General features: G+C 33.2%; 4 protein-coding genes across 4 annotated transcripts in view; all 4 read left to right on the forward strand.

The window, feature by feature from the left end:
* Positions 1-6,262, forward strand: part of LOC142626789 (strigolactones hydrolase CXE15-like) — a 6,421-nt gene extending 159 nt beyond the window's left edge. The window contains exons 1-2 of the mRNA XM_075800494.1: positions 1-509; positions 5,856-6,262. The exon at positions 1-509 is cut by the window's left edge and continues 159 nt beyond it. Of these exons, the coding sequence (XP_075656609.1) occupies positions 1-509; positions 5,856-6,162 (816 nt within the window). The 3' untranslated portion in view covers positions 6,163-6,262. The remainder of the gene's footprint in view (positions 510-5,855) is intronic.
* An 11,561-nt stretch (positions 6,263-17,823) lies between these two features.
* LOC142628429 (bidirectional sugar transporter SWEET16-like) lies at positions 17,824-29,160 on the forward strand. The gene is made up of 6 exons (XM_075802533.1): positions 17,824-17,857; positions 17,989-18,025; positions 20,454-20,664; positions 24,693-24,857; positions 26,787-26,906; positions 28,984-29,160. Exons 1-6 carry the CDS (start codon positions 17,824-17,826, stop codon positions 29,158-29,160), a joined length of 744 nt encoding a protein of 247 aa, XP_075658648.1.
* A 5,599-nt stretch (positions 29,161-34,759) lies between these two features.
* LOC142629302 (bidirectional sugar transporter SWEET17-like) lies at positions 34,760-39,459 on the forward strand. The gene is made up of 6 exons (XM_075803261.1): positions 34,760-34,924; positions 35,069-35,105; positions 35,966-36,176; positions 37,150-37,314; positions 37,654-37,773; positions 38,988-39,459. Exons 1-6 carry the CDS (start codon positions 34,891-34,893, stop codon positions 39,168-39,170), a joined length of 750 nt encoding a protein of 249 aa, XP_075659376.1. The 5' UTR covers positions 34,760-34,890; the 3' UTR covers positions 39,171-39,459.
* Positions 39,460-46,764: 7,305 nt separating this feature from the next.
* LOC142628430 (bidirectional sugar transporter SWEET17-like) lies at positions 46,765-50,720 on the forward strand. Its single transcript, XM_075802534.1, has 6 exons — positions 46,765-46,798; positions 46,942-46,978; positions 47,572-47,782; positions 48,510-48,674; positions 49,695-49,814; positions 50,382-50,720. The coding sequence occupies exons 1-6, from the start codon at positions 46,765-46,767 to the stop codon at positions 50,718-50,720; spliced, it is 906 nt and encodes a 301-aa protein (XP_075658649.1).
* The last annotated feature ends 21,369 nt before the right edge of the window (positions 50,721-72,089 follow it).

Here is a 72,089-nt window from a genome sequence, read left to right on the forward strand (position 1 = left end):
CTTCACCTACGCCTTTACAAGCCCACATTGGCTTCACTCACCAAGCTTCCTGTCTTATATTACATTCATGCGGGTGGTTTTTGCTTCGGGTCACGAACTTTCCCCAACTTTCACAACATATGTCACCGCCTTGCATCCGGGCTTGGAGTCCTCGTAGTTGCACCGGACTATAGGCTTGCACCGGAGCATAGGCTTCCGGCAGCCATAGATGATGCTATAAGTTCTCTAAAATGGTTACAAACCCTAGCCATGCATGGCGACATTGGTTGTGATACGTGGTTGGGTGATGGGGTTGTGGACTTTGATAGGGTTTTTGTAATGGGTGACTCTTCTGGTGGGAACGTGGCTCACCATGTAGCACTTAGGCTTGGTATGGGTTTGGTTGAATTGGAGCCAGTTCGGGTGAGAGGTTATGTGCTCTTGTCTCCATTTTTTGGTGGGAGTGTGAAGACTAGGTCCGAGGAAGAGAGGCCATGTGAAGTATTTTGGAATTTGGACATGTATAACAGGTATGGTGCTAGTACTCAATATTGCCAATATGCTATGTATAACATATGCTATCTGAAAATCAATGACTCTCTGATCTTCTTCCAACAAGAAACAGTTTGCACATTTTTCTGACAATAACTAAACTACATATTAGTTTTTCTTTTCTTTTTTTGAAAGAAGACTACATATTAGTTTAATAATAACAAAATCCACATAACTTCTTTTTTGAAAGATGGAACTTGATTTTATTTATTTATTTTGTTTTGTGTTGCTGCTGCTGAATACTTGATTATGAAGTTAGATTGTGAGTTAATCTAATTAACATGACATATTTGTATATTTTTTTGATGAACATGACATATTTATATATGATGCATGGTTTATAACTACTTCATATGAGAGTTGTCCTTGACATATGGTTAATAGAGTGTGTATTAAGTATGCGACATTATTTTACAAGAATATCTAAATTAAAATGCTGTCTTTAATTAATTTGAATATATTACCATATTAATTAAAATTTTCATAATTTATGTGAAAAATGAAATAAAATTAACTAGATTCATTTTATCACAAAAAAACAATCATGTTCAAAAATTAAAAACTAATATAAATAAATTAAACAACTAAATTCTTTTTTCTTACTGAATTAAAACAATCAAGAATAAGGTTGCGTTTGGATAGCTTATTTTTTGCCAATTTATTTACTATTCAACTTATTTTTGTTACTATTCATAGGATCTACGTTACTTTTTGATACTATTTATGGGTCCCACTATACTATTTCAGCTAATTTTTACTTTTATCTACAGTACTTTCAACAAAAAATTTTCAGTTTTAGAAAAATAAACAGATCCCAAATAAACTCTATATAATTTGTATTCTTTAGTAAATGATATCTTTACAAGATTTTCTTTCTAAGAATTGGCAAAAGTTCAAAAAAAAAAAATATTAAAATTAGGTATGGATGCTTGATATGTATCTACTGATAGTAATTATTTTTAAATATAATCGTACATACTAGTTAACATAATGTACATTATTTATAAATATAACCGTACATACTAGTTAACATAATGTTATTGTCATAGAGTCATAGGTAACAATATATATATATATATATATATATATATATATATATATATATATATATATATATATATATATTAAATGCTGGTCTTATTTGTATTGTAAGAAAAATTTCGTATAACTTAATGATTTTAAAAAATCTTCATGGGATTTTTATTTATATTTATAAAATAATAAAGAGCAACCAAATTTTTGTTGGGTGTGAGAAGTGGGGTTTTACCATTTTTTTTTTTTTAATTTCTCTCTAAAAACATCAATTTTCCCCATCCATGTGTCAAACATCAAGTATTTTAATCACGATCTATTCTAAAACCCTGTGCGGCATTTGGATTAAGTGCTTATTCTTTACCAAGCTAGTTCTAATCAAATTCCTTGGAAGCATCTGAGATTGTTGTTAAATAGAACATACGTAAAACAGCCAACTGATCAAGAGATAGGGCAATCTTTCTCCTTTTACATTGTCCTTGACAGCTGATTATAAATTAATGGTCACACCAATCTTTTCGGTTTCCTTTTTTCAACTAGTGGGAATTAATTAAAAAAAAGTACCTAGTTTTTTAATTCTCTTGTTGGTCGAATAGGTGGAAACCATTACAGGCCAGGGGGATTGTATAAACAATCAATGTTGTTGTTGTTATTATTATTATTATTATTATTATTATTATTTGGCTATATATGTATCAATGTGATCGTTATTGACGCAAGGATCCACCAAGCATTAAGTAAACGCTATAGGGTGCTATTCTGCATATATTACAATTTCATATAAAAAACATTAGTACACTTGTTGAGTTAGCGGAAGCTCTGATTCTTTGATTTACAACACTTTACAAACACTAATACTTTTACAAGACACACACCAACTCTCTAAACATCTATTTACTTCACCTCACGCTTGACTTCTCTTCACCTCACACACACTTCACCTTACATACAATTTCACACCTCTCACTTGGTGCTTTATGACCCTCACTCACTTCACACCTCTAGGAGTCTCACACACTCTACTTCACCTTCACTTCAGACATCACCACATCTATTTATACTAGGTGTATGTTGTTTAGGGAACCAACTTGAAGCTTCTAGATCTTCCTTTTTATTGGCATTAAATTAATGCCATTCTCCAACCTTCTAAATTATTCTACAAACATGTGGCTGAATTTCACTTCTACATGATGATTCTAGAAGGACATCTCCTAGAGAAATCCGGAACCAAGAGAATGTTCTAAAGAATGAGAGAGAGGTTGAGATAAATTCTAGATATTTCTAGAGAAATAGATTGTGTGAGAAGTTCTAGAAATTTCTAGAGAATTCTAGAGAGAAGCAAATTGAGTGGAACTCTAGAAATTTCTAGAGACAAGAGAGTTAGTGTTGATTTTTAACACTTCCCCTCAACACTGACTCTCTCATAATTTCGCCATTGTACCATTCCCTCGGTGCTTGTTTCAACCCGTAAAGTGTTCTTCGTAGCTTGCAGACAGTGTCTGGCTAGGCTTTGCTCTCAAATCTCTTTGGTTGCTCCATGTAAACTTCTTGTTCCAACTCTCCATGCAGGAAAGCATTTTTTACATCATCCATTTGCCATAACTTCCAAGATTTACTCATCGCAAGTGCTAAGAGGACACGTATGGTGGTGATCTTTGCCACTGGGCTAAATGTTTCATCATAGTCTAGCTCATATTATTGAGAGAATCCTTGAGCTACTTGACGAGCCTTGTATCTTTCTACCAATCCCTATGCGTGGGTCTTGACTTTATACACCCATTTAGAAGAAATGGGTTTCACATCCTTGGGCTTTGGCACCTGCTTTAATGCGCGAATCTCTTCTTCAATTCTTGGTCGATCCTCCTCTAGTGTCCTATGGTGAACACTAGTTTGCCAAGGATGGGTTACTTCTTTGGACCCTAGCTCACCTTCATCTTCAAAAGATTGTAACTCATTAGTTACTGTGAACTGATCTTTCCTAGATTGCTCTCCCATGCTCACAGGCATTTTCTCTTCAATTTTCGTTGAAACTGGTAGCATTGCTTCCTCTTCTACTGCTTCTTCAATTGGCTCTATCATAGCTAAACACAATTCAACAGTCCATTCTCCTTCACTATCATCTTCTAGGTTGCTGAACATCGATGTATTTCCTTGAGCCACTCTCCACTTGAATTGACAATCTCGAGCAAAGTGACCTGTTTTTTCACACTTGAAACACTTGATATTATGATTTTTGCACCTCGAGGATCGTCGATTATTATTGTCGCGACTTCCTTGAGCTCCTCCATCTTGAGAGCTCTCCTTATTTTTTCTATCTTCATTGTTCTATTCTTAGAACCTGCATTAAATCTTTTCTTGGGCCGGTCTTTATAGTGACCGCTAAAGAGTGCCTCTTCATCCCTCTTTAGTGAGACCCTAACCATTTGCTTGACCAATTCTTCTTGGTTAGCTAGCAAATTTTCCAATTCTACTAATGATGGTTGGACAGGCCAACCTTGAATGGAACCTACAAAACTTCTATATTCGGGTTTCAACCCATGAATAATTATCCTTTTCATTCTTAAATCAAAAATATTTTATGGAGGATCTAATTTAGAGATTTCGCGGCAGAGAGACTTTACCTTGGTGAAGTATTGTGTGATCGTCATATCTTGTTGTGCCACCGACATTAGCTCGTTCTCAAAAAATTGTAGCCTTACATCATTCTTCTTTGAAAATAGTGTTGAAAAGGTGTCCCACGCTTCCTTTGGTGTGTTTACTCACCTGATGTGCTCCAGCATCTCTTCCTCGATGCTTGTCTTGATTGCAAACAAAGCCTTCCCGGCTTTAATCTTTCACTTCTGCAAAGCTTCGGCATTTTTAGGAGGTGTGCTTTTGCCACTAGCCATGATCTCCCACAAATCTTGCCCCTGCAAGTATGACTCCATACAAGTCGACTATGTGTTGTAATTCTGGTTATTAAGCCTTCTAATGCTACTGACAGCTTGGAGGTCCGCCATCACAACTTGGTGAAATCTCTCACTCTACCAAATAAGCTTGGTCCTAGACCACGAGCTTCACAGTCCCAGACTGTACACTAGCAAAATGAACACCTCCAAAAATACTGTCTTAAACACCACAAACACGGTCCCTGACCGCCTCGCTCTGATACTAGATTTTTGAGTTAGCAGAAATTCTGACACTAGATTGTTGAGCAAAAGACTAAACAAGAGAGCTTTTATTTAGAACTCAACTCTTTGAATTACAACACTTAACAAGCACTAATGCTTTTACAAGACACACACCAACTCTCTAGACACCTATTTATTACTTCACCTCACACTTGACTTCTCTTCACCTCACACACTTCACCTTACATATAACTTCACACCTCTCACTTGGTACTTTATGACCCTCACTCACTTCACACCTCTAGGAGTCTCACACACTCTACTTCACCTTCACTTCACACATCACCACATCTATTTATACTAGGTGTATGTTGGTTAGGGAACCAACTTGAAGCTTCTAGATCTTCCTTTTTATTGGCATTAAATTAATGTCATTTTCCAATCTTCTAAACTATTCTATAAACATGTGGCTGAATTTCACTTCTACATAGATAATTCCAGAAGGACATCTCCTAGAGAAATCCGGAACCCAAGAGAATGTTCTAGAGAATGAGAGAGAGGTTGAGATAAACTCTAGATATTTATAGAGAAAAAGATTGTGTGAGAAGTTCTAGAAATTTCTAGAGAATTCTAGAGAGAAGCAAATTGAGTGGAACTTTAGAAATTTCAAGAGACAAGAGAGTTAGTGTTGATTTTTAACAACACTATCATACCGAGAACAAGTGGTAACTCGTGAGGGGACAAAAAACAGCTATTAATGCTGTGACATGATCTATCATTAGTTGAATAATCAAATTCTAACACATACCTTTTGCAAAAGTAACAGAAATCGGTGAGACTTGTTCTCAATCCTTTATCATTATGGTTTATATTTGACACTTTAAAAAAAAAAAAAATTTTGATTTGGAGAAAAGTTTCTTCAACACATTACTTAATTTTTAATAATGAATTATGTGCATTTTAAGATATTGGATCTATTTAACAATTCTGTGACTTATTTAAATGATTTGAGAATAATAAGATTAAAGTACAAGTGGGTGGTTAATAGAATGGTTATGTTAAAAGTTGGAGGAGATTCGTCTAATCTAATATTGGTTTGGGAGAAAAACTTAGTCCGCTTATTTTCATAACTTATTTTTGGGCACAAAGTAATATTGCTATTTTTGATCCTATTGACAACAGGTTTTGGAGGTTGTCTCTTCCAATTGGAGGCACTAAAGACCACCCCTTGATGAATCCATTTGGTCCATCTAGTCCCAAGCTAGCAGACCTGAACCTGAATGCAATGTTGGTGGTGGTAGGCAGCGATGAAATTTTGAAAGACAGGGTTGAGGACTATGCAAAAAAGTTGAAGGAGTTGGGAAAGAAAATTGAGTACGTAGAGTTTGAAGGAAAGCAACATGCTTTCTTCACGGATCATCCATTTTCAGAAGTGGCGGAGAGAGTGATACAAATTATCGAAGATTTCATGGCTGAAAATTCCGATTAAGTACAACCGTGCTATTGAATACTACATGTTAGTGTTAAATGCTGGTCATTGTGAATGTATTAGCACGATGTATTACACATATATACAGAGACTTATTAACTAATTTCACCATCATAGAAGTGGATACTCCACTCTTGGAGATAATAAAAAATCAACTACCACTTTTTAGGATATATTTCCCGATATGACAGTTGAGGAGATTTAATATAGATTATCTTTCTTTATCTATACCGGTCGACATGACAGTAAAGGTGATTAGTGTTGGATGGGGAACAGTTTGGAGAAACACCACTTTTTTAGCTTGGGATCGACTATATGATCAACAAAGTGTCAGTTGTCATCATTACGTATTGCCAAAGTTCCAAAAAAAAAAAAAAAATTCAAGATGTTTATTGGTATAAAAAGGTTTTTGCAAACGTGGTTCAACCATGTTGTGAACCCAGACGTAGAAACTAGAATGATTTGAAATCATGCAAGCCATCATAATTTCAACCATCCAAGGAGGGGCAAGGAACAAGTCAGCTTCAAAGTGAAATCAATGCCCCGCCTATTGGAGCTGGCATGTCATATTTGAATAGTAATGAAGAGACAAGAATAGACAGAGAGAGAGAGAGAAAGGGTTTGGTATAGCTTAGCGATGGCAGTTAGTGTTTGGTGCAAGCTTTGTGTGTGTATGTGTGTGTGGAGGGGGTGTGCTAATGGTAGTGGTTGGAGTTGTCGGACCTTAGTGTGTTATCTTTTATAACCTTGGGCAAGATTGATTTTGGAACAAAGCGAACGAAAAAAAAAAAAAGAGAGAGAGAAAGAATACATTAACTAACATAGTTTGATCAACCTTAAAATACTTATATTTACAAGAGAAAACTTTTAATGGCTGCATTTTTATTTTGAAGTATTTTGTGCCCATTGATGGGTTTTTATAATAGGCTGAATCCTAAAGTATAATCATATATTAAGCGGTGGTTACAACACTTACAATACAAGTGAATTAGATTTCCTTGCTTGCTCACTAAATAGGATTGGACTTGGCCTTGATTAATATTTGTACCTTGATATCTATAACAAAAATTTTTCATCAAAAGCAAGATTAAAACCCTCATCTCCAACCACGCATTGGTACACCACTAGTTATATTAATTAGGGGGTCCCTCATCTCCGGAGATTTTGGCCTGCCTCTTGTAAACTGTAGAAAAAAAAAAAAGTTAGTCAATGACTTGTACATTTTGTTGCATATTATTTGGTAGAGATCAACTTTATTTGCGATCAACAAAATATTATGTGTTACACTAAGAGGAGATTATCATCGCCTTCGTTAGGAACACCAAAGAGGTATTCGGTGAACTATAAGATTCTTGGCATAATGCATTGAACATCTAATCTTGCCCAAAATTCGAACAAAAGTTTGTTTGTTCTAACTACGAAAATAATATAAAAAGTAAAAGCAAATACACTTTGGATTTTAAATAACAATAATAATAAGCATCTTGAATGACCAATAGAATCAAAAAAGTTCGTCTAGTATTTATGTATTATTAATGTAATGATCGATGTGGGTTTCAGTTGGCACCGAATCTTCTAATCATATAAAAAAAAGCTGCAATCCTTTCCAGGAAATTGATTAAAAAATATTCTTGCTAGCTTGCAACCAAGAAAAAGAAGAAGAAAAAGTTGTCACAAATATTTGCTTTGAAATTCTCCACAATTATTACCAAACAAGAAACTTTATTTAGTCACTAAATATAGTACTTCCCATCTATATACATACATATATATATATATATATATATATATATATATATATATATATATATATATAATTATTTTGAGAATCTGCCTTCAACTTATATAAAACTGAAATCAGCAAAAATCGGCTAAAAATACATCAGCAATTTGTGGTGGAACATTCTCCATCCACATAGAAAAACCATCAATAGTTCTCGTATGTTTCTTTAAAAAATGAGCAACTGAGTTACTCGACCTAAGGGTATGTGAGAAGTAAATACAGTTACAGGAAACTAAATAATGCTTAATAGAAGAAATCAGATGGCCAAAAGATGAGAAAGATTCCTCTTCCTTTATTAAGGCTGAAATAACCACATCTGAATCTCCTCGACAATAAAAAAGGGTAGGTTGAGGTCCATAGCAAGGGTGATAGCTCGATCTGCTGCTGACACTTCAACTTCATCTAATGATGATGGAAGCTTGATCTTCTCCGCCAATGAAGCGAGTACCTTTCCATGAGAATCACGAACAACCACTGCCAACCCAGCTTCCTCTATTCCTTTGAAAACCGCACCGTCAAAGTTAATCTTAAGGTGCAATGAGGGAGGGGGCTCCCACTTAGGCCGAGGCTTTTGAGGAGCAAATGTCTGCAACGGGGCTACTGGTTGCACCTTTGTAAATTCCTAAAGCATTTGCTTAGCTGAAGGTATGACCTGGGATAACAAGAAAGACTTGTTGCTGGTTCGAAGTTGATTACAATGAGACCAAATTGTCCACGTGATCGACACAAATAGATCAGGTTTCCTGTCTTTCTCCAGCATGAATCTTGTAAGCTCGAAGAAGTTTGAAAATTTTTTAGACCTGTAAAACAGCCACATCATGTCAGTTTCCCAAATGGCCACAAAGCATGGTAACAGTCCTTGGCTTTCAAATTGTAGTGGCAGCAAACGTCTTCACTGGCAGAGCTTCCTTATAGGCCCTCCAAAGGAAATTTTTGACTTTGTTCGGCACCGAAGGCCTTCATATACGACTCCAAACGCTTGTGGCTTCACTTTGGGAGTAGGGAGATGGCGATGGACCTAATTTGTCTTTGACAAGAAACCTATAACCTAACCTCATGGTATCAACACCATTAGGGATATGTGGCCAAATGAACTTATCCTCTACATTGGCTGGGCTAAGTGGTATTTTCAAAATCAAATCAACTTCCATGGGAGCAAAGTAGCCAACTAATACACTCCTATCCTAGCTCCTAGATGTAGGGTTGATGAGACAATCCACCGTTTCTTCTTGTAAACCATCTATGACTGGGGATAAGATTCTTGGGTGCTCTAAGCTAGGCAGCCATGGATGTTCCCAAATCTTGATGGACTCTCCATCAAGCCCCTCTCCACAATACTTCCCCACCCTTGAGTATACTACACCAAGCATATAAGCCACTTGAGTTATCAAGGGCTTCCATAAATGAGCAAGTAGGGAAAATTTTCCTTTTGAAAACTTTGTGCAGAAGCGATTATTTGTTGTGTAGAAGACGCCAAGCTTGTTTGGCTAACAAAACATCGTTAAAAAGCATCAAATCTTTAAACCCTATACCACCTGCGAACTTAGATCGGGTAAGGGTCTCCCATTGAACCTAATGAATCTTTCCTTTGTCTTTTTGTTGACCCCACCAAAATTTTCTGATAAGGCTCTCAAATTCATTGCATAGACCGAGGGGTAGTTTGAAGCAACTTATAGTGTAGATGGGTATTGATTGCACTACTGCTTTGATCAAAATCTCTCTCCCTACTTGTGAAAGTAGTTTTTCCTCTCACCCTTGCAATTCCCTACAAACCTTCTCCTTTATGAAGTTGAAACTGGCTTTCTTTCTTCTCCCACAAAAGATCGTAATCTTAGATATTTCTCAGACTGCTTGATCTCTGGCAACCCCAAGGCTTGTTTGATGTGCTCTCTTGTTCCTTCTGAAGTAAGTTTACTAAAGAAGATGGTGGTTTTGTCCCGGTTGATTTGTTGGCCAGAACAACTCCCATACACATCTAGTATCTCCAAAATATTATTGCGTTCTTGTTTTGTGGCCCTGCAAAAGAGAAGACTATCATCTGCAAAAAGAAAATGTGTTAGTCTCGGGCTATTTCGGCATAAAGCATATCCCTTGATGCCTCCACGGTTGGCTGCTTGGGATATCAAACCATTCAACCCTTCAATACATAGCAAGAATAAAAAAGGAGAAAGTGGGTCTCAGTATCTTATGCCTCGGGTTGGAACTATCATGTCTTTAGGCTCACCATTGATCAGGATGGAGTAGGATACAGTAGTTATGCAATTCATCATCAATCTAACCCATCTTTCATCAAACCCCATTCTCCTTATCACTACTTCTAAATAGACCCACTCCGTCCTATTATAAGCTTTACTCATATCAAGCTTTATGGCCATATAATCATCTTTCCTTGTGTACCTCTGCATACTATGTAAAGGCTTAAAAGCCACCAAAATGTTATCTGAAATAAGCCGACTCTTTGTAAAAGCACTTTGGTTTTCAGTGATAATATTTGGAAGGATTTGTTTTAGCCTATTTGCGAAAACCTTCGAAAATATTTTATACAATACATTATAGAGGCTAATAGGCCGAAATTCAAACACAAATTTCGGATTTTTAACCCTAGGAATAAGAGTAATAAAAGTATGATTAAGGTTAGTAGACAAAGATGCAAAGTTAAGAAAATAAAGCACGAAAGACGTAACATCCTCACCCAATAATTCCTAATAATTTTGATAGAAGATAGGGAGCATACCATCCAGACCTGGGGCTTTTAAAGGGGTCATTTGCTTAATTGCTTCTTGCATTTCCAAAGCTTCAAAATCAGCCACTAAGCTTGCATTCATCTCATCATTTATAATGGGATATATATGTTGGGTAGGATTCTCCAGATTTATGGGGTTGGCTGACTTGAATAAATCTTGGTAGTAGGCCACAATTGTTTTTGCCACTTCATCTTGATCACTACACCACATGCCATTAGCTTTCTTGAGAGAAGAGATAGAGTTTTTTCGAAACCTTTGTGTGGCTCTTGCGTGGAAATACTTCAAATTCCTATCTCCATATTTAGCCCATTGAACTTTAGACCTTTGCAACCATATCCAAGCCTCCTTGTCCATGAGTTTGTTGAGCTCAAGCATCAACTCCCTAACTCGAAAATTCTGTCCAGATCTCATTGCTTCCCTCTCGGCCTGCACAATTTCTTTCTTCTTTAGTTCCAAATCTTTCCTTACACTACCAAAATTTTTCATACTCCACTTCTTCAATACAACACCACATCTCTCTATCTTTTTGATTACTTTAGTACCCAGGTTAGCTAGATCATTTATGGCCCAAACTACTTGAATAGTATTAGTACACCCTTTCTCTGTTAGCCACATTTCTTCGAACCGAAAAGGTTTGGATGCACTCGATAAGATTAGGTCCCTTGGCATGATCCAGATTGGACAATGGTCCAAAGAGAAGGATGGTAAGTGGTGGACAATGGTCCCAACAAATCTAAGCAACAATTCACTATTAGCCATACCTTGATCTAATCGCTCCCATTCCAAATGACCATCATTGAAGTGCTTCTTCCAAGTAAATTGAGAAACAGTGTAGCCAAGATCCACAAGACCACACTCATCAATGGCATATCTAAATAGTTGCATCTGTGTTTGACTTCTAACACTACCACCCACTTTCTCCAATTCTAGTTATTTCATATAAATCACCTAAACAAAGCCAAGGAAGTGTCGCTTGAGAATTGAGCTCTCGAAGTAGATTCCAAGACTCTATTCTTTTGTGTGTCACAGGCTCTCCATAAAATCCCATAATTCTCCAAGCTCCTTCTTTCCCTTTATCTACAACATCATCAATATGGTTTTTAGATGACATTTCAACATGTAAATCAACAGTGTCCTTCCAACAAAAAAGCCAAACCTCCAGCTCTATTTATTCTTTCCACAAAGTGCAAATTTTCAAAACTTAAGTTTCTTTTGATCTCTTTTATCCTTGCTTCATCTACCCATGTCTCAGCTAAAAACACGACAGACGGTCTTTTTCCCGGATTAAATCTCCAAGCTCTCGATCTGTACATGGGTTCCCAAGCCCACGACAATTCCATGCTAGATAGCTCATTAGGATTGGTGGAACTGCTTTGCAGCCTCCACCAATAAATTGTGATCTCCATTAGAAATCTGTATCTTCTAATGGGACTGTTCTACCTCATCATCCCCCTCCATTGTTATAGGATATTTGCCTAAGGTTGGTGCATGAATGTTTTGTTCTAACGTTTGTTTCAAACATGCCAAACGTTTCTAGGTTTTCAAACAAAACTGGTCCCCCTAAAGGTCACGTGGCTCATTAGTGGATTCATGTGCATCATTATGGGACAAAGGGTAAGTCTTGTCACGTGCATGTACCTGGTCAGAATATATAGACAAGCTAGGAGACAACTCATCCATAATACCCGGGTTAGCTATATAGGAAGCATGAGTATATTATTTATTTATTTCCATATCAATATCTCGAATTTAAGCTTCAAAGTTTACCATATTTGTGTGCATGTTAGCATGCATCACAATAGGAAAAGATTCAGAACAATCCGGAATTTTACCTGCATGGGAAGTTTGAGTGATAGTTGTCATATTACCCGGGTTTTCTGTATTTTGATTATCCTTGGAAGATATTAGGTCAACCAAGTTTGTGACGGCTTCTTGTGGCGGCACCATCCCTTGTGGCTTCCCTTTTGGCCCACGTCCAATCCTCACAAGGATATCTTCTCCACCGAAACCACCTCCTGTGCCTGGCACAGACATAAAAAATTTCTTCCCTACTCAGAATGGATTAGCACGAAGCCATGGACCATATTCTTGTTGATCCAAAGATAAGGAACCATTGCTGGATAACCACATACTACACTCCTTCGCATTGTGGGACACCATCCCACACCAGTAGAAAAAAATTGGCATATTCTCATACTTAAAATTTACCCAAATCTCTCTGTCATTGCTGAGAAGAACTTGACATCCTCTGCTGAGGGGTCTTGTGACGTTAGCTCCTACTCTGATTCTTAAAAAATTACCACCAATTAACTCACCAGATTGCAAGGCTCTTGATACTTCCCCAATGATTTTTCCTATCCCATAAGCTGTCCTCTCGTTTAGTCTGTTCACTAGGAGACCATGGATTTGAACCTAGAATTTGACTGTATGAAATCTAATATTCCGGATAGGGCAGGACCCATCGTAATGAGAGAGAATAATAAGATGTTTATCATAAGTCCACGGTTTGGTTGCTAAAACCCTTTCAGCCTCGTTCTCATCATCAAACACAAAGAGCAAGACATGGTTTCCTACATCTCGGATTTCGAAGCCATTTCGGGTTTTCCACAATGGCTTAAGTGTTCTTCCAACAACCTCGATACTAAGCACTCTTCTTGTCATAAATTTGCTTGCAAGTATCACTTCTTTAGTAGCATGGTTTTCATCTTCCAGAGTAACCTTGCTATTTTCTTCCTCCAAAAGGGAGAATTGTTTCCAATCGTTCAGTATTTCTTCCATTATTCGAAGGTCAATCAGTGTTATAGAAAAAGAGAAGGAAAATGATTGTTCACTACAACAAAATGTATTTTTAGTGACGAAAATTAGTGAGGAAATATTTTTCGTCGCTAAAAATACAGCTTTAGTGACGAAATATAAATTTTGTCACTAATAATGAAAAAAATTATAACATTTAGTGACGAAAAATAAATTTGGCGCTATTATGATCTGAAAAATTGGCGCCACTGGAGGGAAACTTTGGCGCGAGTTTAATTAATCTATAGGGACGAAATGTTTCGTTGCTAAAAGTTGAAATTTTTAGTGATGAAGTATTTTGTCATTGTAGGTATTGCTGTGGATAGTATTAGTGATGAAAATCTTTTCATCGCTATAAAGAAAAATTAGCGACGAAAAATATTCGTCACTAAAAATAATAATAGTTTTGCACTTATATGTTTTTAGTGACGAAATCACAATTCGTCACTAAAAATATGATTTAGCGACGAAATATGAATTTCGTCTCCAAAAATCTTAACAAAGCCCGATCTTTAGCGACGAAACTGAAATTCGTCACTAAAAACTTAAAAGCCTAATTTCAGTACCCAGCTAAATCACAAAACATTTCAATACCCAAGAGCCATTTCGGTCACCAAAAAAAAAAAAAAAACCAAGAGCCATGTGAAACCACCGTCGTCGATTAAGCTCAACGGCGACATTTCAGCTCACCGGTTGTTAGCGGCGCTTCAAAGTCACAATTGGCAACGCTTTAGCTCTCAGATCGCGATGCTTCAGATCGCCACTCGTTGGCGACGCTTCATTTCGCAACGCTTCATCCTTCATTCGGCAACGCTTCATCCGACGATGCTTCTGGCGACGCTTCAATTCGTGACGCTTCCGACGACCCTTCGCCTTCCACCCAGCCGGTGACCCTTCGCCTCCCACCCCCAAGCCTGGGTATTTTTTTTCCCTTTTGAGTTAATTTTTTTTGTTAATTTTTGTTTAATGATTCTAGTTCCTTTGGGTATTTTTGTTTAATGATTCTAAATGCTTGATGCTAATTTTTTTGTTTAATGATTCTAGTTCCTTTGGGTATTTTTTTGTTTGATACAGTAATGGCTATATGCATTTTTGTTTAGTTTGGGTATTTGATATTTACTGTGTAATGGTTGTGAAGAAAGTTTCTTGTATACGTACTTATCAATTGCTGTAATTCTTTTTTATTTCTATGGTTCTTATTGTTTTGATGATTCTAGTTTTGGATCCTCACTCTCTTGGTTTGGTTTTCACATTAATACCAATGTTAGATATATGTAGTGTACAAGTTCCTATACATTAGGTGAAATGTATGAACTCAAAATGAGATTACCCATCTTCTAAATTTTCTTGTGTTGATTATTGCTTAGGTAATGATACTCTGATTTCACAATGGGATTGTGTCCTCTGATTGTTATTTTACTTGATTTAATGGGGGATTGTTCTCTAGATTATGTTTTAGATATGTTGTGCTTAATACTTTAGGAATGGACATGGTGACATAAATGAATTGTTTTTGTAGTTTATCTCTCTGTGCACTTTGTTGATATTATTATTTTGTTGGCTATATGGGTTTGGTTAATAGGAGACTCATCAATTGAATTTTCTTTGTATATAGTTTGTAAAGGCTTTTGATGAATGCCCATTGGTGACATAATTTGAGGGCTTTCTTTTTTAGTATTGGTGACAAGGTTTTTGGTTGAATGTGATGACAAGGTTAATGATTTTTTGGGTTGCTGTGGGGGAATAGAAAGAGGCTTAGATCTATGAAAGTCAAAGACCAAAGCTTAGCCAAAATCTATATTTGCACATGAAAATAGAGTTGTGGGGGAATAGAGCTAGTGTTGTCAACTAATTGTATTATATTACACATGAAAATCTATATTTGCTTTCTACAACTTATACATTAGGAGTTGTGATTTTAATTTATTGGTGTGGCTACTCTTAATGCATTGTTAGAATTGTTTCTTATAACATAATTAATGTTTTTACTTTACGATTTTAATATAGTATTGTTTTTATATTTGTGCAAATTTCCTATTGGTGGCTTTTGGGGGATTTACTTTTGGCATTACTTGAAGACATATGAGGACATCTTCCATTAGTTTTAATTATATTATGCTACCCTTTTTGTATTGTTATAAAATATTTTGAGTTATTGTATGTATTGCATACAATTATTGTATAGAAGGAGTTTGAATTTGATACTTGTTTTATTTTTTACTTGTGGAATGTATGGATCTTTTTTTTATAAATGTGTTGTTGAAATAAATGTATTATTCAAATGTGAGATTTTAGTAATGTAATAACAGGTTACAGGTTAATATCAAAGCCATAAAAAAAATAAAAACAAAAACTAAGTTTTAGTAACGAAATATTTCGTACTAAATGTAGCAAAATTTTGTAAGGAATGGTTTTAGTGACGAAAATTTTCATCACTATATGTGCATGGATTTTCTTAAAAATAGTTTTAATGACGAATTTTCAAGTCACTATATGTACTCGAAAATAGTTTTAGTGACGAAATTATTCGTCACTAAATATAATTTAATAAACTAAAGTGTTTTTAGTGACAAAATATTTTCGTCACTGAATGGTGTTTTTAGTGAGAAAAATATATAGTGACGAAACGTTTTCGTCTCTAAAAGTAAAAAAAAAAAAAAATCAAATCGGACTTTTAGTGACGAAATTTTTCGTTACCAGGACTTTTAGTGACAGGATTTCAGTGACGAAATTCATTTCATCACTAAAAGTTCGATTTTGTCACTAAAGGTTCTTAGTGATGAAAAACTGGACTTTTAGTGACGAATTTTTTCATCACTGAAAATACATTTTGTTGTAGTGGTTGTTTCCCCACCCCAAGAAAGATAGAGACCACTAGCCCTACTATCAACGATGTCAATAAAGGGAAAGAATATCACTCCTTGTGGAAGATAATCGGTTCTACAGTCTCGCCGCTCTAAGCTACGTTAGAGAGACGGGAGCAGAGAAAAAGTTCTAGGTCTTAGAACCTAACACTACTTCCCATCTATATGAATGTGGTTTCTATATATAAATGCACAATATGAATGTGGGTTCTATATATGAATGCACAAGCAAGGCCAGATATGACCTAACTGAATCAAACCACTTATTTTATCTCCTGTATACTATTAGTGAAAAAGATTCTAAATAAACAAATGTTTTGTGGCCTTGTGGTATTTTGATATTTAGGGTTACAAAAATCTGAATATTATCTGGTTTTATGTAATCCCCTGATGTGACACAAAGTAATTACTAACTATAGAGGAACCTTAAGGATCACATAAGTCCTGAAAATCACTAGACCAACTTTTTTATGTTAAAGAAAAAGTAATTGATATGCAAAGTTACGGCTAAACCTATTGGCATAAGCTTTTTGATTATGGGTATCAATAGGCTTTTGGTGGATCCCTTAAATGTCTAATCTCCAACAACAAAAATAACAAACCAAGTGGGTCTTTCGTTGAAATTATGATTGTTGACAGTGGTGGCTTTAGGATTATTTTTAGGGGGTCAATAAGAAACATAAATTATACAACATTTTAAATAAAAGAGAATTTGAATATATTGACATTAAAAAAAAAAAAAACTAAAATACATAAAGTTTTGCTTTCTATGATGTTTTATCTTTTGAAATCATTACATGATTTTTTTTCATTATCAATCCTACAGACTACATCTTTTTAAATGTACACAGTCAAGCAATTATTCATCTATTAATCTCCCATTTAATTGATTTAATTCAAATTTGTTAAGATCTAAATGGACTTTTCTATGGTTTAAGATTAACAAATTTCTACTTAAGTTGTTGGACTTATTAATTTTTTTCCCTAGATTTTAAATCAAATTGTTATTGATTTTTTTTTATTGCGTTTAAAAATGTTAAGATATTGTTAAGAGGGTCATATTCAAACTTATTTTAGCTGAACTTAAAAAAAAAAAAAAAAATTCAGAATCAAGGTGTTCAAAATTTTACTTTAAGGGGGTAAAAAAAAAATTATATATAGTTTTTTTTTTTTTTTCTCTGGCCGACAGGGGGTTCATTGAACCCCTGGGCTCCAAGTGGAGCCGCCCATGATTGTTGAATCCCACATCAAGATAAAGCTCTTAATGGACTCCATAATATTATTCTCTTTCCCTGAATACACTTTGAACGTGGAAACACCTTGAATTGATACTCATTAGAGAATCTATAAAGAAAGTTTTATAGAATAAAACTCTCCATCTATCATCTACTACAAACACCTTTATTCTTTTCTCCTTCACATTAATAGAGGTCCAATCACCACCTCTTCTTTTCTTCAATATCCTCCCTCCAATTCTATGGCTTCCTTGAAATTCATCATTGGCATTATCGGTTAGTTTATTTTCACCCTCAAAAAATCTTTAAATTGTATTTTCTTAGATTCTTAGTCTATTGCCTTATTTTTAAATATCCTACTAATAAATAATAACGATGATTCTATTTTCGTGTTTTTTTATTTGCAGGAAATATAACTGCTGTACTAGTTTTTGCTTCTCCGATGTAAGGCAGATAATGATTTTATTTTATTATTTTAGTTTTTAACTCTTTAATAGAAAATAGGAATCGCTGAACTAAGTCTAAGGGATGACTACTTAGTATGCGTTTAGCATGACTTAATTTTGCTAACTTATTTTATTATTCAACTTATTTTTGCTACTATTCATGAGTCCTACTGTACTTTTTTGTACTATTCATAGGTCTTAATGTACTATTTCAGTTAACTTTTACTTTTATCTATAGTACTTTCAGCAAAAAGTTTCAGTTTCAGCAAAATAAGTGGATCCTAAACAAATCCTTATAATTGATTTTTTTATTTATTTTATAATTGGTTTAAATTTTGATAATAGAAGTGGGATATACAAATTTATAATATAAAGTGCTTTCGTACTGTTATGTTCTAAGACTTTAGGAACTAATGTATTAGAGCATCCACAGCAGATGTTGCAAAAAAAAAAAATGCCATTTTGCAACATCAAAACCCTACTTTATTATTTTACCACATCATTTTACAACATCACATTTATCAGATGTTGTAAAATTCAATTCTATACATTAAATTAATATTTTCTACACAATAAAATAATATATTATCTCTACCTATTATCATCAACGACAGCAACTACATTAACGCAGATCAACAACAGCAACAACATCGACAGCAACAACACCAACAATCCAACACCAACAAACCAACAACATCAATAGCAACAACACCAACAACACCAGCAGATTTCAAATCCAGAAACCTCAAAAAAAGAGGGAAAAAAAAAAAAAAAAAAACTCAAACAGACCCAAACTCAAACAATGATCTGAAGGTCGGTGGTGAAGGCTGTGGATGTCGGTGGCGAGTGCTAGAGCATGAGGCGGCGAGATCGGCGGCGAGCTGTGGAGAATGGGGCAGAGAGATCAGAGGCGAGGACTGACGAGATCGGCGGCGAGGACTGGAAAGTGAGGTGGCGAGATCGAGATCGGCAAGGAGGAGCTGACAGAGGCGAGATCGAGATTGAGATCGGCAAGGATTGAGACCGAGATTGGCAAGGAAGATTTTTGGGTTTGATTTAAGGTGCAAAGACAGAGAGATGTTTGAGGTTGAGGGAGGAGCTGATCTGATCTGAAGAGGGAGAGAGAGACTGGTTGGGAGAGAGAGAGAGAGAGTGAGAGTTAGATTGAGAGGATTAAAAAATAAATCAATTAAATAACTGAAAGGAGAGAGAGTTATCAATGGAAGAAGAGAGAGAAAAAGGTAATAAAATAATAATATTTCATTATGCCATTGTTGTCCATATCGTGGCATTTTTGTCACGGTACTGTAGCAATGTGGCATAATTTTTGTGATTTGCAACATCTGATAAAGCTTTGTTTTTGTTTTTGTGTTTGGTGTGCCAAATGTACCAAATATTTGGCATTTGGCACATTTGGCACATCTACTACGGATGCTTTTAGAACTTCAATTTGTATATATTGACAACCTATGATTAAAACATTTAGTCTAGATTTAAACTTGCTCAAAATTTGGTTTAAATTACGTTTGGAATTGAGTATTGCAAGAAATTACTATTCAATTTCTGCAAGGCTCGATTGATCGAAAATTAGATTCGATCAATCGAAAGTCACAGATCAGAAAAAATTAACAAACGTAAAAAGCCCATAACTTAATCGTTTGAAGCCCAAATCACGAGCCTTTTTTTTCCAGTATTTAAAGGACATTATAAGCTAACCCTAGAGAGAGTTTTTAGAGTTTTTTAGAGAGATTAGAGTGCATCTTGTGTCTCTTTTGTAGATCCAGGGTTTTGTATCTAAAAGCTCTCTAAAGTTGTTGTTTATGCTATGTATGTGAATCTCTTGTGAGATCTAGAAGTATCTGCCTTCACATATACTTAGGGTTATCAAGAATCAAGATTATATCAAGAACTTGATAATCATTCAGTTGCTGCATTAAGAGCTTAAAGATACACAAGCGGGAGTGCTTGTACTTGTTGTAAATTCAAGAAAGAAGTAGTCCGTGGACTCGGAGTTGTCACGTGGTCGTGGTAGTAAGTTTCCTATTCGAGGTAACAATAGGATGTTAGTGGTCTAAGTCGCTATTTATGTAAATTTCAATTATTTCATAGTAGATATGTTTTACCTTAAAGATAGCTAGATTAAATTCTCTCCAGGTTTTTTATTGGATTGGTTTTCCTGGATTATCATATCGTTGTGCTATTTATTTTCCGCACTTGTAAATGATATGATTTATATGTGTTAACCTAGATCTGCATAATTTACCTAAGTTAATCACTTGGCTAAATAACTAGGTTAATCTAGTTGTGTTTAAGAGTTCTAAAAACTGTTCACATATGTTACTACATACGTGTCTCATTAGCTTAGTGTGAAGCTTCGGTAGCATATAATTAAGTTAATTCTTTTGCTATTTTTTCCTTTATTATAGAAAGACATTTTGGTGGGTGGTGAAGAAGAAATCAACTGAGAATTACAATGGCATTCCTTATATAGCCACGCTATTGAATGCAAGTTTGTGGACCTTCTATGGGCATCTCAAGCCTGGTGGATTGCTTCTTGAGACAGTCAATGGCATTGGCGTCGTTTTACAGCTCATCTTTGTGACTCTTTTCGTCATCTATGCTCCCCAGGATATGAAGGTGATATTAATCTTTCTTTTTTTGTAACATATGTTCACATATTGTGGAGTTCCCATGCATGATCCATTATTTAAATGCTTAATTAATATTTTGTTAGAATTGAAGTTTGACTAAGAGTAAGAGAGACAAAGAGAAGGGAGTGAATGGCAAGTAGAAGTTCGAAGTAACAGTTCAGCTTGATGGCTTACATTCACAGCAAAAAGCTATTGAGTAGTTACATTTTTATTGTCTTGATCGAGTTGTGTTTTATAATGAACCCATTATGAGTATGTAGACAAACTAATCCTAGACTAACCATAAACTTAGCATGAGGTTACTTGTATTACAAGTATGTTCAGAATTAATTTATTAACACTACAAGTAGGTCATGGTACATTAAATTTAGACTAGTTATAACACCTCATGTGGTCTTGATATCACTAACATCCTCTATAACTCAAGGTGACCAGATGACGAATACTATTGGCCTGTTTGGATGTTTAAAAAGGGAGGGAGAGTAGAGTAAAGGGAGGGAGAGTAATTTAAATCCCTTGTTTGGAAGTTTTTTAAGGAAGGAGGGGGAGGGATTTGGAGGGGTTTGGGGAGATTTTAACTACCTCTAACCCCTCATTTTTAATTCCCCCAAATTAGAGAGATTTAGAGGGAGAGTAGAGTAAATAAATTATTGACTAAATGAATTCTCCAATTTACCATTTTTAAATTAACAAAATTACAAACTAATTAATCATAGACCAATGTTACAATTTATTTTCAAATATGGGTAAATTTGTCTATTTAATCATTTCCTCTCCTCTCCATCTCAATTTTAAAAACATCCAAACAAGGAGAAGAGCTAATTACTCCCTTTCCCCTTACTAATTTTAAAAATATCCAATCAAGGTAGAGGGTAATCATTTCACTCTACTCTCCTCCCCACTACTCTCCACTACTCTACTCTCCTCCCTCTCTAAACTTCCAAACAGGCCATATGGCTGGAGGATGGCTATATCGTTGGCCTATGGTAGAAGCCTGCCCCTGATTAATTAATACCGATACCATGTTAGGGCATAATTATGATAGCATATTAACGCTCTGTTTGTTTTAAAGTAACATTTTTAGGTGTTTGTTTGTATTAAAATAGTGGTTAAACTTATAAAGTATTTTCTATTGACCAAAAAATCATTTATAAAAAGTTATAACAGCTTTTTTTTCTTTAAAAATTTGATAAACATTTTTTCTTTACAAAAGCACATAGCAGCTTCCTTTCCCCTATCTTGTGACTAGGTGATCACCGGTCTAATGAGTTGAGTAATTGGTGCTAGTAGTCTAGTGGCTGGAGCTGCCGTTCTACCAATCGGCAACGTACTCCAACAACCAATGCCGATAGTTTGGTTATTGGAGCCACAATTCTAGCAGGCTGGTCAGACTTTTGGGTGGTGACTAGTATCAACAGTTTGGTGGTTGGATCCGTTGTACCGAAAACCAGCATTGGAGGTTTGGTGACTGGAGACACCCTTTCGGCAATGGCCCTATCACTAAAACCATCGTTAACCAGACTTTCAACCCTAACGCCTCTGGTGGTAAGTCACTGACTTTGGTGATTTGCTTAAAAAATTTTACATGTCATTCTAAACACTTAGAAAATATTTTATTGAAAATGTTTACATGTAAAATTTTTTACATTTAAAAACATCTTACTTCAAAACCAATTCAGCGTAAAATTTATTTGTGATAAAGAGTGAGCGAGGAAAAACGAAGAAGAAAGAAAGTGGAGGTGCCTTCAAATTTACGTAAATAGCTAAAAAGCACTTTACCAACTACAATTTTATCTTGAATTACGTATAAAAAATTTACAATGAATGCATATATCAATCATAGATCAATTATGTTGTTATTCTAGTTACATTAAAAGTAAGATTAGAAATACTTTACTCTCATTACAAATAGGTCATAGTATATCAAATTTAGGATAGTTATAACAAATTTAAACCTTAAGTCTTGATATCACTAGTAGACTTGTGATACAAAATTAAGCAAGTTGATTTGAGAATCTTTTTTTTTTTTTTTTGTTGAAGCTAAGTTGATTTGAGAATCTAATTATATGTAAGGAGAACTTTATTTTAAACCCTATAGTTTATGGGGTAGAAAAAAATTAAACCCTAAGTAACAAATTAAATCCTGAAATTTTAAATGATAACAAATTAAATCCTATATAGTTTTAAAAAGTAACAAATTAAACCTTAAGATTTGATATCACCAGTAGACTTGTGCTCAAAATTAAGTAAGTTGATTTGAAAATCTAACAAGTTTGTTATTTTGAAAACTATAAGTTTTGGTTTGTTATTATTTGAAATAATAAAGTGTAATTTACTATTTTTGAAATTATAGGGGTTTAACTTATTATACCACTAAATTACAAGGGCTACAATGAAATTTTCTCTTTAATCTAAAACCATACAATGAAAATACATCCAAGGTAATTAAAACGATACCTTCTTGTTTAAATCACTTCTTTTTTGGGATAGAATTGCTTTGATTACTTTATTTAAGGCTGAATTACCAAAAATCCGAATAAACCCAAAATTCTTCTTATATGGCATGCCCAGGTCGGGAAGGCCTAAGAGTGATGATAAGCCGGGTTTCACATCAAATAAATTTTTATTTATTAAGATAATTAAAACGATGACTTTTTGTTTAAATCACTTTCTTTTTCTTTTTTTGGGGGGGGAGGATAGAATTGCTTTCATTACTTTATCTAAGGCTGATTTACCAAAAATCCGAATAAACCCAAAATTCTTCTTATACAGCATGCCCAAGTCAGGAAGGCCTAAGAGTGATGATAAGCCGGATTTCACATCAAATAAATGTTTGTCTATTAAGATAATTAAAACGATGCCTTTCTGTTTAAATCACTTCTTTTTTGGGATAGAATTACTTTCATTACTTTATCTAAGATTGATTTACCAAAATTCCGAATAAATCCAAAATTCTTCTTATACGACATGCCCAAAACCAATATTTTTGTTGTAACTTTTTGCAAAATATTAATTAATCTGGTTAAAATCTTTTTTGACAATTTAAATGATATTAATATTATGTTGTGTCTTGTAATAATTATTAAGTAGATTTTTTTTTCCCTTTCTTTAGAACTCTTTTATAAACAATCTTAAAAGAATTTAGAATAATAGTTAAGTTACAATATTAATGTAAATCGTCCATGTAAATAATTAATAGATAGTTAATAAATTTTATACACACACACACACACACACACACACACACATTATATATATATAGATCGCCTAACAATAAAATCTTAGTCCAAAAATCTTATGGTCGGCTATGAATCTTCAATGAATTAACTAGGGTAGGTTACCTATATTCTTTTTCTCTACTCTATTCTATTCTATTTAAAACCATATTCTTTGTTATTGCTTTACTTGACATGCTATTTTTTTATATTTTACTTTTACTAATGTTATTTTTGGTCTTTCTTTATATTTTTTTTGTTCTCTCAACTCATGTCAACTCACTCTTTTTGATTAGTGCATTAATTAGTTACTCTCTTTGAACACAATCAAACCATCTTAAAGGACTCTCACTCATCTTTTTATAAATAGTGGCGACCCCTATTTGTATTACATTAACTTAAAAAAAAATTGTTATATAATTTGTGCATTGCTCAGGTAATGTATGTTAGTTTAATAGGTAGATGATGTTGCTTTTTAAATAAAGTAAAATGATTATTGCTATGAATTTTAGGCTTTTTTGTGGAACTTAAATAAGTTGGGCCATTCTGTTTCATGTTATCAAAGCTAGCCATTTGTTGTATCCATATGTTGAAAGGATGCATTATTCAGTTTTCCTATCAGTATTTATATTTTAGTAAATCTACTTTGATAACTTCTTTTGCATGCTATGAATGAACCCCATCCTAAATGGGTGGGTAGTCATCATAAAAATCAAATATATGCTATGAATATCCATTTTATACTCTTCTAATAATAATTATTGATATTGTTATTATTAATGTTAGCAAATGCTATCAGGTTAAGACAGCATATATGGTCGGCATATTCAATGTTGTTTTTCCTGGATCGGTAATTGCAATAACGCTTCTGTCAATCCATGAAAGAAACAAGCAGCTGACTATTATTGGAATTTTATGCGTGGGATTAGCCGTTGGCATGTACGCATCACCTTTGTTATCTATGGTGAGGTTTTTTTCACAAAGTAAACATGTAATTTTCCTAATTTGTAACCAATTTTACCCCAAAAAAATTATGTTAAAAATGTAAAAAATCTATATAGAGTAACATAGTCTGCAATGAAAAAAGTGCAGAAGCTAAACCCATACCAAACACATACCCGTTTATCTTATAACGATTTGAGTCAAAATTAAATAAACTGGAGTTAACTTAAACTAATTATTTAAAATATTATTTAACTATTTTAAAGCATGAGTAAGTACTTTTACATCAAATCGAGTAATGTTTTAAGAGAAAAAGAGTGGCATACTTATTTTTATTATAGACTTTTTTTATTTGTTTATAAAAAAAGAAATTAAAGAAAGGCATTGTAGGTATTTAAATTAATAATTGGGTTAGATTTGGATACCTAATAAGGTATAAATTACAAACCCACAACAAACTTATTTAAAAAAAAAAAAAAATCCTAACCCCTTGATGTTATGGTTAGGGATGGGCGGGTTAGAGAACCCATTAAACCTAATCCATTATCATCCTTAGTGTGACAGGTTGTGGTACATGGAATTGGAAGATTGTTAAGTTATGTTTGGTAATAGTTTTTGTTTTCTATTTTTAAAAACTTGTTTTTGAGAATATAAAGAAAAAACAATTTTCTTGTATTTTTGAAATCAAAAATATATTTGGTTAGTTGAAATTTTAAAAAAAAATTGAAGAAAAAAAAAATACTAAAATACTAAAATATGTTGTTATTAGGATTTGAATTCTAATGCTAACTTATTAAATGTGAAAAATTCATTAAATCAAATGTATGTTTTCTTTAACTTTTGAAAACTAGAAACTGAAAACATCCTTTACAAATTGAGTTTTTAGAATATTTTTTTTTTCTGTCCATTTTGAGTTGCCAAACAAGTTTTTTGGTTTCAAAAATAGAAAATTATTTTTGAAAACAGAAAATGATGGAGAAAAAACAGCTACCAAACATACCCTTATTTTTTTCACTATCGCAAATGCTATGTGCATTGTGCACACAATTTTATGCTAGATTTTTGAAAATCTATACTCAAATATGATTATAATTCTTTGATTTTTGGTGTTGTTAAGGTTTTTCGTCAATTTAGAGACCATATATGATGGGATATTAATTAGTGTTTATCTAAAGTACTTGTATTTACAAAATAAATTTTGTAAACGTTAAAGTTTCCTTCTTTTTTAATTTTGATTTTTTTTTATACAAGATAGAAATTCTATTTTAACGTAATCTAAGTATATACGTGTGTAAAGCTTTTTCTTAGAAACTTAAACCTCAGCCTTTGACTCTCACACCCCACAAGCATTTATACTTGTAGAGTAACCATCACACCAAGAGTGTACGATAGTAACTTTAAAGTTTAACTAAAAAGAAATAAGTTTTCTCGACCTTAAAATCGGTTCTATACTTAAAAGAGAAAATGGTGCTTAAGCTATAAACAGAAAATTTAAAGGAGAAAAAAAATCAACAATAAGTTTCAGTCCATTGTTTACTTATATTTTTTGTGTCTTTTACGTTATAGTGATAGGTAGCTTGATGCGTCTCAAATGAAAAAGAGATTATTTTAATTTAGATCTAATATAATATGGGTTGGTGTGTTTTTTAATTTAAAATAAGAGGGTTTGGCCGTTTGAGTTTAGAAAAAATTTATTTCTTTCCAAACTTTACCCTTTGCCATTTTAACGTTTCACTGACAACCTCTCAATTGTTATCACTTGACCTCTCTTGCAATCATGGTAGCACATAAAAACAAATTTTTATGGGAATATTTGGCTACTTGCAGTCATAAATATTTTATTTCTTAATTGACACTGATTAATCCTTTTTTTTTTTTTTTAACTCTTCTTCTTCTCCTTCTTCTTCTTCTTCATTTTTTTTTTTTATTTATTTTTAATAATGTCTAACAGAAAACAGTGATAAAGACTATGAGTGTGAAGTACATGCCGTTTTCCCTTTCATTCTTCCTATTTCTCAATGCTGGCATTTGGTGTGGTTATTCCATACTCACTAAAGACTGCTTTGTCGGAGTAACTTTTCTTGACCTAAATTGAGCAGATAATTAGCATATTCATGATTTTTTTTAATTCTTTCTTTTATCCTTTAATAATTGCGGTATGTTGAACTTAATTCTTTCTTATCTCTTTCAAGCTACCATGAACTTATGTTCATCGCTTTTAAAAGATCTAAATAAAAAAATTTAAGATAAATTCTAAACCCCTACTTGTAATTAATATACCTCGTACTTTAGTTTCTTCTTGATTAATAAGTTTATAAACTTATAATTGTAAATAAATTTAAAAAGCTCTAAATAAAAATATTCAAGATATATTCTAAACCCCTACTTGTAATTAATATCCCTCGTACTTTAATTTCTTCTTAATTAATAATGTTATAAACTTATAATTGTAAATAAATAAATAAAGACGGTAGCCACAATAGAAATAAACTCCAAACTAACACACACGGATGGGCTTGGAAATGTCGGTTGCAAAATACTTGTGTCACCTTAGTGCATGTACATAAATCCAAAGTGATCTTAAACGTCATGGAAATAAAAGCTCCAACAAATTGAAGTGTTAACTTAGAAGTTAGAAGTGAAGTACCTTATGGGGTGTAGGGGGCAAGAGTCGAGATTCAAGTTTTTAGGAGAGAGTTTCATACATATATACACTTAGATTAGGTTAGAGCAGAATTTCTACCTTATATAATAAAAAAATAAAAAAAGAAGAAGAAGTGAAGTACCTTTTTAGTAAGAGGTTTGAAGGGGTGCGTAATTAAATGAAAGCTCGACCCACAAGTTTTCCCGATTGCTTGACAATGTTCTATTTTCTAGCTACTTGTTGTCACGTATCCTCATTCCTCTCACCAATAATGGTATAGTGACTTAATTTAAAGAAAAAAAGTACACAAAAATTCACGTTAAGTTTGTCCCCAAAGCATGAAACTCTTACATAGAGCTAAAAACTTGTTAAAAGAACCAATGAGTTGTTCATATAATGACACATGTTCTTATTAACACTGTATTTTCTCTTTAATTTAAAAAAAAAAAAAAAAAGACCATATGAGAGTTTGTGTTACTTACGCTCAAAAACTCCAAGATTAAGTGTTATACAATTGACAATTTATACATGAATTAATACTATAGGAGGTTAAGTACCTTACACTTAAAACCTTAAAGAGTTTCCTAATTATAATTTCTCAGTGTAGAGTTGTTTAGACCCTTTAAAGCACAATTGGATTAACCTAGTTAACAAGCCAAGTTATTACTTAGTCCAAATTCCAGATCTAAGTTAACACAATCATATAATCATATCAATGTAAAGTGCAGAATATAAAAACACAAAGATATGATGACCCAGGAAAACCAAACCGGTAAAAAACCTGGGGAGGATTTAACCTAGCTATCCTCAAGGTAAACCTGAATCCACTATGAAAAAATCAAAGTTTGTACAATAGTGACTTAAACCACTAACATCCTATTACTACCCACCAGTAGAAACTTACTGACATGACCATGTGCAAGCTCCGAGACCACGGACTCCTTCTTTCTTGGATTCTCCAGCAAATACAAGCACCCTCGCTTGTGTATCTTTAAGATCTTATGGCAGCAACTGAACGATCATCAAGTTCTTGAAGTAATATCCTTCTTGATAATCCTAAACTTGTGTAAAGGCAAGTACCTCTCAGATCTCACAAGAGATTCACACAAACAGCAATATGAGCAACATAAAAAACGTGATTAGGGTTTGCCTTTTATACTTAGGGCAAAACATAAAACCCTACACGTCATATGGGGGCTGAGTTGGAAAATCTGCAGAAAAAAACAATCTGCACGACTTTCGATCGGTCGAGTCTAATTCTCAATCGATCGAGTCAGGCAGAAAGGCACAGTAACTTCTGCAGTTAACTCGATTTCAACTTTACATAAATCACATACTTTGAGCAAGTCTAAAACATAACTAGACACTTATTTTTATCATGATTTGCCAACAATATATATTAGAGTTCTAATACATTAGTTCCTAAATAATTAGAACCTATCACTCAGCATAAGGGAGGGTGGGAAAAAGAAGAAAAAAACAGTTCATCAAAAAGTTATTTCAGGTGCCAAATGCAGTAGGCTTTGCGTTGGGCTTAGTCCAGCTGATCATCTATGCAATCTACAAATACAAATCAAAGGTGTCAGATAAACCAGATGATGTGATGAAAGAAGAAGGCCCCACTCAACTTGTCAAAGTAGTTCTCGAGGTGCAAGTAAATGATGAGGAGGCCAAGCTATAAAATCAAAGCCTTAACAATGGCAACAACATGCAGAATCAGCATGTTTATAATAGGCAATATAGCATGCTAAAAAATCAATTCGACTGTTTCTTTTTTGGTACAATAAAATGGTCATTTTACCTGAAATGATGTGAATGGAGTATTGTGTTATACACCAAAAGATTGTTATCACACTTTACATCCACCTTTTCCCCAACATAGAATAATTTTACGACACTTTCCTCGTGATTGACGTTTATATATCTAACATATCTATTTGGATTTTAGAACCAAAATACTACAACAAAAAATGTTTATTACACCAAAAAATTATTACAATAACGTTGAAATAATTGCAACAGTTGATGTGAATTGTTACAATAAATTTTGAGGTAATTTTGTGCAATAAAAAATTTTATTGTAATAATCACTAGATATTTTAATGACAACTTTGATGCAATAATTTATATGTTGTTACAATAAACAATTTATTGCAACAATATATTCGTTGTAACAAATAATTGTTTTATATTTGTCATTGCAATAGTTTGTAAAATAATTGATATTAATTTATTGCAATGGTATATTGATTTCATATTTGTCACTGTAATAGATTGTAAAACAATTGATATCAAATGATTATAATGACATTTTTATTGAATAAAATATCACTTTGAAATTTTTGTTATAATAGATTGTAAAGATAGTTGTTATCAAGTTATTGTAACGATAACTTTATTTTAAGTTATTGCAAAAACTTTTCTCAATTTAGTACTAATAATTATAAATTATGGCAACTAATTATTTTAAATGCAATAATTTACAACTTTTAAATTATTATTGCAACAGTTTCTAACTTATAAATGCAATATTGTGTCTAATACTACTGTACTAATGTTGTTGTATTAACCTTTGGTATAGTGAGAGACAATCCATGTTAATATATCGATTGATCATGTCCACCTTTTCTTTTTCTAACTAAACCAAATGGTAAAAATTGTTAAAAGGGAGCAAATTAAAATGACAACCACATTCCCCAATCCCAATATTACATATAAGAGAGTATTTATAGAAAGAGTTTACCTAATTCTATTTTAGTCCAAGTGGGACAAGGTTACTTTTTGTGCTAGTACAGAGACATGGACTTTACGTGGGCTTTACAATAAGTTTAGGTTATTGAAAACGATTAGATGATTTACACCTACCTTCTTTCTAAAAACATAATAATAATTAAATAAATAAATCTACCGGAATTATTCCATATATCTATATTGTAAAATATAGATATCAAAGTTTTGGCATATTGTAAAATTTTGGCATTGCGCAGTGTTTGAGCCTAAAAATTAATTTTATTTCGGAGGTCAAATTATGATAGCAATAAATTACTTAAAAAATAAAAATGAATAAAAACCCTCTGAGAGAGAGAGAAGAATTTTAATTTTTCTAATAATATGGTAAGTTAATTATAACTCATAATATATTGTGTATAAAAAATTATCAACTTTGATACACAAATACAAACAAGATGAAAGATAATTAATCATACTTCTTAACTCTAATATAAAAAATTTGTCTAGTTTGCTATAGACATATATAAAAATAAATAGAATAAAGTTCATCTTATCATTTCTCCCAATAAAATAAATAAAAATAATCTCCCAATATACGAAATTTGGTGATAATATTTAATAGAATAAAGTTCATCTTATCATTTCTAAAGTGAAATTCTTAGCCATTTGAATGAAATTTAATTAGCTAATTCAACTCAGTTAATAGGAGAAGCTTCTCCTCTTATGCTGTCCTTTTTATTCGAATATGGATTGGATGGACCACACAAACTAATCCTTTTGGACCTCTCGTTTTTTTTTAACTAGTGGGGGAAAAAAAAAAACTTAAAATAGCTAATGAATTTGAATTATCTTGTTGCTGACTAATTAATAGGTGGAAACCATTACATCGTTAGGCGTTTGTGAAAATCAACATCATGTGATCTTTACTGGCGAAAGGATCCACCTAATACATATTAATTAAATGCTAAAAGGGTTTTGGTGCATGAACTATAAATATTCGAAAAAATTATGATAGGGTAGAGTACGTATTCCATCATAGTTAATGGACACACTTTTGATTTTTTGTTTTTGCCGATGACACACTTTTGTCTTGTGTGCATAATAATATAATTTTATTATAATTTAGACCACTAAATTATAAGTCCCTCATATATAATAAATAACTAAATAAAAATTATAAATTCAAATTTTAGTTTTACTAAAAAATAAAATTTTTGTCTTTGTTAATGGATGCAATTATATATTTACCATACAAATACAAGTAACTATATAAATATTGTAATTAAGTAAGTCAATAAAACTAGAATTTATCTGGTCATATATTTTATATATATTTATCTGAATAGTTTATATCTATAGATAGTTCACTTATTATACACAAAAAGGGTATGATCCCATCAACTTTGATAGGGAGCTATTTTCTCGTAGTTATTATTATACTGGAAAAGAGCATTTTGTCAACTTTGATAGGGCGCTATCTTCACATGATTTTTCTCTTATGTATTTTGTAGTAAATTATTGCACTGAAACCAAGTGGTAATGTGCGAGGAAAAGAGAAAACTGCTATTAATGCTTTACTGTCATATTCGTTAGTTGGGTAAGTTATCAACGAACTTTGGTATTTATCTCTTGCAATATATATATATATATATATATATATATATATATATATATATATATATATATATATATATATATATATATATATATATATATTTTTTTTTTTTTTTTTTTTTTGAAAAAACCATTTATCTCTTGCAATTAATTGCTCACTTTAGTGTAATCTCATTATTCGAGGGAAAAAAAAAAGTGAAATCTATGAGACCTGTTGGTTCTCAATTCTTATCAATATGGCTAACGATATAGTCTAATTTGTATTATTTTCATATTTTATTTCTAGGCACAAAGTTATATTCCTATTTGTTTATTTCCTCTTATTGACCTAAGTTTTTGGAGGTACGTTAGTACGTAGTCTCTTCCAATACGAGGAATTACAGACCAACCCTTGGTCCTTGCCTCTTGGTGAACCTTCTTGCACCATCTAGTCCTAACTAGCTAGCTCTGAGATGTGGCTCTTGATCCAATTTTTGTGATACAAGCTGCAAATGCTTTCATGGCTGAAAACTCCGATTCAACTAAGAGCCTTTTAGTTTAATTGACACTTTTTGATATTTTCAATGAAAAGTTCAAAATTTCAAATCCTTCACAACTATTTATAGAATTATCAAAAAAATAAATAAATAAAGGGAAAAAAGAATGAAGAAAAGAAACCCTCTATATACTACAACAATTCCACCAACATAGAAGTGAACACAATTCCACTTTCCCTGGAGATACGTGATTACAGCCAATCGACCACTTATAAGAAATATTGAAAATTAAATCCGAATATGACAGTTGAAGAGATTAATATATAAAAAATGCTAATTATATCATTGTTCTTTAAAATTCAATTTCATATATAATTTTCTTTTATCATATGATAGCTAGAATGATCCTCATCACCATGGATCTTTGAATCCATAATGGATTCGATTGTATCAAATCCAGAGTAAAAGATAAAAATAAAAATAAAACCCTCATCTAGAACCATTGACTAGTTAAATACGAGGATATATTTGGTTTAACTCTTGTGAGTTGTCAATGACTTGTAAAGGCGATTTTTGGTCTACTAGAGTGAATACTGAGTTGTCAATGACTCGTAAACTTCGTCACACAATATTCTGCTGAGATATTGTCAATCTAGATGTTCTATTGGTACCCGCAAGGTTTTAATTTGTTTAGTCAAAAAGAAAAAGAAAAGAACTCGAAGGTTATTCCTTGTCGTGGACATATGTGATGCGTCTCTTCTATACAAGCACTATTTTTGGAAAAGAAGTTGCTCTGCCTCATAGATCACATTCCATCTCTCTGATTAGTGATTACAGAATAGCCAGTGTTCTTCTTGCTTCCTTTAATATGTTATAATATTTGAGGCCTTCAATATATGTGTTCTTGTCTTAATCGTAATCTAAGGAATTAAACATGTGGGTGATTTAATAATGTGGTAAATTATAGATACCATTGTTGTGGTATACTTTTAAAATATCACTATGATGTAACTAGGAAAATAAGCAATGTAGGGTCTATTTGGTATGTAGAATCATACAATAATTTTCAATGTTTAAACACTGTAAATTGTGATTTTCAAAAAGAAAAGTGCGCTTGGTAGATTTTTTTTTAAGAGTGTTTGAGTCACAATTTTCAATTTAGGGTGTTTAAAATATGTATTTTGAAAACTCATCCATAACAATTTTTAGTTTTAAAGTAACATTGTTGAATAGGTTTTTTTTTTTTTTGTAAATAAGTTTAAAGTAATGGAGTCCATTGACAAGAGGAAACTCTTATTTCTTTCTCCCACGGGTCTACCACTTTGTCCTTCTCTCTTCTTTCTTTTCTCTCTTCTTATATAAAATAGTATTATTTTCATCACTTTAAAAACACACGCACACACACCTTAATTAAAAAAAATACATATACCAAATACACAATTATGTTTTTTCATATTTTAAAGTATGTTATTTGAAATATGGTATTAAACACATTTTTGCATTATAATTATTTTAAACACGTGTTTTCACAACATTTTTTAAATCACAATTTTTATATCATTTTGAACAACAATACTTAAACACCACTTTACCAAGCAGACCTACCAAGCAGGCCTGTAGTCTCTTAATCTATTTCAACTTCCTGAACAATACAGATATGTTTCATGAATTTATTATCTTAATTTTTATTTGTTAAATAAATTAAGCGGGATTCCTTTTTTTTTAAACCTTCAACCTAGGAATATGATATCGTTGGTTGAGTAAACCTGTAACCACCTTGAAACTAGATCGCCCCGCCAATAATTTTGGGAATTGTTTCTCACAATATATAATACAAAACAATTAACAAATATTTATTACTGCAAATCTTCACTTAGCAATTTTGCTACACATGGAGGAGATTCCTCCATTCACATACTATCTATACATGATTCTCTGCCCACGGAGGCAAGGTTGAAGCTATTCAGTTGAGCTATGGTTAAGGGTTACAAGATGAAAATTTTGCATCCATGCAGCATTAGCCACCCCCTAAACATATTTTATTACAATTACCTTCCTTCTCAATTTATTCTTTAAATAGAGGAAAGAATAGTGAATTTGTTCTAATACTTCAAACTTAAAAACCATGGAAAGCAAAATTGTGTGTGAAAAATAAAGATGGGTTTGCCGTTATTAATGTATTGAGTATAAACTATGTTGAGTCTAATATCTAGAGAAAAAATAAATAAAATGATGAATTGTTATACTTAATTAACAAAAATAAGATGAATATCCTAGATGTCTCTCTGCCACAACAAAATGATAATAGACCATGGTTAATTTCTCCCTTTGGTTGAGTTGGGTTCTGGAAAAGTTAAAGGCCCTTTGATGCACTACGCAAGGTTCTCTTTACCCCAATAAACTTTTACGTGTGAATGGAAAACATGTATATGAACTTGTACCCATTAGAGCATCTCTATATATATATAGCAAATGTTATAACAAACCCGCCATCTTCTACTTCAGACTTCCACGATTTCTTCTCTCCTTCACAAGTAAAAGCCCATCACTACCTCTTCTTTCCTCCAACAACTCCTCTTCATTCTCCTTCCATGGCTTGCTTGAGCTTCATCATTGGCATTAGTGGTTAGCTTATTCTCTCTATTACAAAATCTTTTAATTGTTTTTTCTTGGATTATCCGTCCCATGCCCCATTTTTGCTTTTGTTTTCAACTTCTTCTAGTAAGCAGTTACTCTCTGTTTTATATTTTTCTTGTTATTTATTTGCAGGCAATGTAACTGCTATACTGCTTTTTGCTTCTCCAATGTAAGACGGTTATTTCTTTGAGCTCTTAACTAGATTGGTAATTTGATATAGGAATTGCTAATGTAAAGGCGAGGGAATAACTTGCAAGTGCTTTAAGTTTTCATATTGGAAATGGAATATGTATATAGAGTAGACTTTGATGTTTCAGATGGAGGATTGCAACAAAGACCCCTGGTTACTCATTATAACAAATGTTTGAAAAACTTTCTATTCTTGTTACAAGCAATATTTGGACTTACATCTTGTAGAACAATAAGTAACCTTTCTTTTATTGCTTTTGCTTTTAAAACAAAATAGTAAAACAATTCTGTCAAAATATACATTAGGTTTTCGAATTAAATGTTTTCTTTTAGCACAATAAGTAACCTCTGTTTTATTACTTTTGATTTTAAAACAGATTGTAAACTTAAATACAATTCGGTCATTTCATTAGGGTTTCAATTAAATTCAAACACATCGATACAATATTGAATTAAAAAAGATAACATCGTTTGTACTTCATTTGTCAATGAATCAAGTGTTTGAATTTAATTAGAGAAAGTTTTTCTCTAAAAGAAATATATAGAGGGAGACACACATACACTCACTATCAAGCTTTTTCCAAATATCAACAATGAATCAAATGATTACCATAAGAATCAATTGTCTCTCCACAAAAAAGGTCATCAAAATAATTTAAATGATGCATATGATGCTCAACATTTACTTCCTAAGTAGAAACTCAAAACATGAGTTTTAAATTGATTAAAAAAAAAAGGAAAAAAAAAATGAAAGAAAAAAGAGAGACAGAGAGAGAGACAGAAAGAAGTGAAGCCTACGTGGCAACATTTAAAAAATTATATTTTTTTTTCTTCTTGTAGAAAGACTTTTTGGTGGGTGGTGAAGAAGAGATCAACTGAGAGTTACAATGGAATTCCATATATATGCACGCTATTGAACACATGTTTGTGGAGTTTCTATGGACTTCTTAAGCCAGGTGGATTGCTTCTTGTGACAGTCAATGGCGTAGGAACCATTTTACAGATTATCTTTGTGACTCTTTTTCTCATCTTTGCTCCTAGGGATAAGAAGGTGATATATTGATTAATCACTTTGTTTTCCACATAAATGTTTTTGCACTTTACAGTTATGCAGAGTATATAGTTCCCCTGCATCACACCCTCTGCATTCTTAATTGTTTTGTGCTCATAATTAAGTAGGTATAATTTAGAATCTAATCTAATATAAATGCATTCTTGAAGTGAGGAAGGCCTAGGAGTGTGCCAGGTTTCACAATATGATTTTTTTTTGTTAAAAAATAAGATTATGATCAAAACGATACTGCTTTGCTTAATTTATTTATTTGAGAGTAATTTATCCAAAATCCTAATAAATCTAAAATGTTTCTAAGATTGCACTGCCAATTTAAATAAACCAATATTTTTCTTCTAACTTATACACTGCAAAATATTAGGTATTTTTTAAACCAATTTTAATGATATTATATGAATGCCCTTTTTAATAATTATTAAGTTAAATTATTATTTCAGCAGATAGAAAAAAAAAACACTGATTAATTTGCTTATAATACACTTTTTTTTTTTTCACAATCTTTTATATAAAAAAAGGATTTTAAAATATTAGTTACATTACACTACTCTACCGATGCAAATAATTATCAACATTTAACAGGTAATTTTCAATATATTAAATCAAATATTCTTTTGTTATTTAATTAGTGCATTGAACAGGTAATTTTTTAGTTCAATAGGTGAATGATGGCGATTGTTTTTAAGATGAAGTAAAAATATTGTTAGTATGAATTTAGGGTGTTTTTGTGAAACTAAATAAGTTAGAAAATCCAGTCTCATGTTTATTATCAAAGTTAGCCAAAATGTTGTAGGTTGACCTCGGACGGATACAACATTCAGATTTTTCATTTTTGTACTATCATTTTTATTAAAAAAAAACTTAATAGAGAACTTAAATCTTAAATAATTCCATTAAAAATATCAAAAATCAATTAAGTAATAATTCTATGCATGTTATCAATTTTCCTCTTCAGATTAAGACAGCATATATGGTGGCCGTCTTAAATGTCGCTTTTCCTTTGTTGGTAATTGCAATAACGCTTCTGGTAATCCATGGTGCAAGCAAGAAACTTACCTTTGTCGGAATTTTAAGTGCTGGAATAAGCATTGTCATGTATGCAGCACCTCTATCATCCATGGTAAGCTTCTTCACTCATTAAACATGTAATTTATAATTACGTCACTAAAAATATTTTAAGTTAAAATTTTCTAAAATCTTTAGCTAGTTATATGGTCCACAAGCATTTGATGAAAATAATGCCAAGTGACAACGTTTCAATTGTCACCGCTTGACCTTTCTTCTTACTATGGTAGTAGGTAGTGTAGTCAGCACCAATCATATCAGTTCTTTTCTTAAAATGTTTTGTAATATATATATATACACATTGATTTGGAAACTTGCAAGCATAGGGTATTTTATATCTTATAGTTGATACTGATTAATCTCTTTTTTTCTTTGTTCTTTTTAATGTGCGAAGAAAACAGTGATAAAGACTAAGAGCGTGGAGTACATGCCATTTTCGCTTTCATTTTGCGTATTTCTCAATGCTGGTGTTTGGTGCCTTTATTCCGTGCTCACCAAGGACATCTTTGTCGGGGTAACTTTTCTTGACCTTTCATGATTTAAAAATGTGCAATATAAAAGTGCAAACTCCTCAAGCCTCAAATTGAATCCTAATTTGATTCTAATTTAAAACGTGTAAAGTTACAAACTAATCCAATTCCTATATATATTAAACAAAAAAGTCATGCAGTTCAATAGTCGAAAGTGAGCTCTTTTTATTTTAGGAATGGATAATAAGTCGGGTTTGAGCTGGGAAAAAAAAGCTAAGCTTAAATTCTCTAAATGTTTTACATACTATAACCTTACTAAACCCTATTAAATTTTAAGAATTCTCTCAACCATTGAACCATTCCATTTATATTTGAAAAAACCCAAACCCCTCCTAAACCTATTTGCTTATTATGTTATCATAACTTGGGTTAAAATGGATAGGATTATTGAAAATTAAGGTAAAATTGAAGATTTATAATATTATTTAGCAAAATTTAAGCATTAATAAGAATTTTTATACCAAAATTTTATAATAATAAAAAATTGAGAAGAAAGAGAGACACAATTTCTTTTATTATAAAATTAAAGTTTTTTTTTTTTTTGGGTGCAAACAAAATGAGTAACAGAATTATTCTACTTATTCAAAATTTCAAATACTCAATCATGCTGGATTTGAATATCTAGGATAGAAAACTTAAAACCCTTCCCGAATCCTAATGGGTTTAATCGTTTGAGTAGGTGAAGTTCAAATCCAAGCCCATTTAAAAAATTAAAAACCCTTCTACCAATCTGCGTATGTGGCATGCCATGTAACACGAATGTGCTTATGTGGCATACTTAACACTTACCTGCGTACTTCGCATGCAAAGCATACCGCTGATGGCCCCAAAAATATTGGTTGCAAAATACTTGTACCACCTTTAGATTATTCATGAATACAATGTGACCTTTAAAGCCACGCAAATGATCGAAATGCAACAAAAAAAAAAAAAAAAAAAAAAATCCGACTTCCGTAATCTTACAATAAAACAGGGAATAACGCAAAAATGAAAATTTTAGAAGTACCTTTTAGCAAGTAACTGGAAGAGTAGGTAAATGAAAGCTCAGCACACAAGTTTTAATTTCCCAATTCTATGACAAGGTTCTATATATATATTATGCTTGGTTTCACATACATTGTTACCAAAAGTGGTATGCAACTACTTAATATTTGATTTCTCAGCATATTAAAAAAAAATAATCAAAAAGCTATTTCAGGTACCAAATATATTAGGCTTTCTGTTGGGCTCAGTCCAGTTAATCCTCTACTCATTCTACAAGTACAAGTCAAAGATGTTAGAAAAATCAACAGATGTGATAATAGAAGAAGGCCCTACCCAAATTGTCAAAGGAGTCATTGAGATGCGAGTGAATGATGAAGGGGTCAAATCCATAGAATGAGCAAGCCAAAGCAGCATGTTAAAAGGCAATACAACAAGCCAAAGTCACCAAGATAGTTCCTGTGTCTGTCCACTCTCCTTGAGGCCATGAAGATAATGCTAAAATGGGACAAGGGCATTACCCTTGATTTGCAAGAATTTTTTTTTTTTGGGGGGGTTTGTTATAATTTGTTAAATTATTTTTTTAAGCCTTTAGTTTTGTTAGAATAATTTTTAAGTGATTAAATTTGCCATTTTTTACCAACTTAAGGACAATTGGTAATTTATCACAAAATCATAACATGTGGTTTTACATTTGAATCATGTCTCTACTCTACTTCTCATTTGAAAGTTAAAAATCTCAAATATTGAATCTTACTTATTAAGGAGATTCTAGATCCATATATTCAAGAGTGTTAGGATAATAATTAAGTGCTTAAATGCAGAATTTCTAAACAATTTAAATTTTTGAGAGAGTTGCTAATTTACCGAGTGTTGTTTTTTGTAAAGTCTACATTTTTAGGTTGTCAACCATGAACAAATTGTAACCTTTAGAACCTTAGTTTTGTTTAGTAATTTAGTTTAAAAATATTCAAAAACAAGACATGAAGTTTTGCACAAATAAATATTCAAGAAATTAGGAAAGATAAGAGCAAAAAAAAAAGACTCACTTATGTTGACCAACCGAGATGCACATCTCGACCGATTGGGATTCGTGCACATTTGAAATCTCACTTTCTTTCTCAGCCATTGGCTCTAGGTTTTGATGGGACTTAAGGATATTTAAATGATAACCCTATAACACATTTTTACACATTTAAGAGGGTAGTGTTTTGTACACAAATTTGGAGATTTTCTAAACCCTTTTGGAGGTACAGCTAGAGACTTTGTGAAAACAACAAATCTAGTTGTAAAGTTGCTGTATCAAGTCAACCACAGTTAATGATTTAAACATTTGAGTGAAAATCTCAAAGTCACAAATTGGAGAGTTTGTGTGCAATTGTTTCACTGTAAAAGAGTTCGTAGATTCAGATCTACGTGTTGTCACTTGAGTAAGTAAGATTATTGTACAAACTTCTATTCTATTAGTGAAATATTTTCTTCAGAATTGTTTATGTTAAATTCTCCCCACTTGCAAATTGGAGAGTTTGTTTACTTTGAAACCATAGTTTCAAAAGTTTTCCTAGGTCATCATTGTTGGTGTTTATGTGATTTTTGAATGTGTAATGTTTGTTTAAATTAGAGATCTTGCATAATTATTCACATTAATTAATTGGCTAGAGATTTGTAAAATCTTACTCAACTAGGAGAAAAAATATTTTATGCGCCGAGCGTATGAGATAGTCTCTCCAACTGGGATCTAAAAGCCTAACATTTTCACTATTCTTGACTGTGGCTTTGATATCTAAATAAAAAGTTGTGATTTTGGCATCTGCTAAACACCAAAATTTCTGTGGTGATATATATGTAGCACAAACCTTTCTAAATTATGGAATATTGCAATATGAATTTATGAAGAATTAAAAACTAAAGGATTGGGGCGGCCTTTTATGCTGTCCTTAATATTTTAAATATAAATAGGACACACTAGTCCTTTTGGGTTTTTCTTTTTCAACTGGTGGGGGAAAAAAAAAATCAATGACCAATTTGTTGAAGTGCCTTGTTGCTGACTAATTAATAGGTGGAAACCATTCCATGGTAGGACGATTGTGAAGATAATCAATGTTATCTTTATTGACGTAAGGATCCACCTCTCAAACATTAAGTAAGGTAGTGCATGCTTTCGAGCATGTATTGGATATATATATATATTATAATGAATAAGTTATTGTACTGACTAAGTGGTGATTTGTATGAGTAAACAAACAAACCAAAAGATAAATAAAATAAACCAACTCTAGTGCCATCAAGTAGTCACTAACTTCACTAAAATCTCATTATTATATTTAAAAATAATCTCAATAATGAAATCTTTAAGACCTGTTGATTCATAACTTGTTATCAATATGGCAGACATTAGCATAATTGTTATAATTATTCTTGTATTTTATATCTTGGCACAGAGTTATATTCCCTTTTTTTTTTTTTCCTCATACTATTGACAACAGGTTCTGGAGGTTGTCTCTTCCTATCGGAAGCACCATAAACCATCTTAGTACCAACCTAGCAGGACCCATGATCCAATGTAGGTGATGGTAGGCAGTGATGAAATTTGAAAGATAAGGTGGAGGGACTATGCTAGAATTGCTTAAGGAAGCCCTAAGAAATAAAAATCTAGTGCATAGGTGGATATCAACATTGTTTCTCCACGGATCATGCATTCATTATCGGAAGTGGCCAAGAAATTAAGTGATACAATTATCAAAGGCTTCATGGCTAAAAATTTGAATTAAAACAACATTGAGAGAAACTACCTTATATATGTTCAATGTTGGGCATGCATTGTAATGCATTTGGTGCATTTTTTCGTACCCTATAAATCAAATATGTAGATTAAAATATGTGGATTTTAATTTTTACACACACACATATATATACACCGTAACCCAAAAACTTTATATATCCATTTTCATGTACAAGCAGTCGAAATGATCTCCAATACAATATTGACAACTTTGGTTCGCTAATTTTAATACCACACCCTTACTTCAAAAATATGGAATCATGACATTCCAAATGGGTTTTAGACTAATTTAAAGTTATGAAATTTTAAATTTTGGTGAGATACAAGTTTTGGATTTTAGGTATTCGATACCAAAGACCCAGTTGTATTAATTAACTAATAAGGTGGAAGTTAAATTTAGACCCCATACTTGATTTTATTGTGGAATTGAAAAAAAAAAAAAAAAACAGTTAAACAAATAACACATGATATTGGTCATCAAGTAGAAAGCCAATAGATGCATTCAAAGGAAAAAAAAAAAAACTAGGGTTCCAAAACCCCAAGAAGGAATTCAGTATAAAAATTGAATTTTACAATCTGCTTATGATCCTAGTACCTAGTGGAAAACTTAAAGATATGACCTTATAATTTTCGTTTAAGCAAGTCGCAATCAAGGAAGTTTCAATATCCTATTTACGATCGAGTGAGTCACAATCAAAAGTCTGACAAAACTAATGCTTCAATCAATCGAGACTCAATCAAAGGTTAGTTGAAATTACATAAACTTCTATCTTTGAGCTGGTTCTTGGACACTTGATCTTTAACTTATGAAGACACATTACAAACTTTTTGGAGAAGAAGACACGTCACAAACTTGATCAAGTTACATTGTCATGGAAGTAATATGCCAACCATAAAAACTAAAACTACGGCATCTCTGATGGAGCAGAGTTCCATGAAGTCATCCTTTCACACCATGTATCATCCACAAAAGCCACTCTTTTGTAGCACGTGGAACATGTGTGAGTCTCACACTAATAAGCATGGACATAATTAAATCCAGGTCTGGGTACAATAAGGCGATAAGACGATTAATTTTTTAAATAATTATTAAATATATTTTTATTTATATTTTCTATATATTACTAAGAATTTATTATTCATGTAATGTTAAATATATACAAAACTAAGAGTAAGATAATAAAACAAACCCATGACTATCAAAGGATATTTTGAGATTAGAATACAAATCAAGAATAAAAAAATTTATAAATTTTCCAATGCGCTATTACCTTTTAGAGCATGAATAATTTCTTCGTTTTGTGAAAGGGGTATTCGATTCTTCTTATTCTCGTGTCTCGATCATGTCCTTTTTCTTTTTTTCTTTTTTTTTAAGGACATGCATGTAGAAGTGTTTTAGGCATGTCAAGTGTCCAGCATGAATACGACATCCCAAATAAAGTGTCTATAATTTCTAGGTCTCACATATTATAAGATGTTGGCTTCACAAAGCAGTTCCATAAAAGTATTATATTTTTTTTTATAAAATCTGAAAATTGAACTGTTTTGGAGGTTACAATATGTTTAAATAGAAAAAAGAAATCCTGAGGACCTATATGTTCTACATCATAATGTTATATATATATATATATGAAACAAAATCAAGAATAAAAATATTCATTAATTTTCAAATTTAAAGCATGAGTGATTTCTTTGTTATGAGAAAGAGTATTCAATTTTTCTTGTTCTCGTGTCCTGAAATTTTTTACTTTTATAAAGAATATGCATGCAGAAGTGTTTCAAGCGTGCCAAATTTAAAGTCCATGTAAACCACACAAAATCAATTATCCCCAATGCCTTTATTCTTAAGGGAACACTAATATTGGAGTGAATTACCTCTACTTAATACATCTTTCTCACGGCTGCATTCGACACCTCAAGCCTTTTCTCCACATATGCCAATGATTTGAAGAAGCAATCAAATTTCCAAAACCAAAAAAAAAAAAAACCAATTTAATTATCTTTTGGGTAAAAGACACGGGTGAGAATGCAGGGATCTTGGCTGCTTACCTGGCCGAGATATATATACATCAAGAAAATTGATTCTATATGGTTTTAGAATCATTTGCCCTCAAGGGCGAAGAGGGTATGTAATTCCCTGGGACTCCCTGGGACTGGACCTTCAACTAAAATCAATAGTTCCACTCGCAAAAAGATTTCAATATTTTAGATGACAAAATTTGCATTGGGCAGATCAATAGACTAGGAAAGTTGCTTCTTTCAAAGCCTATGATGTGCTTAGAAACTCACAGATTTCCCTAATAATACTCGAAGAAGAAAATAAATTCTTATGTTTATCCATAACCATAAAACAATAAAAAATTAGTTGGCTAGATTTGGTTTCATTTTTCAAGGGGTAGAGAGAGGGAGGAGGAAAACTAGAGAGGATTTGAAAGTTCTCAAAATATCCAAGTAATTTCCTATTCAATTTCCACATGTGAAATTTTACCAATAGTTTTACTATTGATTGTCCAAGTGTCTTGTTTTGTGTTTATAACTTCATCTCATTTTCTATTCATTTTCATTTAAAGAGAAATTAACATATTGCATTTTTTGTCTCTTTTTTATGCTTAAAATAAAAAATTAGCAGCCTACATCTTTCTCACGGCTGCATCTGGCACCTCAAGCCTTTTCTCCACATATGCCAATGATTTGAAGAAGCATTCAGACTTCCAAAAAAAAAACCATCCTAATTATCTTTTGTCTAAAAGACACTGGTAAGAATGCAGGGATCTTGGCTGCTTACCTGTTGAGATATATATTCATTGAGAAAATTGGTTCTATTTGGTTTTAGAATCATTTGCCCGAGGGTATGTAATTCCCTGGGGCTAGACCTTCAACTCAAAGTTAATGTTTTTTTTTTTTTTCCTGAAACTCATCTAGTAGCTATTCTTGTGCATTACATAGGAAAGCGACTAGTGTGCGCGCGTGTGTGTATATATATTATCATTCTCTTTTCTTTAATTGTACCTAAACTCTCGATGTTATCAACTATTACTATGGAGGTACAAAATCTACAACATTTAAATACGTAGTTTTTGCAACTTTTTCTTTCAAAATACTTGGAAGAATTTTTTTTTTTTTTTTTTAAATGTTACAATATCCTCCATCTTTTTTCTTTATTGTCTCTTAGTATTTTTTTCTTCTGCTAGACACATTTTAGTAACTTTTCCATCATAGATAGGGTAATTTGCATTTAACATCGTTTTCAGTCTAATATTTACACCACTTTAAGGATATGAATCCTTATTTCAAATTACCTCTACAAAAGTTTAACTTCTACATAAATTTATCTTTCATGTCATATCTTACACTATCCATCTCTTGATGAAATAATCAAATCAATTATTTCCTTCCTAATAAAAGGGAACTATCATTTTCCAACCAAGTTAATCTTATAAAACATATTAAACTCCAGCACTTTATATCACTCTACTTAATAACATGATAAGTTGATCAATGAAACTATCTTTTATTATTGTAGGTATCCATTTATCGGCAACCTTTTTGAAAGCCTTGGAAATATAATCACAGACCAACATCTTGAACCTTAAGCTCACTCTTTATTTTCCTTAGATAATTCCAATATTAAACATATTTATATACATATAATAAATTAAACATGTCCATGACATTTTTTATTAAGTAAATATGATTTCCATACCAAATTTTAATTTAAACTTCATCCTTTTTTTTTTTTATGTAAATCCAGAATTATTATGAGTATAGTTGGGGAAAAAGAATTTGGGAAATAGGGGTTCTTTCCTTCAAAGACTATCTTAAACATATTTCCCCATATATAAGCAACAATAGAAGGTACAAACATAATAAATTTTTTCGACATCTCCACTAGGTCTCCAACATCTTAAAATTTCTTTCAAAATATAATATGATTTATTCAAATATTATGTTGAACAGATGTTTATATATATATATATATATATATACATTTCCTCGGAATTTCCAATTTTGGAATAAGTTGGTTTGCCCATTGCATCACATTCCATCTCTCTATTAGATATTACAGGAATAGTGCTTTTCTTACGTCCTTTAATATGTTATATTATTTCTCTCCTTCCATGTGTTGTTTACCACAAGATCCATAACTTTCACAGTACTGAGTATAATGTTTGAAATTTAAATTCATATCATCACACTGGGGGAGGCAAAATAAGAAGGTAATAAGTCGTGTCTCCTCTTGGTAAGTAGATGTCTCATTATTTGTGACCTCAACCTCCAGGTTCATTTTTTAGCCGCACTCATATACTTATTTATCCGATTTAAAAAGTATGATAATAATAATTAACGAGAATAATATGTGCATTGAGAAGCCCATGTAATCCAATAAAAAAGTAATTCCATTATATGTCTCTTCAGTTGCTTTCTCAACTGATCTGGGCTTTCATCAGTTGGCACTAAATATGCCAATTTACGTACTTATAAATATATGTGGGCCGGTGTTTTTTTTTTTTTTTTTAAGTGATATTAATGTAATGAACACATATATAAAAGTGAGGTGCATATACATGTTGATCCCACATACATATACACATATAAGAGAAGAATTACATACATTTGTTAATAGGATACTTTAATTTCACTTGTACCATTTGTTGATTTATACATACAACCTAATAATTGAATCAAAACCATGTAACTTTTCGAAAAAATTGTTAATATTGAACACAGAGATAGAATAAAACCTCTTCATATGAAAATGATAGAAAAATCTTATTTCAAGACCCAATTACTTCAGCTATTTATGATAAATTTACTTTTTTTTTTTTCTTCTTCTTCTTCTTATTGAATATAGAGTATATGTTCTCGTTTTTGTTTATATTCCAAAATGATGAGAAATGTTACAAATGATAATCAATATTCCAACTTCTCCAATAACCCAAAAACATAGGATGGAAAAATTGTGCAGGGCAGAAGATTATGGTGGTCCGCCCATAATTAATAACTACAAACTAAGTACAAAGTTGTAAGTTTAAACGTGGCAACATCTACTTAATTTGTACACATTTTAGAATCTATAAAAGCAAAATTTATATCAACCCCTCCATCATTATCATCATCTACAATAGACACCAACGTCTTCTTTTCTCCTTCACATGCAAACGCCCCCATCACACCATCTCTTCATTCCTTCAGCAGCTCCACTCTAGCTTGCATGGCTAGCTCGAGCTTCATCATTGGCATTATCGGTTAGTTTAGTTTCTCTATTACAAATTATCTCAATGGTTGTTTCTTGGATTCTCAGTCTCTGGCCTTATTTTGCTTTTGTTTTCAATGTTCTTCCAAAGAAGAATTGCTCAACGATTTTATTTTTCTTGTAATTTATTTGCAGGCAATATAATTTCTGTGTTGGTTTTCACTTCTCCAATGTAAGGCATACAATGATTTTTGTGATCTCTTTATTAGAATATAGGAACTACTGAAGTAAGCAGAGCGGATGACTTATAATTGGTTTAGACTTTAATAATAAAAGTGGATCAATAGTAATGTAAACATGCTTGAGCACACTGAAAGCAATACCAATAGCTCAACGAGGAAGGTTTTGAATAGGTTAAAAATAGTTTCCTTTGTTCACTTCTTAACCTCATTTGGTATAAAAGACTTTGATACTTCCAAACCCTTTTAAAGTTGTTACAAGTAATTGGACTTATATAATTAAATAAATACAACATTTCTCATTGTTGCACAATCAAGAAGATCATCAAGGGAACAAAATTCTCCAATAATCTGATCAGTAAGCTTGTGGCATCATAAGTATGCTTTCTTTTGTTGTACTGGATTTAGAACACACAGACATGCATCGTGCTTAAAATTTACTAATTCCTAAAAAAAACACAATAAAATATTTCCAGCGTTCGTTCAAACTGATTAACAAATTGATTAGATTCAGGAGCTTAATGACATTTGGAAGAGACACAAATTATCGTTTTTTTTTTTTTTTCCTTTTGTTTTTTCCATATAGAAAGACATTTTCGCGAGTGGTGAAGAAGAAATCAACTGAGAATTATAAGGTTCTTCCATATATAACCACTCTATTGAGCACATGTTTGTGGACATTCTATGGACTTCTCAAACCAGATGGATTTCTTGTTCTGACTGTCAATGGAATCGGTGCTGTTTTCCAATTCATCTATGTGGCTCTTTTTCTCATCTATGCTCCCGCTGATAAGAAGGTATTATTAATCTATTTTTTATTTCTCTCAAAATATGTTTACATACATGGTAGAGCGTAGGGTTCCCATGCATCACTCATATATATATATATATATATATATATATATATATGCATGGTTTATTGTATTGTAGTGCTAACCCCAAAGTATTAGCCTAGTGATTTCAAGGCCTCATGAGATACATGATGTCATAGATTTAAAACTCTTAGTTAGCATCTTGGGGTCACCCCAAATAGATTTATTCCTAGTGTGTGAACTGTGAGATGAAGGGATAGAATAGTCATAGCACAAAGAGCACCCATGCGCCTCTTACAAAAAAAAAAAAAGCTTTTAGTGCTCATTGTCAAGCATGTCTGTTTGAGAATTAAAAAAGTTATACCAAGACTTTTGATGTTGCAGAATAAAACAATTATAGCTATAAATCATGAGGATCTTTTGTGAACCCTGAGAAAATTGGAAAATTCATATGGATGCTTATATCAAAATCAGGTATAAGGAAGTATAGTTCAGTTTTTAAATAGTATGCCTTTGTCAAACTATTATGTTTCAAAAAATCTATATATATATATATATATATATATATATATATATATATATATATATATATATATATATTGAGCATGATATGATTTTACTCAAAAATTAAAAGTTTGCTATGAGTGAATTTCTTTCGTTACAGAGAGTATTTCTTCTTAATTAACACAAACTTTCCGATGTAATATTTCAGATTAAGATAGCAAATACGGTAGCCATATTAAATGTCGGCCTTCCTGGGTCGGTAATTGCAATAACTCTTCTAGCCATTCATGATAATAGCACGCAGTTGATCTTTGTTGGAATCTTATGTGCTGGATTAACAATTGCCATGTATGCATCACCTCTTTCATCTATGGTATGCTACTTCACTCATTATTGTAACTTAACTGATTGACACTTCTTAATGTGTTCATGACATTTAGGGTTCAATTTCTCTCTCCTCCATTAATATAACAATCAAATTAAATGCAATAAAATATTCTTCTAAAAAAATGTAATTTTTCATATTTTCACTAAAAGAAAATGATCATAAACATATTGGCAATCTTTATTGAGGGGGTGCCCAGGCATCCTCTTTCTCTAGCACTACAAAACCAAAAAAAAAAGAGTATTTTTGGTGACAAAAATTTTCGTCACCAAAGTCCTATTTTTGTCGCCTATGGTTTTTGGCAATGAAATTTGTTTTTTGGCAACAAAATTGGTTTCGTCACATATACCATGTTGTCAAAAGTCCTGATGATGAAAAAAAATTTCAACAAAAGGCTCAACTATATAAAATAAAATAAAATAAAATAAAACTTTTGACGATGAAACCATTTGGTTGCCTAATGTTTCCCTTGCTAAATACATGATTCAGCAATGAAATAGATTTGTTGCCAAATGTATTTTATTTTATTAAATCATATTTGGTGACGAAATAACCTTTTTTTTTTTTTTTAATTCAGCCATATTTGGCAATGAAATATTTCATTGCCGAAACCAAATTATTTATTTATTTTTTTAATTCAACCATATTTGGCGATGAATTATTTCATCACCAACTATTATTATACCATCATCTCTCTCTCTCTCTCTCCATTTTTTTGCCATATATTTTTTTCTAGATTTTCCATTTTTTTTTCCTGTCCATTTGGTTCATTTTGGTCAACTTTGACCCATTTCTGTTATTTTGGTCTAATTCGGCCCATTTTAGTCTATTTAGTCCAGTTCGTTTACACACACACACAAAACAATTAGCTATTTTAATGTTTTTATGAAAGTGTTTTCTATGTGGTAAATATATATAATACTCTTCTATCTTGATTTTTCTTTCTTCTAATCTTTTATAATTTAATTGACACCAATTAATCTTTTTTTTTTTTGCAATTTATGACAGAGAACAGTGATAAAGACCAAGAGTGTGGAGTACATGCCATTTTCCCTTTCATTCTTCCTATTTCTCAATGCAGGCATATGGTGTATTTATTCTGTGCTCATCAAAGACTTCTTTGTCGGAGTAACTTTTCTTGTCCTGATACTTATCTAAGTCAATCCATGATTTTTTTTTTTTTAACAAAATTAAACCCATGACCTTTATAATCCTATTTTAATCTCTTAATGATTCTAGGTTGATTTTATAATAAAACATTTATAATTACAAGTAACCATGGAAGTAGACCCTCGCACCAATGAATCGTAAAATATAGCATCCAATAGATTCAAAATAGATCAATTTTACTACGGATTAAATATTACAAATTTAATACACTTTCAAATCCATAAAATAAAATCTTAAAAATTTTAAGTGAAATGAAAAGAATTTTGTTACTTTGGATGGGGGCGTACGAGAGCAAAGTGAAGTGGAGGCACACTACTCTCTAGTCAATAAAATCATTTTAAACCCTCTATTTTCCTATAGTAAATTTGTTTTTCCACTCGTTTCAACAAATTTAGGCATTTCTATATTAATTTTCTCTCTATTTTCAATGACATTACCAAGAAAAAAAAAATCTTTACAAATAAATTAATTACACAATCTCTGTGCATATATATGGGGAAAAAATTAATCAAGTAGTTATTTCAGGTGCCAAATGCAATAGGCTTTGTGTTGGGCGCAACTCAACTCATCCTCTACACAATTTACAAGAACAAGTCAAAGATGTTAGTTAAATCAATGGATTTAACGAGAGAAGAAAGTCCAACTGAGTTTGTTAAAGCAGCCATTGAGATGCGAGCGAACGATCAAGAGATCAATCTGAAAAATCGAAGCCTTAATAAAGGCAACAGCATGCCAAAGCAGCAGGTTAATAGACAATATAGCATGCCAAAGATCACAAAGACACTTTCTTTCGGCCCACGTGAATTGCACTCCAATTGTGCCCCTATTGATGATGTTGAAGTTGGAGAAAAGCATCAACCTTGATTTGGTATAAATATAATGTTAAGAGTCCAACAAAATGGTCTTTGTATGCGTTATCCTTCCTTTGGTTAATTAAGAATTTGGAATAATTTGTAACACAAATTTTACCTTTGTATCATATAATATTTGCCATTTAAATTTATGAAGGCCTAAAGTGGGTGGGCCCGTGCAACCCAAAACGCCCAAGCCTGAGCCAACCTAGTCTCACCCAAGATTTTAGTACTTGAATAGTCGTAGATGCCTCTCTAAGGCTGCGACAACCAAGGTGATAAGCCATCAAGGTCTCAAACCAAAAAAAAAAAAAAAAACGAAGACTACACCTTTTTGCACCACAACTCTAATGTGGCTGATAGGTCAAAAATGTATTGACCTCTTATAATGAATTAACCAATTAATTATTCAAGTGAATTAATTAGGTTCAATTACATGCAATGAACGTGGTAGCACAAACAAATCACCAAATAACTAAATGCAACGGAAATTAAATTTGATACAGTGATTTGTTTACGAATGGGAAAAACCTCTGAGGCAAAAACTCCACCGAATGATTTTAAGGTCACCACTCCCGAGAATCCACTATTATCAAAACAAGCGATTACAAGTAAAGGATTTCCAGTACTTTATACCAACCTACAGTTAAATCATTATCCCAATACCCAATTGGACTTATTTTGTAGTGACAATCTCTCCCTTATATTGCACGGCTCCTAGTACGTGACAAACTAATTGCACGAATCTCAGTACGCGACTTCAATCACCAACTTGAAAAGAATGTTGGATGCAAAGTTCTTCTGCTCTTCAACAGATGAAGTTCGTGAAGTTACTTAGTCTCAAAACCCTATGGTGTATAAACACAAGAGCTTCTTCAAGAATTAGGGCAAACTAAGTTTCCAGTCACACTTCTGGAATTATGCTCTTGTGCAATTATGCTCTCAGTTGTGTAACCTGATACAGCCATTAAAATAATCCTTATATATGTTTAGGATTGTGAGAAAAGAAAGCCCAAACACATAATCATGGATTGGATGAAAAACAGTCTAAAAAAACTAAGTTTCATAAACCTCAACAAATACCCTATTGGTTAAGCTGCTGTCGAGCCACAGGCTAGAATAGCTCTTTAAATTTTGATAGATACTAGCTGTCGAGTTTTAATTAACAACACTTTTCACACTTGAATCTTGGACAGACTTGCATGGCTTCAATACTTGGACTTAAACTCTTATTTCTTGAAGTATTAAACACATCCTAGATCTACCCAATTACAAGTAAAATGCATTTTGTCAAAATATTAACCAATTACATAAAATGTTGACATATGTTCCTAACATTCAATCACATATGTCCTAACAATCTCCCCCTTTGGCAATCCGTGACAAAACCACAACAACAAATAAACATATTAGAGGAATCATAAATCACTCAACTCATACTCACTTGTTAAGTACAATAAAATCTATCCTAACACAAACTCTTGAAAATTTTTACAAAAAGAGAGTTCATGGTAAGTAGACTTTGACAACCGGTATTTCTGAAACTCTTAAACAAAACTCATCAAAGCATCTTTGTGTGAAACAGAAATAATAGATTGCATACAAAATATAAGAAACATGTGCATAAAGAGAGAAAAGAAAAAACACATGAAAGAGTAGGTGAAAAACATACATCAATATATAGATAAAGCAAATAGAAGTACAATATATACAAATGGTCACAAGACCTAAGATACAAGAATAATGTATCTAAAAGGGAAGAAAAAAAAAAAGATACATCAAAATCCTCACTGCATCCCTCAAAATCAACACTCCCTCTAACAAAAATCCTCATATACTAACTCTCCCCCTAACAATGACTACTCTCATGACCAAAACTACTCTCACTTTTTGTCACGAGTGACAAAGGGTAAGAGTGTGAAACTCGTCAGCACTGGAAGAGCTAGCGTCATCCTCATCACCACCAGACGCATCAACATCAACATCATCATCCTTATTTGCAGAAACCTCTAGAGTAGGAGGGGATGAAGAAACGAAGCCACCTGCGATCGCCTGCCGTCGTGCAATACGACCAACATGAGTGTTCACCTGACACAACTCATCACTGAGTGAGTCAAGGCGAGCATCCATGCACACAAGATGTTCCATGATGTCCTCGAGAGTTACACCGCTCGTAGAAGAAGAGGGAGCGGATGTAGATGGTGCTATAGGTGCTGGAGGAATCATCGATCCAGACTGCCTCGAGCGTAGTTGCGCCTCGCTTCGTTTAATGGTAGCGGCGTCTATGGCATAAGAGACATAAAAGTGGTCGAAAACAAGAGAGGGAACAAAGAAGTGGCGTAAGATCCTCGCGATAGCAGAAGGAAAAATGAGCTTATCACAGGTCGCCTTATCTTTATACACATCTGTAAGGTTGAAATTTATCAACCATTTTGTTGACTTTATTCTATGCCAATTTGCTTATAATTCAACACTTAGAAACCCTATATTTAGGTGGGATTCATGTAAGAGTAGCGTGTGAGAAAGTGCGAAGAAATACTCAAGACTATGTAGTAAAGCAGGGACTCGCGGGTGGCTCGCAGTTTGCAAGCCGCCAGATGATGCACACAAGTGAAGCATGCAAAGAAGACAAACAGTCATGCCAGCTGGAGCACTATAGGACAAAAAGTCTAGTCTGATCATTCTGTTTGCTCACAGCTTGAACTCGCAACTCAGTCAAGTCGCGAGGCCAAGTCGCCAGCCATCTCTGTTTAGAAAATTCTGACTCTTCGCATTCCATTCTCACTTCAGTATAAATACCCCTTACACCCACAAAATGTAGAGAGCTTCCAGAAAGAATTTTGAGAGAGAAACCCTAGAGAAAAACAAGATTGACTCATCCACAATCTTCACATAGAGATTCTTCAAATTCCTCTACTCTCTTCCTTTTCATTATTATATCCTTGAGAGGTACATTACCAAAACCTTTTCTCACCATACCCATATCTATGAGAAGGTTGTTTGGTGTTTTGGGAAACAGTTAGGAAGTGACCAATTTCATATTGGTTGATGCTATGGGCTATAGCGGAATCCGGTAAGCTAAAGAAGAAATAGGTTTGGCACAACCTCATTGGAGTAGGAGCTTGGAGGGCTTAGGTACACTAGGTAGATTAGGCTAGGAGGGTCTTCTACTGTCCATGTATCCCAACTACATTCTTTAGTGGATTATTGACCACTTGTAGGGCGGCTGAGAGGTTTTACGTCGAGGGCTTCAGTTTCCTCTTCGATAACACAGCATTGTGTTGTCCTTGTGTTTGCATCTCTCTTCCCTTAATATTTTCCATTTAATTTCTGCTGTGGATGTGATTTTATTTGGTTTAGATTATGTTATCAATTATGTTTTAGCTTATTTACATTTTTCGTATGTACATTGTTTGTTTATAAGCTTGAATTGGTAATTTGTATTTTGGGGGTTCTAAACGTTCAAAGGTGTTTTACACTCTTTTTGAACTTTCAATATCTATGATGGAAATGATAAAATGAGAGAGAAAATCAGTGGTAAGATGCTCAATGAAGGACAACAAAAATCAAGCACGAAGCTCTGTAATAGAGTTATAGTGAGAAAGAGGATGCAAGAAAAATGTCATAACCATCTTAATAAACCTAGGACCTTTAGCAAAAGGAGAGCAAGAAGTGAACTGATGATCACCCCACTCGGAAGGTTGCTCAAAAATTGTGGAAATAAGCTCGTCTTTAAACACAGACTTAAGACGCTCACAACCAAGGTAGTCAGGATGTGCTACCCTAGGGACATGGAGCATGTTGGCGACAAGAGTCGGAGTGACTACGATGCGCATACCTCAAATGGGAGTAGAAAACTAAGGTACTAAAGAATCTAATCCATGCATATTGGAGTATAACTCCTATATCAGCATGAATGGACATGTGACCGGGACGTCACACAGTGACTCCTAAGCCCTACTATGAATGATAGTGGGTAGGTCAGTGTCAGAGAAGTCTGACAGAATGACGTGACTATCCAAATGAATGCCTCGTCTAGAGAAGTTCTTGAAGAAGTCCGATTTGGCCTTCTCATCACGGAACTGGAGATGATAGGGAGTAAAATCAAAAGAAGATGCCTCGGAATGAAGAGGGTTTTAGGATTGAACAGACTTACGTTTAGAAGCAGACTAATGTAAACAAAAGAGAGAGAGGGAGAAAGAAACACTCAGAAAAGTCCAAAAAAGTTCAAGTATATCAAAATATATTGAAAAGAAAGAACGTATGCATGGGAATGCATGAACATGTGACATGCAATAGAAAATACATCATGGGTTCAGCCCAATCCAATCCTACCAGCACACAATCAGTTAACACAAATAGCACACATCTAAAATGCATGATAATGTAGTTATAATACAAATGAGATGCAATGCATGAAGTTTTAAGATCAAAACCACAAAACTCATCCCAAAAATTTGGCAAAAACCTCTTTGATTTTGAAAACCCCAAAAATTTTCAAAAATCCCAAAAACTTTGGTTAAAAAAAATGCATGAATATGAGGGATTAGGACACTTACCAACTGTAGAAAAACTTGAGGTCTGCCGAAAAATCTTTGGGAAAGAGGTTTGAAGTGAGTGAGAGAGGTTTGTGAGGTGAAAATGTTGAGAGAGATCGAGAGAAATCGAGAGAAGTGAGGTCTGAATCGCGATTGCCCTTTGTATAGCCCTTCAGTAATTCTCGACAGATCAAGAGGTGTCGAGCTTTAAAAGGTTCGACAAATGCAGCTATCGAGCAGGTGTCCACAGCAAATACAAGCTCGATCGATCGAGGAGCTATCGAGCAGGTGTCGAGGAAACAGAAACTTTCTCGATGGATCGAGGAGCTATCGAGAAGGTGTCAAGATTGCGATAAGAAAAAAGGTGAGGAGCTCGATAGATAAGCCAAGTGTCGAAGAGTTGTCGAGATTGCTTTAAAACTATTTTTTCAAGAAGAGAAAAATACAAACATGAATGCAATCAAGAATGCAACTCAACTAAAAATCCAAACAACATTTTGATCTCTCAAAAATATCTCTCAACAAGAAAAGTGTCATGCATTTTGATCCAAAACACACATACACTAAACAAGTCTAACCAATTTTATATTTCAAAAATAAGTCAAGACAGTTTAGTGAGTATACATTAACGCATGTAAACCTTGTGATGGTCAAATCACATTGTACCTGCATATGTATCAAAAATAGAAAAGAATTTTGCATGTTGTGTGTGAAAACATCGCAAGATTGCATAAGTGTCTCTATGTTATGACGATTTGAGGTATGAGTAAATCAATTTAACTCACACACGATCATAGTTATTTGATGGGGACAATCACCTTCGAGGTACATCCTATAACTCCCACTTCTCATTGAATACACGCTTACAATCATGTTTTAAAGCATTTTGTTCTTTTTACTTTTATTTTCTTTGCATATTTTTCTTTTTATTAAGCATATCATGCATGGTTTTATAAAGGAGAGAAAAGAAATATCCAATTATGTTAAGCTTTTTTACATTGCACTTTTGCTATGCCGAAGCATACGGATGCCATTTCATAATTGGCGGGTAACAGTGATGAGATAGTTATTTATGTCATTCTCTTAGGATTTTCTAGTCATTCTCATCAAAAAGAGTGATACGAGTGTTAAGTACAAGAGATCGTTTAACCTTACTCATCACAAACAAAGAGCCACAAAGCTCGCTTGCTTAGTTGTGCATAAAGATACTCATCTGAGATACAAGAGATACAAAATTTAGAGAACTTTTTTTCAATGGCCATTTTAAGGTTCACAAGAACCAATGTACACATACACACATTGTTTTTGTAATTTTTTTTTTTCAATTTTTTTTTGAATGAAAAACAAAACAAGGCAAAAATTGAAAAATAACCAAACAAAAATATGCTAAACAAAACAAAGCAATGCATAAAACTAAACTGACTCAAAACTTAAAAACACACAAGAAATGCACACAAAAAGAGAAAAAGTGATAGAATCACTTGGAGCCCTTTTCCTTCCACACTTTGAAAGAACCCTTCTTTTGAGCAAACCCTTGAATCGGCGGTGAGGGGGAAGAATTAAAATCGCTCAAGTTCAAAAGGAACATGAGGCTTTGATGAGCTATTCAAGAGGAGCAAAAGAGGATGGAAGCTGATCTGGTTTCCCGATGTAACCATACCATTGCTTTGTTGATTGGCTAGCCACTTATAGCAATTTGGTCGAGTATGACTGGTTGTGCCACAGGGATGACAGAGATGCTGCTTCTTCTCTTTGGACTTTTGAACATTACTCTTCTTAGCCCTAGGATTTTTTGTGTCTTTCTTAGCAAGCTTAGGGGGTGCTCCTAAGATAGATTTATCATTGTCTAGGTTCTCACTAGCTGTCACATTGTTAACATCATTGTTCTCAGAATTGATATTATTAGCAGAAGAAACAAACACAGTAGTACTAGAAGAAGCAATATTAGAAAAAGAAAAATCATACCCTAAACCAATTAGATCGAAGGCAGATTTTTGCACGCTGAGCATCTCATCAAGCTTTGCACTTGAGGTCCTCTCCAATTGAGCTCTCGCTTGGAACAATTTTGCCTCAAGCTTCTTGGTATTCTTAGCTAAGAAATTGTTTTCAAACCTTAGTGCTCCAATAGTCTGATTAGCTTCATCAAATTTTGTGGAAAGTTGTTCTCGTTCAATCTCCACATCACTGAGCTTCTTGGTGGCCAACCTATACAATTTCTCATGCTTTTTTGAGACCTTTTATAACTTTGCAAAGGCAGTGTGGATGTCATCTTGCTCATCCATCTTCTCAAACTTGGACTCCACCAATTCCTCTTCTTCATCCACATCTTCAACAATCCCTTTAGTAGGATTAATAGTAGCAGTGAAGGCATTCAAAATTCCGTCATCCTCATTGTCAAAATCATCTTCAGGTTCGATGTCGCTCAAAGTAACAGCAAGTGCCTTGCTTTTCCCAATAAACTTGAGATAAGTGGGGCATTCTTGTTTCATGTGATCGAAGCCTTGACACCTAAAGCACTTTAGTCCTGAGGGAACAGTATACTGACCACCATCCTTACATCCTTCTTCCCTTTGTCTTAGCTCTTAGACTTTGAAGGATTTGATTGCTTACAGTCCTTGTTGAAGCCTTTTGCATTGGCATTCTTCATGAACTTCTTGAACTTCCGGGTGATATAGGACGTCATTTTTTAATCTTCATCATCGGAAGACTCATCAGTATCGTTGCTCTTGGCCTTCAGTGCCATGCTCTTGCTCTTGCTTGACTTCTCGAGCCTAGACAAACCCAACTCATAGGTCTGCAGATTTCCAACAAGCTCTGTCAAAGAAATTTTATCAATGTCCTTTGAGTCCTCAATCGCTGTGATCTTAGCATAAAATCTCTCAGACAGTGATCTAAGCACTTTTCTTACGATCTTGGGTTCAAGAATGGTTTTCCCAAGATTGAAAGATGAGTTTACTATGTCCTTGAGCTTGGCATATAACTCATCAAATAACTCATCCTCCTTCATCTTGATTTTTTTGAAGCTAGTAGTGAGCCTCTGAAGTTTCAAATTCTTGACAATCTTGGTTCCTTCATAGGTTGTCTGGAGAAGGGTCCATGCCTCCTTTGCAGTTTCAATAGAGGAAATCTTCTTGAACTCCTCATTTGTGATTGCAATGAATAAAGCATTCAATGCTCTGCTGTTGAAGTTAGCCGCCTTGATCTTTGCATCATCCCAATCAGCCAGCGCTTCCTTTGGCTTGGTCTAGCCTATCTCCACAGCTTGCCACACCTTCTCATCTAAGGACTAGAAGAAAACTCTCATGCGTACTTTCTAGTATGCATAATTAGTTCCACCAAATAAATGAGGTACAATAAGAGATTGTCCTCTATCCATGACAAATAGGGGTCAATGGATCTCATAACAAAGAGTAAACCCTAATTAGAGTGTGCCCGCTCTAATATCACTTGATAGGCCAAAATTGTATTGACCCCTTATGATGAATTAACCAATTAATTATCCAAGTGAATTAATTAGGTTCAATTACATGCAATGAGCGTGGTAGTACAAACAAATCACCAAATAACTAAATGCGGCAGAAATTAAATTTGACACGATGATTTGTTTATGAATGGAGAAAACCTTCGAGGCAAAAACCCCACCGAGTGATTTTAAGGTCACCACTCTCGAGAATCCACTACTATCAAAACAAGTAGTTACAAGTAAAGGAATCTCAGTACCTTATACCAACCTATAGTTGAGCCCTTACCCCAATACCCAATTGAACTTGTTTTGGAGTGACAATCTCTCCCTTGTATTGCAAGGCTTCCAGTACGTGACTAACCAATTGTGTAGATCCCAGTACGCGACTTCAATCACCAACTTGAAAAGGATGTTGGCTGCAAAGTTATTCTGCTCTTCAACAGAAGAAAATCGTGAAGTTGTTTGGTCATAAAACCCTATGGTGTACAAACACAGTAGCTTCTTCAAGAACTATGGCAAACTAGGTTTCCGGTCACACTTCTGGAATTATGCTCTTGTGCAATTGTACTCTCAGCTGTGTAACCTGATACGACCCTTAAAATAATCATTATATATGTTTAGGGTGGTGAGAAAAGAAAGTCCAAACACATAATCAAGGATTGGATGAAAAACAGTCCAAAAAAACTAAGTTTCATAAACTTCGACATATACCCTATCTGTCAAGTTGCTGTCAAGCCACGGGTTAGAACAGCTCTTTAAATCTCGATAGATGCTAGCTGTCAAGTTTTAATGAACAACACTTTTCACTCTTAAATCTTGTACAGACTTGCATGGCTTCAATTCTTGTACTTGAACTCTTGTTTCTTGAAGTATTAGACACATCCTAAATCTACCCAATTACAAGTAAAGTACGTCTTGTCAAAGGATGTGACATTACTCTACCTTGGATTTTTCTTAACATATGTTTACATATATGGTAGAGTTCTCATCTCATGCATCACTAACATATGCATGGTTAATTTTGTTTTAGTACTAACCGTAAGTGTGATGCCCAATATTAATTGAAAAGTTTTTGAGTATGTATTATGTGGGTGTGTATTGAGTCAATATTAGGCATTTATCAGGTTAATCTGAGCTTTATTATCAAGTATAAGGAGCCTTAATTGTAACGTCAAAAATTGACTGAATATTGTTTGAGTATGTGTTGTGTGGGTGTATGTTGAGTTCCACATCGAGCATATGTTAACTTAATTTGGGTGAATCTACACGTTTGATGTTGTAATGAAATAATCATTGACATGACGTTTAGGAACCTTTTCTGAGTCTTAAATAAATTGGTAAGTTTACTTTGATATTTACAATCAGAATCAGGTATATGTTTTATCTTCATGCATAATTCAATTTTTTAATAGTATATGCTTTTTTTTTTTTGTTTGAGAAAAGTATATGCTTTTATTAATAAATATATTTTAATATTATTTTGTGCATGCTACGAGGGATACTTCAAAAAATAAAAGTATGTTATGAGCGAATTTTTCTTAGTACTAAGATTATTTTTTAACTAATATTACAAAATTATCAATGACATCTATTCAAATTTAGGTGGCAAATATGGTAGTTGTATTGAATGTCGGCTTTCCTGGGTTGATAATTGCAATAATTCTTCTAGCAATCCACGATAATAGCATGCAAACACCTTTTTTAGAATTTTATGTGCTGGATTAACCATTAGCACGTGTGCATTACCTCTTTCATCTATGGTGAGTTCTTCACACATTAAACATGTCAATTGCCGATTGGGCATTTGCAATGGTAAACATTATTGAAGCAATGTATATGCGCAAAGTGTTGTGGAAAAAAATCATAATCCCCTCTATGTCTATGTGTGAATTAAAATATATAACTATCAAACAATAGCAATATTATGGAAAGAAAAAAAATTTCAGCAAGCACCACATAAACATAACAACACAAGAACACCAAATCTTACATGGAAAACCCTCCGGTGTAGAGGGAAAAACCACAGAGTAGCTCCGAAAAATATCCACTATGAAATAGAGACTACAACTATCAAGTTTAGCACTTGAGTCCACAATAAATTGGATATACAACAAATAAATATCAAGGAGTAAATACAATCTCACCACAAAGCTAGTAGCAAAATCTTCCTCTAAATACTCCAACTCTCCATGGTTGTAGCACTCAAAAACTCCATGAGAACTCCACAATTTATCTTCCTTGTGTGCAACTTGAGCAAAGAAAAATGTCTCCTTTTTCTTTTTCACTCTCTCACACTCTCACTGTATTTCTCTCTGTCTCTTCACACGGACTGCACCTTAAATGGCTAAATATCTCTTTGTTTTTTGCTCTCTCTAGAACTCACACACAATAGCCAAAAAATGACTCTCTGTTTCAGCTCTTCACCAAGCCGAATGGCCTTAGCTTCTTTCTTTTCTTTTTCATCAGCATGTCCCACACGCCTTGCATCACTTCTCATTAAGAGAAGTCAAACCTCTCCCATGCTTTGGTCACTTCTCAATAAATGAAAATAGCTTTGAAGACTTTTGGAACAAGCTCATAAATGAGCTTTGACAAATATGTACGATGGAATCCAAGGGTGTCACATGCAACCAACAATCTCCCCCTCCAACACATTACAGAGGAGACCTTCTACCCAAGTCTTCAATCAGAATTCATGCCAGCCAACCTGACACAAAGCTTTAGCTTCTCTCTAGACACAACCTTGGTCCACATGTCAGCTAGATTTTCATTTGTGTGAATCTTCTCTAATTGAAATGACTATTATTCAACAACTAGTCTCAACCAATTATATCTCACCTCAATGTGCTTCGAGCGTGAATGGTACATAGAATTCTTGCTCAAGTCTATAGAACTCTGACTATCACAATTAACTACATACCCATCTTGCTTCAAACCCAATTCTTGGAGAAACCTTTTCAACCAAAGCATCTCTTTACCTGCTTCATTGGCTGCAATATACTCAGCCTCAGTTGTAGATAATGGAACACACTTTTGCAATCTTGACTGCCATGATACAACCCCCTGCAAAAGTAAATAAATACCCCGATGTAGATTTCCTACCATCAAGGTCACCTACCCAATCTGCATCTACATAACCCTCCAAAACTGGTTTAGAATCACCAAAAGTCAAGCACAATTTAGAGCTACCTCTTAAGTACTTGAAAATCCACTTCACTGCTTCCTAGTGATCTTTACCAGGATTAACCGTGAACCCACTAACAACACCAATTGTGTGAGCAATATCTAGTCGTGTGCAAATCATAGCATACATCAAACTCCCAACTACTGAGAAATATATAGTTGATGCTATGTCTTTTTTCTCTTTCTTTGATGAAGAACAAAATTTCTTTCTTAGCTTGAAATGAGCACCAAGAGGTGTACTAACTGGCTTGGCATGCTTCATATTGAACCTTTCAAGAATCCGCTCAATATATTTCTCTTATGATAACCATAGCTTCTTTGCTTTCCTATCACGTAGAATCTGCATACCCAAAATTTGTCTTACAGGACCCAATTCTTTCATATCAAATGACTTAAGCAAGTCTTTCTTTAAATTTCGAATCACACCTGCATCTTGTCCTACTATCAACATATCATCTACATATAGTAAAAGAATAACAAATTTACCATTGGGAAATTTTTTGACATACACACAATGATCTGCATTTGTCGTTGTGTACCTATGACCCACCATGAATACGCTGTCTTGGAGCTTGCTTTAAGCCATACAAACTCTTCTTTAACTTGAAAACCATATTTTCTTTCTCTTCCACTTTGAATCCCTTTGGCTGGTCCATGTAGATTTCTTCTTTCAAATCACCATGAAGAAAAGCTATCTTCACATCAAGTTGCTCAAGCTCAAGATCCAAGCTAGCTACTAATCCTAGAACTACCATAATGGAACTCATTTGACTGTTGGAGAGAATATCTCATCAAAGTAAATCCCTTGTTTCTAACGGAAACCCTTGACCAACAATCGAGCTTTATACTTCACTAACTTGTCACCATCTTTCTTCAGATTGAACACCCATTTGTTTTTCAAAGCCTTCTTGCCTTTAGGAAGTTCCACTAAGTCATAAGTCTTATTTTTGTTCAAAGAATTCATCTCTTCATGCATAGCCTTCAGCCAGCTTTGCTTATCCTTATGAGACTGTACTTCCTGAAAACCTTCTGGCTCCCCCTCTTCAGTAATCATAGTATACTCAGAAGTGGGATATCTAGTCGATGGACGACGCTCTCTTGTAGACCTTCTCACTTGAGGTTCTACCATCTCTAGTGGAGGAAGCTGCTCCCCCTGCTCAACACCATCTGTATTTGTCACATCATTACCATTAACACCTATTGGCTCATCAGCATCAAATTTGGTTGGTTCATCACCATAACTCTCATCTTTTACATCTTCCCTATTTGTGGCATTATCTAAGGAAGAGGAGGTAGGTGTAAGATCAGGAACACCTTCAACTATAGCTTTAGGCTTCTCAGTTTTCTCAAAGTGTGCCAAGTTTTCAATCTCATGAAAAATTACATCTCAACTTCTAATCATTTTCTTTTCCTTAGGATCCCATAACTTGTAGCCAAATTCTGCATCTCCATATCCAACAAATATACAAGGAGTGGATTTGCTATCAAGCTTTGATCTTTGTTCCTTAGCCACATGAACAAATGCCTTGCACCCGAATACCTTCAAGTGAGAATATGAAAAATCTTTCCCTGTCCGTACTCTTTCTGGAATATCAAAATCCAAAGAAACTGATAGAGATCTATTAATTAGGTAGTATGCAGTCATAACAGCTTCACCCCAGAATGACTTAGGTAGATTAGTCATTCTCAACATACATCTAATCTTCTCAACAATAGTGCGGTTCATCCTTTCTGCCACACCATTTTGCTGTGGGGTACCAGGAACTGTCTTCTCATGTCTAATGCCTTTCTTAGAGAAGTAATTCATGAATTCATTTGATGTGTATTCACCTTCATTATCACTACAGAGACACTTCAAAGGCTTCCCTTTCTCTCTTTCCACCATGGCATGGAATTTCTTGAAGTGCTCAAATACCTGGTCTTTTGTTTTCAAAACATAAACCCACACCTTTCGTGAAGCATTATCTATAAATGTAACAAAATATTTATTGCCACCTAAAGTCTCAACATCAATGGGACGACATACATCATAATAAACAAGATCTAATACATTGGGTTTTCTAGTAGGGGGTATATTAAATGAAACTCTATGTTGTTTACCAAATAAACAAAAGTCACAAGGATTTAGTGATATACCTTTGGCAAAGGGAATGAGAGACTTCTTTGCCAAAGTCTACAACCCTTTTCACTCACGTGAGCCAACCGCATATGCCACAAGTTAGGCAAAGAATCCTCCTGGGCTGCACTAACAACATCCTTGCACAACTTTATTTGTGTCTTGTAAAGTGTACAACAAATTTTTCCTCTAGCAAACAAATTTTCAATCAAGAAAATAATTGCCATTACCTTCTTTATCAAGAACATGAGTGGAAATCAAATTCATAGGAATATCTGGAACATGTCTCACATCCTTCAAAGTCAGGGTGTATCCAGTGTTAGCCCTAACACAAATATCACAAATTCCCACAATGTCGGCATAACTATCATTGCCCATCTTCACTCTCCCAAAGTTTCCCGGTTTGTATGAAGTGAATAACTCCTTTCTAGGAGTGACATGGCTTGAAGCAACTAAATCAATCACCCATTCAACATAAGGATTTGAAACTGTACAACAATCATCCTGTCCTATGGCTAGGACTTCATCTTCTAACACTATAACAGCAGCAGTATTCTCATCATCTGCATTTTCTGATTTTTATCCTCTTTCTGTTTGTTCTTCCAAGCCTTGCAATTCCTTTTTATGTGACCTTCTTTATCACAATAAAAGCACTTGAATTTTCCTTTTGATTCTGACCGAACTCTAAATTTACCTTGCCCTTTAGAACTTCTACTCTTACTTCTCCACTTGTTCTCTGTGACAAGAGGATGTGCAATATCCTTACCTAATGTGCATTGATAATAGCTTAATTTTGCATATTTATATCATTTTTAGAAAGTATTATCATACTTATTTTGAGGTAATTCATGTATTTTATATTTGGTTTTGGAATAATGGTGAATAATCAATTTTGTGCTCAATTGAATCTTATTGCGTGAATTTGTCTTTTGTAGGAGAATGAAATTAAATAAGTGTATTTGTGCAAAGAAGAATGCTAATGGACTTTACATTTACAAGGGTCATGATGAAGTTAAAGAAGGCCAACCCAATTAAATTTAAGTCCAATTGGAGAAGGGAATCAAATGAAATTTGCATTAAATCCAAGTCCAATTCAGATTAGGATTCCAGCCTGCACATCAGTTAGTATTTTTAGCATAACTTTTGGTTCAGATATTCAATCGAGATGATTCAAGTTGGGCTGGAAATTTAATGTAAAGGGCTACAACTTTGTAGTTTACCAAAATTCTGAATTCTGACGTTAAATGGGCCAAAATCATCCGTTAAGTGAAGCCTAAAAATTTGGGATTTTCTCCAAACGGGAATTCAACTTATAATAGGATTCCTTGACCTATTTAAAGGCTCTTTAGGGCAAAATTGAGGGAGGCTAGTGCTAGGGCTGGGGGCTGAATATATAGAGTGCGGCTACTTCTTTGGTTTTCTTTTATGACAGATAGTTTTATTTTATTTGTCTAGCTAAATGTTTAGTATTTTATTTTTGTGTTTTCTTTCAATTACTATGAGTAGCTAAATTTATAATTAGGGTTGAGGATGAAACCTTGATAAGGATTATCATTAATATTTATGTGATTTGATTTTTCCCACAATATTTGTTCTTTAATGATTTAAATTATTCTTGCTTCATATCAATTGACTAAGATGAGATTCTAGATATGAGTTCAATCATGTTTTTCTCATGATTTAGGATTTATCTTAATTAGTTGAATGCTTGGTTTATTAATTCTTGATTATGAAATTGGATATTGCTTGTGATTTGTTTGTCAATGGATACAATTTATTATTTGATTTTTAGAATTAGATATATCTTGTGATTTGTTTGGCTACAAATAGAATTGATGATTTGATTTTATACTTAAGAAGTGAAGAAGAGCATGCTTTTGATTTTTAAAATAAGAATTTTAATGAGAATATTTTCCATGATAGCAAGATTGATTTCTAGATTATCATGTAGTGAGTTGGGAAAAATTAATGATCATAAATATATGCTGATATGACTTACAAGGCGAATTCCCAAACCTTAATTTGTTTCCCTTGATTGTTTACATCTTTTTATTGCTTTATATCTTTTGCTTAGTTTAACTATTTGCTTAATTTTATTATTTGCTTAATTTATCTAATTTCAAAACAACCAATTTTTATTAAACTAGATTAGGATTAATTTGGTTAAGACTTAATTAATTTTCCTACATTCATACAAGTCCCTATGGGTTCGACCTCGTTCTTGTCAAACTATACTTCGATACAGTTTATACGCTTACGAGTATTTTAAAATCTCACAACATTACCCATATCCTTTCTTCTAGTTTCTTCATTAAGCATACTCTCTTTAACCATGGCAAGTTGTCACACACCATTCGAAGCAGATTTACTAAGTGACACTTCCAAAGTCTCCCAACTATCAAGTAAGGAACTCAGAAGCAATAAAGCTTGCAATTCATCATCTATTACTAACTTCATTGTAACCATCTGATTAACCAAGTCTTGGAACTCACTAAGATGCTCGACAATGGACTTACCCTCTTTAAACTTCAAATTCACAAGCTTTCTAGCAATAAAAGCTTTATTTTAAGCTTTCTTTCTTTCATAAAGACTCCTCAATTTTTCCCAAAGAACATCTGAATTTGTTTCCTAAGACACATGGTGAAAAACACTAACATCGATGCATTGTCTAATACACCTGATAGTTTTTCTATTTAATTTCTCCCATTCTTTATTTGACATATCACTAGGCTTGGCACTATCACCCTCAATAGGGTCATGCAAATCCTTGCAATAAAGGTCATCCTCCATCATCGGCCTCCACATCGAATAATTCGATGTCGAGAGTTTAACCATAGTATTCATAGTCATATTCTCCATTTAATCCAACACAAGAAAATCAAACCCAAGCAACCAAAAGCTTTTTCCCCACTAATCTCCTCTATGTCTATGTGTGAATTAAAATATATAACTACCAAGCAATAGCAATATTATGGAAACAAAAAAAATTTCAGTAAGCACCACATAAACACAACCACAAAAGAACACCAAATCTTACATGGAAAACCCTCTAGTGTAGAGGGAAAAACCAAGGGGCAGCTCCGAAAAATATCTACTATGAAATAGAGATTACAACTATCAAGCTTATGCTAAACTTGAGTCCACAATAAATAGGATATACAACAAATAAATCTCAAGGAGTAAATACAATCTCACCACAAAGCCAGTAGCAAAATCTTCCTCTGAATACTCCAACTCTCCATGGTTGTCGCACTCAAAAACTCCATGAGAACTCTACCAATTTATCTTCCTTATGTATAACTTGAGCAAAGAAAAATGTCTCCTTTTTCTTTTTCACTCTCTCACACTCTCCCAGTCTCACTGTATTTCTCGCTATCTCTTCAAACGGACTGCACCTCAAATGGCTAGATATCTGTGTTTTTTGCTCTCTCTGGAACTCACACGCAATAGCCAAAAAATGACTCTCTATTTCAACTCTCCACCAGGCCAAATGGCCTTAGCTTCTTTCTTTTCTTTTTCTTCAGCGTGTCCCACATGCCTTGCATCACTTCTCATTAAGAGAAGTCAGACCTCTCCCATGCTTTGGTGACTTCTCAATAAATGAAAGCTAGCTTTGAAGACTTTTGGAACAAGCTCATAAATGAGCTTTGACAAATATGTGTGATGGAATCCAAGGGTGTCACATGCACCCAACACAAAGACCATGCAACTCGTTCATGGACATGATCTACTACGGGTTGATGGAAGCTAAATGGGAGCAGGACATACTAGAGAAGATTATTACAATTGCATGGGCGGTATGGACTAATCAGCTATAAAGTACGGGTGCATTTTCGGATTCAGGTGCGGGTGCAGTTGTGGGATTCGGCAATTTTTGAAAAAGTAGGGTGTGGCAATTAAAAAAATTCTAAAAAAAATTTTATTTATATTTTTAATATATTTCTAAGCATACTTTTTCACATAAAACTGACAACCATAAGTAAATAAATAATAGCAGCAAGAAAAGCAATATACAAAACTTATTTCACACAATTTAAACCCCCCCTAATTCTCATTTTAACCCATGACTCCTCCACCTTAGAAAGAAAGCAAAAAAAAAAAAAATCAATCTGACAAAAGATTAACCATGCATATCACAATTAAAATAGACGTTTATCAGTATCATCATCTCAAGTTAGTGGCTTTCAAACTAGAGAGAAATTCAAATAAACCTTCAAATTCCACAAACTACAAAGCAAAGCAGTGAAAGTACAAACCACCCCACTTCCATTACACAATTTCACACCTATACACATTACATAATTTACATCACCCACCCAATTTAGAAAACTCTCTCTCTCAAGTTTCAAGATACCCAAAACTCAATAGTGTAAAGAACAAATTTTTTTCACATATAGAACAACAAAAACTCAAACAGAATAACAATAGCATATACCCATATCAGCGTATAACCCTGTGTAGAAAGAGAACTTGAAGATTTTGGCCAAAAGGCACATTTTGCACCCTTTTTTTTTTAAATTTCGACCTGAATCGGCTAGTTTGGCGTCTGTACGTCTTGAATCGGTTTGTTTCGGCGGCCGATACGAACCGATTTGGCCTGAGTCAGCGCATATCGTGAAAAAAAAAATGGACGCAGCACCGACGCATGGGTAACGACGTTGTCCTCCGCACCCCGCGTCGCACCCATTTTGCCACGTCTATGCTTCAGAGCTAATTGGAACAAGGCCAGAAATGGTGGGGTGAAAAAATCAAGGCAACAGTTGGTGTATGGAGCACTGGATTACTTGTTGGAATACCAGGAAGGAGTTTTCGAGGTCTCAGAGCCTAGCCCGAGCTTGCTGGCCCACTAGTGTCCTCCTCCACCGGATAGGTATAAAATCAATGTCAACAACAGGGTATTTGCACCTCAGAAATCTGTGGGAATTGGGGTTCTTATTAGAGACTTGAAAGGCAAATTAGTGGGAGCTTGCAACAAGAAAATCCAGGCCCCACTAGGGGCAATGGAGGTGGAGACTAAGACCGTTGAATTTGGACTGCAGTTCACGAAGGACATGATGATCCAAGTCTTTATTCTTGAAGGTGATTCTTTGAACCTGATGAATGCTCTGAAAGAGATTTCTCCACCCTCATCATCAGTAGTTGCTGTGGTATATGGATCTCTGTCTGCTTCTCATGGTTTTCGCCAAATAGAGTTCTCCCATGTTCATCGGCAAGGCAATAGACCAGCTCATCTCCTAGCTAAACATGGCTTAGGCATAAGTGACTTTTCTGTTTGGATAGAAGAGAATCCTTGTTTTTTAGAACAAGCTCTTTTACATGATGTACTGTCTTTATCTTAGTTTCAATAAAAGTTTTGAAGTCTTTCTGATTAAGAAAAAAAAATCAATTACTGTCTGTATAAGAACTAGTAGACAAAGTTTTTGAAAATGTGAAAATAAATTAAATCATTTCTATTTGAATAAGCAAATTCTGGCGTGTGATGGTTGCAGCCTTCCAGGAGATTGAATGAAGTTCTTGACTGGGTCAAAGTAAATGGGTTCTCCCTTGATGCCTATTACCCATAAAAGGGTTTAAACGATACCCCACACAATAATATCAAGTTGTAAGTGTAAAAATTTTAAATTAAAATTTTAAAAAGGTTAAAATATTATTTTGATTCTTAAAATATAGCAAAAGTTTGTTTTTTGTGCCTAAATTTTGTAAGTTCTTTTTTTGCCCTTATTCTTTGTAAAAGGGAACGAAAAAAGAAATTTTTTCAATAGTTTAAGGTTGAAAAAAATCTTTATTAAAGTTTATGGATAAAAAGTAAATCATTTTTAATAATTTAGAGATGAAAAATGAATTTTTATTAATTTAAGGATGAAAAACAATTCTGTAAAGTATAGGACCAAAATATTATTTTAGACTTTCAAAAATTTTAGATCATCTATATCTATATCTATTTATATATCTATCTATTAATAAGTAAAGTTTAGAGAAAATCCAATTAAATTTTATAATTGAAGTCCAATTTTGCGCCATGTGTCTAAATTATTTATTTTTAAAGAGAGTTTTATTTTTTTAATTTTGGAATCAAATACGAGACCAAATTATAAATATCCATTCAAGTGAGTTATTGTGTACAAAAATCAAAGAGTTTAGAATTAATAAACATAAAAATATTTTAAAAAAGGACAATTTACATTTTTCTACCTAATAACATTCTTACAAGACTTTTTAAAGAGTTAAAAACAATATAAGAATGACTATCAATAATATTTAAATTATATATGTAAGAATTATACTATGCGTCTCAACGTGTATCTTTTAAGTATATTTATACATATGCATAGAGTTACAAGCTAGTTTACAAGAACATGTCAAACATGTCAGCAAAATCGATAGATGTGAGTTTTTTAAATTAAGGAGACATTGAGATGTGAGCGAACGATCAAGAGATCAATCTAAAAATTCATAACTTTAACTAATAAATCAACATGCCAAAAAAAAAGATTAATAAACAATATAGCATGCCAAAAATCACCAGAACTTTCTATTTCGGTCAGCATGAATTATACTCTAGTTGAGTGAGAAGACCGGCTCCACCATGAATTACAATAATTTTTGAGTTACCATAATAAGTCTAATGAATTCTTTCATTCTTTTTATATATATAATATTATTATACATATTGATTCATGGTAATACAGGAATTTAAAATATTAAATTTGACTTTAAGCTTTGTTAATGGAGACCTGGACGGAAAAACCAAACCACAATGCCACCACCTAATGGAGACCTTGGCCTAAGGCCCTATTACATAAAGGTCCCACTACCTTTATAAAAAGGTCCCACGCATCATCAAACGATCCAAAATTTTATGATAATAATTAGTTTTTTTAAATTAGAGTTGTACACTATTTTCCCCTAGTAAGTCACAACTTGCTAAAGCAGCCTACTCTACTGTTCGTGATAAAAAAGTCATGGTCTATGTGAAAAATTGTGTCTACCGCTTATAGATGACCACTTCAACCAGTTATGACAAAAGTTACGTTTTTAGAATTGTTGATTTCTCTCTCCTACAAAAATGCCTCCAAAATATTAGGCCAATAAAAACTCATCCTAATTGAAACTCTAAACTATTTGACAAAAGAAATTGTATATATAATGAATCATCAATGAAAATTAATTTCTTCTAATAGCTTGGGGTTTTAATTTTTGTAAATAAATATATTACATGATAGATTGTCAACATTATCCAAAGTAAACCTCCATTTTAGAAAACAATAAATTTTTATTTTTTATGGTTACATTTTATGCTTAAATCTTGATATTTGATTTTCTGTAAAATTTTCATTAGTTTGATTAGTATTAATTAATCAGATCATGTATTTAATTTATCAAATTAACTATGCTTATATCACTTAAATTTTAGGGCTCAAATTATTTCAAGCCGACCATGTCAAACCTAATAAGTATCTTACTTTCACTTTTCTTTTTCGAACTAGTTTAGCAAGTCTTGAAGTCACCGGTTAATGTTAAGTTTGTATTGCAACCAATAATGAACACTTCTTAGGGAGTCAAGCAACTTACAATTAAAGGGGGTCTTATCATTTTCTTTTAATATTATATTAAAGGTTTTTTTTTTTTAATTTTGATATTATTTTTTTCCTTATATTTTCATACTATATATTCACCATCCGATTGTTTGACATTACAATTTTTTTTTAACATTTTTTTTTTTTAGTATTTAAGATCGCGCTGGTAAGAGAAAGTCTTTAAACACACAAAATTTCACAGAAGGTGATGTAAGTGGGTGGGTAGATGCAAACTAGTAAAAATAAATGTTATAAAATTATTTATATACGTAACATTGCTCCTTTGGTAACGAAGGCTACGTCATATCTTGAGCTGTAATTTACTTCAACAGATAAAGATGTTACAAAAGATTGAGTTACCGAGAGGAAGCCATAGGCTCAATTTGGATTCCAAAAGATTGAGTTGCTGAGAGATCGAGGAACCATGTTACATCATTTACTAGTAACACTGTAGCAGGCACCTATTCTTTTCTAAACCAAATAGTAGAATTAGTCCTTAAATAGA

This window comes from Castanea sativa, chromosome 3 (assembly GCF_040712315.1).
Source record: "Castanea sativa cultivar Marrone di Chiusa Pesio chromosome 3, ASM4071231v1".
Classification (NCBI taxonomy): domain Eukaryota; kingdom Viridiplantae; phylum Streptophyta; class Magnoliopsida; order Fagales; family Fagaceae; genus Castanea; species Castanea sativa.

What these genes read in the sequence shown, in the direction of transcription:
- LOC142628429 (XM_075802533.1), top strand. Translation starts at nt 17,824, where the DNA reads ATGGCTTCCTTGAAATTCATCATTGGCATTATCG. An exon ending in ATGCTCCCCAGGATATGAAG is followed by an intron (nt 20,665 to 24,692) that starts GTGATATTAATC and finishes AAATGCTATCAG; the next exon opens with GTTAAGACAGCATATATGGT. An exon ending in CATCACCTTTGTTATCTATG is followed by an intron (nt 24,858 to 26,786) that starts GTGAGGTTTTTT and finishes AATGTCTAACAG; the next exon opens with AAAACAGTGATAAAGACTAT.
- LOC142629302 (XM_075803261.1), top strand. Translation starts at nt 34,891, where the DNA reads ATGGCTTGCTTGAGCTTCATCATTGGCATTAGTG. An exon ending in CTTCATCATTGGCATTAGTG is followed by an intron (nt 34,925 to 35,068) that starts GTTAGCTTATTC and finishes ATTTATTTGCAG; the next exon opens with GCAATGTAACTGCTATACTG. An exon ending in CTGCTTTTTGCTTCTCCAAT is followed by an intron (nt 35,106 to 35,965) that starts GTAAGACGGTTA and finishes TTCTTCTTGTAG; the next exon opens with AAAGACTTTTTGGTGGGTGG.
- LOC142628430 (XM_075802534.1), top strand. Translation starts at nt 46,765, where the DNA reads ATGGCTAGCTCGAGCTTCATCATTGGCATTATCG. An exon ending in ATGCTCCCGCTGATAAGAAG is followed by an intron (nt 47,783 to 48,509) that starts GTATTATTAATC and finishes GTAATATTTCAG; the next exon opens with ATTAAGATAGCAAATACGGT. An exon ending in TCAAAGACTTCTTTGTCGGA is followed by an intron (nt 49,815 to 50,381) that starts GTAACTTTTCTT and finishes TAGTTATTTCAG; the next exon opens with GTGCCAAATGCAATAGGCTT.